This window comes from Halictus rubicundus, unplaced genomic scaffold (genome assembly GCF_050948215.1).
Source record: "Halictus rubicundus isolate RS-2024b unplaced genomic scaffold, iyHalRubi1_principal scaffold0203, whole genome shotgun sequence".
Classification (NCBI taxonomy): domain Eukaryota; kingdom Metazoa; phylum Arthropoda; class Insecta; order Hymenoptera; family Halictidae; genus Halictus; species Halictus rubicundus.
This window is the reverse complement of record NW_027488744.1, coordinates 44,980-117,068: the sequence shown is the minus strand read 5'-3', so window position 1 is coordinate 117,068 and position 72,089 is coordinate 44,980. Positions and strand designations below refer to the sequence as shown.

The 72,089-nt window shown below is 48.3% G+C and overlaps 1 protein-coding gene and 1 long non-coding RNA gene across 2 annotated transcripts; both read left to right on the top strand.

Annotated features, from left to right (window-relative positions):
- The first annotated feature begins 22,278 nt into the window (after positions 1–22,278).
- Positions 22,279–24,551, top strand: LOC143363981 (uncharacterized). Its single transcript, XM_076804511.1, has one exon. The coding sequence runs from the start codon at positions 22,440–22,442 to the stop codon at positions 24,549–24,551; it is 2,112 nt and encodes a 703-aa protein (XP_076660626.1). The 5' UTR covers positions 22,279–22,439.
- Positions 24,552–24,637: 86 nt separating this feature from the next.
- Positions 24,638–25,547, top strand: LOC143363980 (uncharacterized). The gene is made up of 3 exons (XR_013083949.1): positions 24,638–24,889; positions 25,025–25,146; positions 25,270–25,547. It is a non-coding gene; the product is annotated as an uncharacterized LOC143363980 (long non-coding RNA).
- The last annotated feature ends 46,542 nt before the right edge of the window (positions 25,548–72,089 follow it).

Below are 72,089 nucleotides of genomic sequence, written 5' to 3'. Positions count from 1 at the left end.
CGGACGGCATAGTGTTAATATTCCGTGGCGTGCTTTAAATAACGATATATGGAGGAATTTTCTGACAAAATATTGTATATAAACCAACCCATTACGGATGAATCGACGATGCGTAAAAATTATTTAGACGATTGCACTAATGCTGTAAATACCGTGATTGATCTTTCGATCGTTCGGCCTTGTACGTTTTATTTGCACGTGTGTGCCCACTATCCAGTAAAGGAAAAACAAAACCTCGAAGGACCACCTTTCTTAAGTTGCCAAGAAAGGAATATACTTGTATGTTTTAAATACAAATTTATTTACAATTGCTGATACAGTCTGACTGACTCAGACGAGAAAACGAATAACGATAAAACGAGAATGGAAAACGAGTGGTGAATGACGAAAACGTGTGAGTGAGTTCGGATTAGAAAAAATTCGCAGAGGAAACCTCGGTTCTCCCCACTCCTCACTCCTGTCTGATTTCCCTCCTCCAGAGGAAAAGTCTGGAGGGTGGGAAAACGCTAGGTGGGAGGCGAAGGCTGGCCCAAGTCACGATGAAGTGCCTCCGGGACCCCGGCAAACATGATGGTCAAGGGGTTGGCAATAAAAAATGGAAAACCCCAGGACGTTTGGCAAGGCCACGCGAGGATTAACCGAGCGTCGATCCAAGTGTTGGCCAGATGTCTACCTGGCGGCCCTAGCTGCGAACTACGTTTTACAAGGCCCGGGTTTTATGGATTTCAGCTGTGCTTGCCGGGGTCTGGGGGTCCTATGTCCTGGGTTCATCGACATGACGGTTCTTGCACAATGACTAAATCCTTTTGTGACGGGTATCCGTCGGGGTGGAGGAAGTGCCGACTCAGCCGGCTGCTAGGGGTCGGTAGAGCCTCGAGGAGGAATGAAGAGTAGCCTTTTTTCTGGTGAAATACTTGTGCCTTTATTGTCCTTTTATGTACAGCGGTTGCCCTCAGGTGGCGTGATCGCGGCGGCGGATCGGTAGCGCGGCGGCGCGGTATCGCGGCGGCGGTTCGGATTCGTGGCGGTATCGCCTCGGTGTTGGGGAGTCGGTCAGGGTTCGCAGGACGGTCCCGCAGGCTTGCGCCCCTCGGGGGAGGGATTCCGGCCCGTTTGCACGGTGCCGGCTTGGACTAGTTTCCCGTAGGCTTGCGCCCCTCGGGGGAGGGATTCCTGCCCGTTTGCACGGTGCAGGCTCGGATGCGGGAACGAGGGTGTCGGGCGGGAACGGTGGTTTCGGTAGGAACGGGGTGCGGTCGGGTTGGCGGTACAGCGGAGGTCTTATGCGGCGGTAGCGGTGCTCGGCGGAGATAGGTTCTCGGACTCGCATGCCTTGCCTCAACTGCCATGACTGCTGTTCTCGTGGCCTATTTATTCCTCCCACCGCCCACTTCCACTCGCGAGCAGCCGTATCGTGGCGGTGGCCACCTCGCGGCCGCGACGGGAGGCTGTGCTCGGCCGTAGTCTCGCGGCGCGCTCGCTGGGAGTGGGGCGGTGGAAAGCGCGGTGTTAGGCGGGGAAGTCGCGGGCCTTAGGTATACCCGTTACACTTTTTCGGCGACAAGTCCGCTCCGTAGCTAAAATATTGGATTGCAAGAAAACGCAAGAGGACAAGGATTATGATTTGGCCGCGACAAATGCAGCAGGTCGATATATTGCAAATTTAATAATAGGAAAGTTGTTGTGTAATCATGCAATCATAGCCCGATTTGTGAACTCAGCTCTAAGAATTTTATTCTCGCATGGTTGCTGTTCAGGATTCAAGCTGTGGAATTCGGTGCCTATTGTCGAACTGGCGACCGCTATTTCATACGGTTTTTGTCGCGTATGTCAACACGCGGCAAGAGCGCGTGTCGCCGTTGCTCGACACCGCGTAGCAACCGTTTCAATTCTCATTGGCCGAATTTCACAGCTTGAATCCTTCAAATTGAGACAAACAAGGATCGTCCGATGTACGAGCTCCAATCACGGTTCTCCACATTCGACGGTCTTTGTTATTTAAGGCATCTGCGTATGCCTTCTCGCTCTCTTAACGTTCTGAACGCTCATCAATCGCAAGGTATCGCTCTAGCACGTTTGCTCGTCTGTCCGCTCTCGTCTCGATAAGTAGAGATTCTCATCTCTCGCGCTCTGAGACTCTCGCGATTTCGCATCATTCGGGAGCAGTATTCTCGCGACCTCCCGCGCCGCGTTACGTGCACTCTGTTTCGCGACAAGATTTCCGGCGTCCGCGTAGAAGATCTCCGTCTCGCGGCGGCACGCTTTTCGTGCCGCTCAAGATTTCTTCTTCGCGATCCGACGGCAGAAGTTTGCACGCGCAAGATCTCCGTACGTTCGCCGGCTCGCGATTCTCGTGCGCTCGTTCTCTCTCGCGCCCTCGAGTGCCTCGCACCTCGTGCGCCGTGCAACCGAGTAAAATAAAGTGCATTTTCCCGAAGGACAAGGGTTTAATTCTCCCGTCTCTCCTTGCCTCCTCGCGCGCTCATTTCTGAGTGGTCCCGGCCCCCCGGCGACTCCGACCTTCGGTCGACGCCAAACATTTTGGTCCTTCGAGCCGGATCGTGAAGCGCAAGCAAGTGCGGGAGTGTGAAACCTCGCCGATCATGGCAGAAACGGTCGAAACCCAGCTGTTGATGCAGCAAGCGATAGGACGTTCCCTTCAAAATTTAAAAAAACTGGGGAAGAGCAACTGGACCAAATCCGTCTTGAGGACCCGGATTGTCCACCTTCAAGATCTGTGGAGGAAGTTCGAGCACGGGTACGCGCGACTCCTCTCTATCATCCCGCCGGAGGAACGAGCGAAGAACCCCTACTTCAAGGAGGACTCTTTCGCCCACACGGAGGAAGTCTACCTCAACTCTCTCTCGTTCATGACGACACAGCTGGACGCCCTGAACAGCGATACCGTGAGTCCGTCAAATTCACCGAGCGACGGACAAGCGTGTCCGTCGGTTTCCGGTATACAGCTACCCCGAATCAATGTACCGCAGTTCGAGGGTAAATACGAAGATTGGGAAGCGTTCCGCGACAAATTTTCCGCGCTTATTATTCAAAACCCTAAGTTGCATGACGTACCCGACTGCATTATTTGGTTTCCGCGTTAACGGGTCGCGCTCACGACTGCATCGGAAACCTTTCGGTAACCGCGGATAATTTCCAAATTGCGTGGAAGACGCTCTCGGCGCGGTACGATAATCCGCGGCGTATAATCACCGCTCATCTCTCGTCGCTGCAGAACCTTCCCGCGCTCTCTCGCGAATCGGCAGCAGACCTCCAGACTCTCTGCGATCGGGTCTGTTTTATTGTCGACTCTTTAAAAAGGCTCGGGCGGAAGCCAGAAGAATTGTGGAACGACATTCTCGTCCATCAGGTGTCCCAAAAGCTGGACACTCCGACGCGGAAGGCGTGGAAATTGAAAATCGGCGACGACGTGACTCCGCCCTCGTTCGACACCTTGATGTCATTTATCGGTTCTCGCTCTCGCGGTTTAGAAGAGTTCGCGATTTCTTCCAACTCCACGCCCGCCGCGCGTCCCGACGCATCGTCTCGCCTCGCGTCTAGTTCCTCGCGAGTCCATTCTGCGACCGCTTCCAAGCCCACCACGAATTCGCGTACTCCGTGCACAGTTTGTCGAGCATCACATAATTTCAGTGCTTGCCCCACCTTCCTGGCACGAAACTCCAGCGGCCGTCGTGAGCTCGCTCAACGCTTTTCACGTTGTTTTAACTGTTTGAGCAGCAGTCATTCCCTCCGAGAATGTAACAGCAAAAATACGTGTCGCGTGTGCAACAAGCGGCACCACTCGCTCTTGCACCAAGGCGCGCCTCCTCCAACTCCGCCAAATTCGGAGCCCTCTACTCCACCAGTGTCGTCCTCCGAGGTCAATTCGCACCTCGCCTCCACCCTCGCGGCTCCGCGCTCCGGAATTCTACTGGCCACCGCGTGGGTCCAACTCCGTGTCCCGTCAGGCCGCTGCGTCACTGTCCGAGCCCTGATTGACCAAGGTTCCGAGACCAGCTTCGTCACCGAGGCCATGGTGCACCTCTTGCGTGCAAAACGAACCCGCGTTGCGACATCCATATCCGCCGTCGGCGGAGTCCACGCCGGCACCGTGCGCCACGCCGTGCGCCTCCACGTTGCTCCTCGCGATTCCGCGTCTCCTTCGATCGTGACCACAGCTCTCGTCCTGACGTCTCTCTCGACATACATGCCGAAGCGCATTCACAATGTTCGATCCCTCGAGCATTTATCAGATTTGAATTGGGCCGATGCTGATCCCTCGAGCTCGGCCGCGATTCATCTCATTCTCGGCGCAGACATTTACCCCAGTATAATCCTGGACGGTCTGCGCAAAGGGTCAAGCGGGCAACCCATTGCCCAGAAAACCATTTTCGGTTGGGTCATCTCTGGCCCTATCACGTCGCACTCGCGCGATCTCTCCGTCGCACGCGGATCGAGCCCACAACCTCGCTCGGGCTCCAGCATCTCGATGCATCACTGCATCCACCAGGACACTCTGTCGAACGAGCTGCGCCGATTTTGGGAGATTGAGGAAATTCCTTCGACCACCCCCCTCACCCAAGAGGAAGAACAGTGCGAGCGGCACTTCCAAACGCACACATCGCGAGCCGCCGACGGGCAATACATAGTCCGTCTTCCGTTCCGTACTGGTCCTCCGATTGAAGTCGGTCACTCTCGGTCTGCCGCAGAAAAGGTTCTGCAATCCATATCTCGTAAACTTCTCCTACAACCATCTCTGACCGAGGAGTATGAGGAGTTTCTCCGAGAATATGAGGCTCTCGGACACATGCGTCGCGTTCCCATTTCGCCTTCGACCTCTCAGTGCGTGTACATTCCGCACCATCCCGTGTTACGTGCCGACAGTGTCACGACTCACCTTCGCGTTGTCTTTAACGCGGATCCACGCTGAATGACCACCTGCTCCCAGGCCCAAAGCTTCAGCTCGATCTTTCTACCGTAATTCTTCGGTGGAGAACCTTTCGTTTCGTCTACACGGCGGACATTGCAAAAATGTACCGCCAGACTCTGGTCGACGAACGCGATGTCGATTATCAGAGAATCCTCTGGAGGCCCATTTCCTCCAAGGATACGCAGGCTTTCCAATTGCTGACCGTCACGTATGGCATGACCTGTGCTCCATTCCTGGCTCTCCGCGTTCTGGAACAACTCACCGAAGATGACGGGGGCCAGTTCCCGCTCGCGGTACCGGTCCTTCGCTCACACATTTACGTCGACGATGTCCTCTTCGGCGGCAACGACCTTTTAGCTATTCGCCATTCCCGGGATCAATTAATCCAGCTTCTCCAACGTGGTCACATGAAGCTACGTAAGTGGGCGAGCAATTCGGTCGATTTTCTTGCCGATATTGATCCGGAAGACCACGGTTTGGCATGTTCCAAAAACCTCGCTCCCGACGATCGAGTCAAAATCCTCGGGATAAGTTGGAACCCCTCTCGCGACTCCTTTCAATTCAAGGTTAGTTTAGCCGAGCCGCTACCGTCCACCAAACGAGCCATTCTTTCGACTATCGCGAAGCTATACGATCCTTTGGGATGGGTCACTCCCGCGATAATCAGCGCAAAGATTTTCATACAAGGATTGTGGCGCATCCGCATCGGTTGGGACGATCCAATCCCGCCGCCGTCTCTCGAGCAGTGGAAATCTATTTATTCTCGCTTTACAGTCCTGAACGGTCTCCAGATTTCCCGATGGATCGGATTTATTTCGGAGGCCTCGCGGATTGAACTTCACGGGTTCGCGGATGCGTCGACAGTCGCATACGCCGCTGTTGTTTTCGCCCGTTGTATCTCCTCTAGCGGACGCATCACTGTCTCTTTACTCGCGGGCAAGTCAAAGGTCGCCCCTTTGACTCCATTGACCGTTCCTCGCCTCGAGTTGCAGGCCACAGTCCTTCTGGCACGTTTAATGAATTTCGTTTCATCCGCCCTTGACCTTCGCGACGCTCCCTGCTATTGTTGGACCGATTCTACAGTGGCACTCGCGTGGTTGCAGTCTCACCCGTCAAAATGGAAGACGTTCGTCGCAAATCGCGTCGCTGACGTACAAACTCGTCTTCCCCACGCTATATGGCGGCACGTTCCTACAGCGGACAATCCCGCTGACTGTGCGTCGCGCGGACTTCTCTGCGACGACCTGCTCCACTCTCACCTCTGGTGGAAGGGCCCCGCCTGGCTTCCTTGCGATCCCTCGGAATGGCCAACTCAACCGCGACATTTCCCTTTGGAGGACTCGTCCGAGTCAAAGGTCGTGCACCATAGCGTGGTCCCCGCTCCCGCGTGGGACTTAGACTCCCGATTCTCGAGCTGGCCCAAATTAATAAGAGTCACGGCCTACATACAACGGTTCGTCCGAAACTCTCGCAGCTGTCGCTCCGACAATCGCAAACGACATCGAGGACGCGCCCTCTCAGCGAGCGAGTGCACCGCGGCCAAACTCTTCTGGTTGCGACGCATCCAAGAGAGCCAGTTCGCTAAAGCCATTTCCTCGCTTTCTAATGGTGAACCGCTACCGCCAAAGGACCCGATCGAGTCGCTCCACCCGTTCCTCGACGAGACCGGGCTTCTTCGCGTGGGAGGTCGTCTGCGAAATTCCCCCCTTCCGCATCAATCGAAGCACCCCATTTTATTGTCGCCACACCCGTTGGTGCGCCTCATTATCGAGCAAGCGCACGCCCGCGCCCTGCATGCCGGCGTGCAACTCACCTTACACATTCTTCGGCAAGAATACTGGCTTCTCCGGGGAAGGAGTCAGGTAAAAGCCGTGATTCACGCATGTGTCCGATGCGTCCGAGAACGAGCTGCGATACCGATTCAGATCATGGGAGATCTCCCGGCAGCGAGGGTGTCCCCTGCGAAAAAACCCTTTTCGCATTGCGGTTTGGACTACGCTAGTCCTATTCAAATCCGCGCCTCCGCTGGCCGCGGTATCACATCCCGGAAAGCATACATCGCGCTCTTCGTGTGCATGTCCACCAAGGCAGTGCATCTGGAGCTAGTCGCGGACTACTCCACCTCTGCGTTTTTAAACGCTTACACTCGCTTCTGTTCCCGTCGAGGTCTCCCAGAGCGTATGTATTCCGACAACGGAACAACCTTCGTCGGATGCAAATCGGGAGTTGGTTTCGGCCTACCGCGCTGCGCTTCGCGACCCCGATTTTCAAAATCGTACCGCCAGCGATGGAGTCGCTTGGCATTTCATCCCCCTCTCGGCGCCGCATTTCGGCGGATTATGGGAGGCCGGGGTAAAAAGCGTCAAACACCATCTTCGTCGCGTTCTCGGCGATCGAACGCTGACTTTCGAGGAGTTCACAACGCTCCTCTGCGCGATCGAGGCGTGTCTCAATTCGCGACCCATCGCCCCTCTTTCGGATACTCTCGACGACTACGAGCCGCTTACGCCGGGTCATTTTTTAATAGGGTCTGAGCTCATGACCCCTCCACAACCTTCTCTGCTCGACCTCGCGGAAAACCGTCTCTCGCGATGGCAACTCGTCCGCCACACTACCGAACGATTCTGGAAGTTGTGGCAAAATGACTACCTCAACACGCTCCAACAGAGCGGTAAGTGGCGTCGCCCGCGCCCCTCATTATCGATAGGACAGCTAGTCCTCCTACGCAATCCGACTCTCCCTCCGTGTAAGTGGGAGCTCGGCCGAATCGTGCAATTGCACCCTGGCGACGACGACCACACCCGCGTAGTGACAATAAAAACCGCCACTGCGTGTTTTAAACGCCCAATCGTCAAGTTGGTTCCTCTGCCCGTCGCGTGCAAATCCGAGGCATAGACGAAACGTGTTCCGATAGTCGTCCTGCGTCTGCGTCCCGTGTACCGTTGCTCTCGCGCGGTAAATTCAACGTCGCGCCTTCATTCCGGCAAGGCGGGCGGTTTTCACGTTACTCTTGCGTTTTGTAATTTAAATTGTTTGCGTATCTCGAATTCTGTTTACCGACTCTCACGGCGGGCGGTCTGCCGTTTGCGCAGCTCGGGGATTGGCGTCGCGGGTATTGTAACACGCAGTCCCCTTATCGTTTAAGTTCCGTCGGAACGCTACCGCCCCCGCTATTCTATGTATCAGCGTGCGATCCCGTTACGTTTCGAAATTAGTGTTTCGAGGCGGGCGGTATGTTCAGGATTCAAGCTGTGGAATTCGGTGCCTATTGTCGAACTGGCGACCGCTATTTCATACGGTTTTTGTCGCGTATGTCAACACGCGGCAAGACCGCGTGTCGCCGTTGCTCGACACCGCGTAGCAACCGTTTCAATTCTCATTGGCCGAATTTCACAGCTTGAATCCTTCAAATTGAGACAAACAAGGATCGTCCGATGTACGAGCTCCAATCACGGTTCTCCACATTCGACGGTCTTTGTTATTTAAGGCATCTGCGTATGTCTTCTCGCTCTCTTAACGTTCTGAACGCTCATCAATCGCAAGGTATCGCTCTAGCACGTTTGCTCGTCTGTCCGCTCTCGTCTCGATAAGTAGAGATTCTCATCTCTCGCGCTCTGAGACTCTCGCGATTTCGCATCATTCGGGAGCAGTATTCTCGCGATCTCCCGCGCCGCGTTACGTGCACTCTGTTTCGCGACAAGATTTCCGGCGTCCGCGTAGAAGATCTCCGTCTCGCGGCGGCACGCTTTTCGTGCCGCTCAAGATTTCTTCTTCGCGATCCGACGGCAGAAGTTTGCACGCGCAAGATCTCCGTACGTTCGCCGGCTCGCGATTCTCGTGCGCTCGTTCTCTCTCGCGCCCTCGAGTGCCTCGCACCTCGTGCGCCGTGCAACCGAGTAAAATAAAGTGCATTTTCCCGAAGGACAAGGGTTTAATTCTCCCGTCTCTCCTTGCCTCCTCGCGCGCTCATTTCTGAGTGGTCCCGGCCCCCCGGCGACTCCGACCTTCGGTCGACGCCAAACAGTTGCGAAGAAGAAGTTTTGTTGCTCGTGACAGACGCAGCACCGTACATGGTAAAAGCCGGAAGGAAATTAAAATTATTTTATGAAAATATGGTGCATGTAACATGTTTGGCGCATGGTCTGCACAGAATTGCTGAGGAAGTGCGACTTCATTTTTCATCAGTCAATAAATTGATATCATCCGTAAAAAAAAATCTTTCTAAAGGCACCACATCGTATAGAGGCATATCGCAAGGCACTGGGAAATACTCCTCTGCCACCAGAACCAATTTTGACCAGATGGGGCACATGGATTGAGACAGCATTGTTCTATGCCCAAAATTTTGAGAAAATTAAAGAAGTTAGTGGAGGTTTTTTTTAAATAATCATAAATGGTAAAGTAAACTTGTATAGATTTGAATAAAGCTACATCAACATTTATTCTGTTTCTTATGTTAATAGGTAGTTCTGAGTTTAGAAAAGGAAGATGCTGCTGTCATTGAGACCGCCCAAGAAGTGCTCCAACAGACTGAAATCTTGCAAAATTTGATGTTTATAAATGCTCATTTAAACAACTTGCTGGTCACGATTAAAAAATTAGAATCTATAGGTTTATCATGAAATGAATCAATAGGAATATATATATACGAGCTGTATAAATCAATTACAAAATATCCCCGGTGATTGTGGGGAAAACTACCTTAGAAAAAAATGCAGGACTCAAAGAGTTAAGAAAAATTGTACGAATTTTATTCGGGGAATTTGTACAAGATCCAATATGTACGCCACAACACAGTATAAGTAAATTTAAATATGCACAGGTAACGTCGTGTGATGTGGAGCGGTCATTTTCGGCGTATAAATTAATTTTGACCGACAAACGCCATCAATTGACGCCATCAAATTTAGAAAAAATGATTGTAATTTATTGTAATTCGAATTACGATACTCCAGTATAACTGTGAAATGTCTGTTAATACTCAATATTGTACCTAACACTTAATGTAATATATAATTAATATCGGCAGAATTTGCATATGTTTCGAGCATATTTACATATTTTTCGTGCATATTTGTATGTTTTTCGTGCATAAATGTCATATGCATTTTGCATATTTATCGTGCATAAACTTCCGCAGTCTAATCATGAACAATATGAAATGCTTGTAAGCTAATCGTACGGTGTAAACCCAGACGATAACTTTGTACTACCTACGTTAGACTATTCTATTTTGATGGAGGCATACTATAAGTTTGCTACTAAACTACTTAAGGACAAAAAGTATTGCTATAGTTTTCAGGGTTATCGTTCCGACTAAGATGCTCTTGATAAGATAAGTTCCATACTGTTAAAGTAAAACGTTAGGCCTTTTACCGTACCCTGTGGAAAACCCCACATCCTATGGTTATTGGGAAATACCTGATTCCCCGTTATTTTATTGAAGGTCGTCCTCACTTCAGGTATGAATGTACGCATCGCCGCCCTCGCGTTTGGGCATTAGTTCTAACTGTGCGCTCGTCTTGTAGACACCTCCGACAACGGCTTCTTCCGTTTAAATATATTTCTTCCACCGTCTTCCCGTATAATTATTTCCACATAACCCCTCAACACATACTGAAAGAAAGTAAAGATAGCAAGGAAGTTTTGAAAGAAAAAAGCAAAGAAGAGGTAGAGGATGAATCATCGCTTGAAGAGAGAATAGAGAAGAAAAATCAATTATCTTATAAAGATAACATACAGGAGGATAAGTTATCCTACAGAGAATTACTATTTCATACAAGAGCTAGGGTAAATTCCTATGTTAAGAATGATGATAATAAATTATATGAAGAGGTAAAGAGATCTTATAAGGAATCGAAGGTAGGTAAAGTACCGTCTAAAGAAGAAATAGGAAATGTAATAGTATTCATGTTAAAGCACTTAGAGGAATTATTGAGCAATAGATTTCAAATAAAGAAAAAAGCTTTCCAGAGGCAAAAGGAAGAATTTAAGCAATTGAAATAAATACGAGAGAATGCAGAAGAAGGATTAAGACAAGAAAAACACAAAAAAGAACTTATTGAAGAGGTAAGTGATCTTTTTACGGAAAGGGTATGTGGCCCCAGCATGGATAGTAAATTAAGGGAAGCAATATTGAAAGATCAAAGAAAGATTAAACGGGAGAGTGTGAAGTGTATTATGGAGTACCACTTTTCTCTAGAGCAGGTGCTAGGTGCAATAATGGAAGAAATAAAGTTTAATGAAGAACGAGTTGTACGAGAAGGCGCTGTTAGTGATGAATTGATAGAAGTAGGTATAAGAAACTTTTTTACTATTAATGAAATAGTTGAAGAAATGGTAGAGAAGGTAGTAATAGAAGTTGATAACAGTACTCTTTTGCAAGATATGCAGGAAGAACAAAGAAAAAGAGCTATCGATTTAATGTATAGTTCAGCACAAATGCAAGCGCCAAGCTCTGTATTTAACAATGTAACTAATGAATCAATTGCAGGACTTTCTTGTAGGAGATAAGAGTTTTAAAGTTTGTGAAAAGCTTGGATTTGTGGCTATTATTTTGTATGCTCTTTTTATTGTAAAAAGTATTACTTTTATGAAAACACAAGTCCCTTTAGCGCCACAAAAAATTTGTCCGGAGGTAGTCGCCGACCACCTCCCGGAGATAAGGGGGCACCTGGAAATAGTCCAGCGCCCCCATTATCTCCGACCAGGACAGGGCGTTGAAAGCGTTGGAGATGTCCAACGACACCGCAATCAACACCCTGCCCCGAGCGACAGCCTGTTCACGGAGGAGGCGCAGACGCTCCAGGGCGTCTATAGTGGAGCGCCCCCTCCGGAATCCATACTGGCTGTCGCTCAGGTCCGGACCACCCCGCGACAGATGCTCGACGAGGCGGGCGGCAATTATCCTTTCGAATAGCTTGCCCGCCTCGTCGAGTAAACAAACCGGCCGGTATGCAGAGGGAGACTCTGCGGGTTTCCCCTCCTTTTGGAGGAGAACCAGGCACGCTTCTTTCCATACCGTGGGGAAGACTCCCCGACGCAGGCTCGCGTCCATGACGCTCCTGAACGCCGGGGCGAGGACCTCCATAGCTAAGGCCATTATACCACCGGGAACCCCATCGGGGCCAGGGGCCTTCTTGCCCCTGGCCCGAAGCTCCCGGACGGCCTGGTACAGCTCCCACTCAGTGACCCGGAATGGTCGTCCGACCATCGCATGGTCGGATCCGGGGCGCGTTCCCTCCTCCCCTCATTCCCATCACCAGGGGGGAAGAGGGTGTCAACGACGCGCCCCAGAAATTCCGGGTCTAGCCTCTCCGTAACCGGGGACGCCCAGGGGCGGAGCTTCCCAAGCACCGCCTTATACGGGCGTCCCCACGGATCGTCACGGAGGATGAGCAGGAGCTCATCCCAGGCCTTGGCCTTAGCAGCGGCAATTGCACGCTTGAGGGCCACGGCCGCCGATCTGTACTCCCTGTACAGCTCGGCGACCCTCGGCTCCGCGTCGCCGCCCAAAAAATGACGGCGACGGGCGCGGGCATACTGGCGGCGGGCTCGGCCGGCCGAACTGCGGAGTTCGGCCAGCTCCCCCGACCACCAGTAAACTGACTTTCTCGGGGGCTGAGCTCGGACCCGGGGCATCGCCACGGCACAGATCATCTGCAACGTGCCCCGGATCCAAGCCGCCCCCTCGTCTGCCTCGCGCTCCCTGGCCGAAGGCCAGGCGGAGCCGATAATCACGGCCCTCAGGAGGTCCCCGTCCAGTCGTTACAGCGCCCGTCTGGGCGCTGACGGGGTGCCGCGTCGGAGGGGCGTGTCCAATGGCGAGTCCGAGATCACAGCCACGTCCATCAGGACGTAGCTGTGGTCCGACAGGGTCTCTCCATCCCAGACCCGCCAATGGGACACACGGCGTGAGGCGGCAGCGGTCGCGAACGACACGTCCACAATCGACCAACCGTTCCACCTCACGCACGTAGGCACGGAGCCCCGGTTTAGCAAACGGAGCTCCATCCCCTCCGCCCAGTCTTCCAGGACTCCGCCGCGGGCGTTGGTCCCGGGGTTACCCCGAGGTGGAGGACCTCGCATTGAGGTCCCCCAGGACCAACACTGGACCGGCTATATATGGGGCTATCATTAGCCCCAGCCGGTCCAGGAACATCCCTAATTCGGCGGAGTCATAGTTGGTGAGCTGTAGCACCCCACGACCAGAAATCTTCCCCACTTAACCATAACCATCCCCCTGCCCCGTTCGACCACGGAGCAGGGGGGCACAGTCGCCGATTGGCGACGCCACCATATCGCCACGGAGCCGTCAACGTCCCCGGACCAGTGTGGATGGTCCGGGACCCTGTACGGCTCCGCGGCGACGGCCAGGCCAACCCCCCACTCCTCCAGGCACTGGACCATCAGGTCCTGCGCCTGGCGGCAGTGGTGGAGGTTGGCCTGGAGTACCGGGAGAGGGGACCAGCGCGGAATATGGGCCATTAATTGGCCTTCACGCTGGTCCCCTCCTTAGCCGCCGGTGCGGGTGGCGGGGGGTCATTACCCCCCGTCTCGCTGGGGACTGCCTCCACCTCCATTTCCACTGTCTCAGTGGAGGTGTGGGGGGCGGCTACTGCCTCCCCGGCAGACCCCTTCTTTGCCCTTGGGGGGGGGGGGGGGCGCCACACCGCCCACCCCCTTTGCGCCCTTCTTCTGTTTGGGAGGCGGGGAGCAAAGCGTGCTCCCGCCGGTCTCCCCAAGGCCGCGCACAAAACGCAGTGGGGCGGCGCCTTACATTCCACCGCCCGGTGGGTGGCGCCACCGCAGCGGTAGCAGTGACCGCTGCGGTCGACCTCCGCAGTGCACCGCTGCCGACCATGCCCCAGGGCAAGGCAGCGGAAGCACTGCAGCGGCCGAGCCGCCAGCACAACCACCCGGGCGGTGGACCACCCCACGCGTATTTTCCCGGCCTTTTCAATCGCCAGGGCCGCCACGGCCGGGCACTGCACCCATACGGTGCCGAGCCCGCTGGGCGGAGCCTTAAGCTCCCCTACCCTAACGGACTCGGCGGTGCAGCCCCCGGCTTTCGACACCGCCTCCACTACCTCCTGGGGGGTCACGGAAGCCTCCAGGCCCGTGAGGCGGAATTCCGCCTTCTTCACGGGCCTGGACACCTTTACGCCCCCCCCCCCAGGACGGCGGCCATCTTGGCGGCCAAGGCGTCGGCCTTGGGGCCCCTATCGGCACCAGGGACCTCAATAATGAGGCCCTCGGTTACCGCCCTCTTCCAATGGAGGGCCCCGATGCCGAGGGCGTCTAAATCGACGCCCTGGCGGGCCCTCCTAATAGCCTCTTCGTACGAGGTCCCGCTCCACAGTCAGGGTGACTGCCGCGGATGGGGGCGGGGCCCTGACTTTGGCCGCTGTTTTCTGGCCCTTCGCGGCGGAGACAGCGGCCCTCCCCGCCTTCGGGGCGCCAGCCGAGATGGCTGCCGCCACCTGAGCCGCGGCCTTAGCAGCGGCCTTGGCCGCGGAGATGGCCCGCCTAGCGACCACCTCCGCCCAGGTCCCCGGCTTAGCCGGAGTACCCGGTGCAGGCGCAGGGGGCGGGGCCGGGCGGGCGAACGGAGGCTGGGGAGCCTCCCCAGCCTTCTTCCCCTTCTTCTTCTTTTCTTCTTCTTCCCTGCCCCCCCCCCCTTCACCGGGGCAGGGGCGGGGGCAGGCGTCGGCGGGCCCGCGCAGGGGCGGGCCGCGGCGGCGACCGTGGGTCCCCACGGGCACGATGCCCGGTCACCGGCGCAGCTCCCTCCGCATTTCTTCGCGGAGGGATCTGAGGCCCTCTTCCATGAGGGCCCGCATCTGGGCCATGAGGTCCTGTTGCGTCGCCGGGGTCGCGGTGACCTCGCCGACATCGGGGGTGGAGACTTGCGGCAGGGGGGAGCGTCCCGCAACCGCTTCATCACCATCAGCTCTCCCCTGATGGCTCGAAGCGAGTCGCGGGTCTCCAATAGCTCCCTCCTGAGCGCCGCGTTCTCCATCCGCAGGGCGGCGTCCCCGGCGTCCGCCTGGGGGTCAGGGTCGCGGGAGTCGGCAGGGGGTCCAACCTGGATACCCCTCCGCTCCAACTCCCGCACTGCCGCCTTGATATCCGCGGAGGCGTCGCGGATCCCCTTCAGGTGTGTGCCCTTCAGGTTGCGGCTCGCCTCCGCCAGCTCCCGGGCAACGTCCGACTGCTCCGCAATCAAGGCGGACAGCTCCCCGGGGAGCATGGACCTTATGTCCGGGCGGACAACCCCGTCCAATCGCTCCCGCTTTCCAGGCGACGGGGTCGGCTGTGGCACGCCCGGAGGGGTCAGCGACCTCTTCGTGCCCGACCCGCTGGAGATGGGGGGTGCCGACTGGGTCAAGACGTCCGATAATCGGTCCACCGACTCGCCGCGCCGACCACGTCCCCTCGTTCCCCTCTCCGGCCGGAGAAAGGGCCGGTCCCCAACAGCTGGGGTCCGGCGCCTCTCCTCCTGGGATAGGTCCAGGACCGCCCCAACTCCCTCCACTACCACTGTCGGGTGTGGTACCCCCTCCTTACCCTCTACAGTTTTTGATAAATTATACTCCATAATAATCCCACGAGTGCGGCGGGAAATGAGGTCCACCCGGGCAGAGCCCCCACTACCCGGGTAAGGCTATATACACACTGGAGGCGCCAGGTATCCAGTGGTTGTTGGTGCGCTCGCGACTGGTGTACCCCACCAGCCACGCCCTGTTACCAGGGCGTACCCTCTCACCGCGCACCTAAGCTTAGGGTTGGTGATTTTTTATAGAGGTTATCATCCTCGCGGCCCGGCCGGTTAAGGCAAGACCACCGTTCCGGTAAAACATGACCACCGGCTTACGGTATTGGGCCCTGCGGCGACCTCCCCGGTCGTTATCGCAGGACCCATTTGTCCGCGGTTTTCATCCCTCCGTGTGAGCCTTACCGGCAAGGGAGGCCCTGCCAGGATCCGAAGATCCCGCCGGCATCGCCTCACACATCATTGGGACTACTTCCCGCGGAATACCCCTCGCTCCGTTAGCAACACACAATTATGTGTGTTCCCAGGGACCACCACGAGGAGGTGGAGCGTAGAGGATTTTAGGGATATGACCGCCACCACTGTGGCATACCTAGTAGTGGATCCGAGTCACCACTACTAAGCCCATATCTCCTCGGTCCCCACTCTAACCCTAACCCTTTTTTTTTAAGTTGTATTTGTCTCTTATTTATTTCTTCCTGTTTACAGATAAGATGCCACCTTATCTTTTTGTTTCCCACTTCTGTCTCGCACGCAATATAATTTTATTATTATAACTACACCGCTCGCAGTATACTTCTTATTTCCTAAATGTTTCGCTTATATCTAATTTTAACCTGAAATTTTGTCTATTCCTATCTTTAATCTTAATCTTATAATGATAATTACCCGTAGTCCTAAGTTTATATTTACAATCTACCGGTGTCTTACACTCTAAGCTATTCCCTAGTTATGTATTTTTGTTATATTCTTTATAATTTTTTACTACTCTACCTACTGTACCTAAGACCTATCCTACCAAGGGTCGTTTATCCCTTGTTATCGTTCGGGAATTACCCGAAATTGCCCCAAAAAACGCTTTTTGGGGGGCCTCCGCAAGACCAAAGTGGGGGTTTTTAGCTGATGAACCCCCACTTTTTATCTTATGTATGTATAGCCCTTGAGGTGTCCATCGATCGGCCCGTACGACGTTTTCTCCTCCAACCCACCTTTCGACCTGTGGAGGTCGGTATCTCGAAAAGAGGGGGGGGGGGGTAACGGCGAAATTTTTTCACCACGGGGAATATCCTTTCCTCCCCTGTATGCCGAATTACCCCTTAAAGGGACCCACGACCTCGGTTTCTCCTACTTTCGGGTGGTGCCTTTCGGACACCCGGTATATCGCGAGACTCAACTTGCTCCGATTTTGAAGTTTGAGGGCTTCTTGTACAGCTCTCGGCCTCCCCTACAACTTCCCCTGTTTAGTTCTCGGAACTACCCCAAAAACAACCCTCCCTTCTCTGATTTCTCAAAAAGGGGAGGGGCAAATCGAAAATTAATTGCAGGGGGGAGAGAAGCTCTCCCTATTACCCCCTACTTATAGCCCGCCCTCGATAATAGTTTTCTCTAAAATTTTATCAAAATCGGAGCAACTTTAGCTTTATTCTCGTTAACTTTTCCTCCTTTGGTTTTATATGCTTTCTCTTCTTAATTAATTAATCACACAGTAATTACCCGTTCTTTCACTTCTATCAGTCGATAATTAAGAAGTTCATGCTTCGCTAATTACGATCCATTCGTTAATTGTTCTTTTTTCTAATTCCTTTATGTTTATAAATTAATTCTTTTTCTTTTTCTTTTGTTTCAGAGGCAGATAATGTATGCCGCTACTGCGACTATGTCTACCGCTGAATCTACCGTTTCATCCGGAGTTTTGATATTTATCGCTTGTTCATTTATACCTGCTTCATTAATGCTATTGCAATATAATTGTTAACAATTATTTACTTAATTAATTAATTAATTTATTTAATTTATTGTTACTAATTAAACCTTCCGATCTATGTATATATGTGTTTGGAACTATAGCGAAAGGAAAGAGGTATAGGTTGCGATAGAGACAGGTAGAGAATAATAGTGGACTGTATGAAATAATAAATAATGTATTACGAACAAAACGGAGAGTATACAAAGCAGCGGTGCAGTGCAGAGGTACAATAAAGCGGAGAATAAGAAGAGAAGCGTATATATCCAGAGCTGTTCTAGATTGTCGGTTATGCCGACCCTCTTGACCGCTATTCTACGAATGTTTGTGTAATTCTCCGAGGTTGAAATTGAAATTAATTTATTAACTATTTCATTCTTAATTAATGATTTTACTAATCCGTTAGCTATTTATATTAATTAGTTAATGAACCAAATTGTCTTTGTGCTTATCTACGTGTTATTAATTATGTAAATCTGATTAAATTTTGAAAACTCGAAATTTTTGAAACTTTTTTTGAAAATTTTTGCGAGTTAGTGCATTTCCCTACTTTTAATGACTTTATTTTACTCAACTTATTAATATTCCCTATTATGCCACTTTTGAGGTTGACAATTGGAGGAGAAGGGCTCCTATGACTCTTGAGGTTGTCCCTTTTAACCAGTAAGAGGGCCAAGAGTCTCCTTTTTCATAAACCTCCGTTACGAAAATTAATTAATAAAATTCTCGGTAACCCTCCGTTATTCAGAGTTTCCCGAGCACTGGGTATAATGGACACGGTGTTAGAAAGCCCAACTGCGAGTTTAATTTATTTATCGCTGCAATAAATAAATAAATTCCTACCGTGCCTGCCTTATCCCGTGCTCTCTTTCTCAGTTTCGTGGTTTGTTTCCTTCAATTCGATTTCCAGATTGCCTGTTTCCCTCAAAAATCGTTTTTTCCTCGACTATTCGCCTGCCCGCCGGACGGCGGCTCAGCTTTCTTTCTTTTCCGTAGGAAATTGCACTAATTTTCCACTATTACTGTCACTCCGTACACTTTTACTTTCCGATAAAAAATTAATAATTCTAATAGAAACGACTAAATGCCTCTATTATTCTATTCTCCGTTGCTTCTGCTTTCACTACTAGACTTTCGCTTTCCATTAACAATCAATTTCAATTTCTAAACTCAACCAAAATTTGACTGCACTCGATCGCGCTCCAAATCTTTCTGACTCCCCGCGATTCTTTTCTTCGCGCCCTGTAACGGTAACGGCTGCTCGAATCCCCTTCCCCCGTATAATTTCTGTCTTAACCTTGTCCGGTTGTTCACCCGCCGCTTTTTCTTTACCTATGTTTTTCGCCCTAACTGTCTCTCCTATCCTTGGGGGTTCCTCTGACCTCCGGGTTTCCGTTACCTCGGTCTTAGTTCTCATACATGTTTACCTCCGAGGTTGTTCACCTCTTTTTGAAGCCTAACTGTTAACTGTTCGTTGGGCTCTTTCTTTGTCGAAGAATAACGGTACTTTTCTCTCTCTCTCTCTCCCTCTTTACTCTGTTCGTTACTGTTCCGAATGACTTTTACTTTTACCTATTTATTGCAACTTCCAAATATTCAAAGTTCCATATTGCTAATTGTAACCCCTTCTCTTTCTTACTTACCAGAAATTATAATTTTATTCTATTTTCTACTAGTCCTTCCGTCTTGTACCCCTTTTCCTCGACAAACTACCCGTTACTTATCCTTATTAGGCAATCCTTTTCTTAAAATGTCTTTTACCTTCTTCCCTCTTCTCTCTTTCTTTCTTTTTCTTCTCCCCCCTTTATTCATATATTTATTTGTTACCATCCTTTTTAATCTCTAGTTCATTTGTTTAGAGGATAGCCTCTTGCTTCACGTAACTTGCCCGAGAGCGTGTACGTTTTCTTACAATTCTCCGCTGCTCCGAGCTATTCTATCTTCCATTCTTATTGTTCTCTTTCCTTTGTCTTTTGCACGTTAGCTTTTTATGTTTAAACTTATACCATGTTTCCTTTCATTATTATATTTTCTATGCTATATTCGATTTTGCAATAAAAATGGAAGTTTTCCTTATCTTACTTATTATTATTTTATAGCCGCATCATCCGGCCATTCTCTCTCGCTTTCCTTTTCTGTCTTCCTCCTTTTCTCGCTTTACTCCTCTTAATTCATACTTTTATTCTTCTAGATTTTTATTTTCTATCTTAATGCTACCAGAATTTCTCCAATGTTAAATACTTATTCTATGCTACATATTTGTAACTCTTTACTTCCTTTGTTCTTCCTATTTATTATCTTTCCTATTTTATTCTTGTTGTACCCAGTTAGCCAAATGCCCACTCGACCAAATCAAGTGGAATGTGTGCTGCACACATTGCGAGCATAAGACCTATGTATTTTGTACCAAACCCTGCTCGAAGCTGAATTTGGTTCTCATGTGCTATGATTTTGGCATTGAAATTTGTCGCCAAATTCCTAGTCGAATGCGGATACAGATGGATTTCACAATCCATGCGAAGTCTCCACGTAAAATTCCATGCGTAATCATGTCGTCTTTTCGAGCCAAACTGTGCCTTCGATATAGAGGGCAGGTCCGTCGCATTAAGAACTGACGTAACCTTGTTCTAACAGTAAATATCGGTAAAAATTGAAGTAAATCTTCCTGTGTAGGGTGGGAAAAGGTATTTTATTTAAGTTTCAATGCGTAATAAAGATAAAGTGATGCGTAAACACCACAATGTGTCGTGAAAGATAAAGTGCCGTGTTGTGGAAGGCGAAGAGCGTACGTGCGAGAAAGAGAGAGAGAGAACGAGCGCGAAGAGTGTGCGAGACAGAGAGAGCACGAGGAGTGTGCGAGAGAGAGAGAGAAAAGAGCGCGAAGAGGAAGTGGATTCGAAGAAGATTGAAAGAAGGATTTGGAAAGGGATGACGGAATATTTTTAATATCTATTAATTTTTTATTTAAATTGAATTTATTTTTTAACTCTTACAATCAGGATAATACAATATAATTTTAAATTAGCACTAAATAGTGCTGTTTGGAGCACTGAAAAGTGCTGTTTGGTGCTTTTTTTTTATTTTTTATTTTTATTATTTAAAGTGGAGGGAGGTTGAATGCTTTACGCACAACTTCTCGGGGCCATTCCAACCCCCAGAAAGTGTGGGACTCCCCAAGCGATCGCCCCCCCCCTTTCATAGGGGCAATGTGATGGCGAGGATTTACCCACTAAAACTCCTCCCTCCACTTGCGCCCCCGGTTACTGGTGTTGTCCCTGCTCCCAGAAATTGGTTGGTCTCGTATTGTTGGTCGGTTTCTTGTGCCGGACCCTTTCTTTTCTCGCTTTCAGCACCACTCGCATCGAATCCTGAAATTCGAGGCCAGTGGGCCTTGCGAAAGCTCTGCTTTCGCAAGCTGCATCTGCAACATTAATTTACAAAGATTATTATACGGTCATATTAATGTTAATGTATTAAAGTATTTATGTAATGTATTAAGTAATAAATAATTCTTACCGAAAAGGGCCCGCACAATCTTTGTGAGATCATCTTTGTGAGGCACTCAGTGTCTCTTTTAAATTAGAGCCACCCAAATAGGCAAAGTAGTCAACCTAAAAAATAATATATCATTAATATATACACTCACACGTGCGCGCGCACATAGCAGTGGAATAAATGCATACACTTACGACATTATTGTACTGCTCGTCTGAGCAGTTTTCAAAATTGTCTACATCTTCCCTCGTTTTAAGAGGTAGACAATCCGGCTTTCGCCCATAATGCCTTGGTTTATCCTTCCTGCTTAGTAGTCTACAAAGAAAAAGTAAATTTTGTTAATTCTTATTAAGTATTGCCATCATACTACTGTAATTTCAATTTGTTAAATTACATACTTATCTATTTTTTGGTTCATGTGGTCCATCCTTTTTACCAAGTCGTTGGAATGCCAGATAGTGAGTTCTCCGGGGGGATGCATGGTATAGAATGGTGTAGGTGGTGGTAGAGGAGGTTGTTGTATACAGGATGAGGATGCGGATAAATCTACAGGGGAGGTTGATGAGGGTATATGTGTTACGGGTGCATGTGAGGGATTGGAAAGCAATCCCCCCGTTGTTCCCGGTTGTTCTGGCGAATTTACAGCTTCTAAAAGCTGTAGTAACTCCTCATCGGAGCCAACGGGTGTAGGCGACCTAATGATGCGGCGTTTCCGTCGCTGTGGTGCCTCTTCCGACGAGATGGTTTGGTACCTCGCTGGTTTATGAATAGTCCTCCCAGGTCGACGGTCTCGAATCTGAAAAACATATCAAAAATAATATAATGATATACCGATAATATATATAATATTTTAGATTAATTATATCATAGAGGAGACTGAAACTTACCGATTCCATTGTCTTTGAAATGCCTTCCATTGCTGCTTTCGGAATGTTGCATTCACGAATGCACGATAGCGAATAACCGTAGCGATGTTCATTTTTGTGCATGCGGTCGTTTTAAAACAAATGACATTCATATTTCGCGCCAACTGTGCGCATGCCCTCAAGGATATAACACAATAATACGCGTAAATATTAATGCACACTTTTATAATTTAATTAATTTAATTCTTAATTTTTAATTTTAATTCATTAATTTCTTTTAACGCTATAATATCTATAACTTTTAATTTATGATGCGCGTATGTTAGGTGTTGCGCGTTACGCGATCATGCGCAGTGCAGTTTGCGACACCAGACTGGGAATAACAGCTCTCACGACGAAGGTGTCGGTGTTTCGACACGCGCACTGATTCCTTTGTTAGTTAATTACTAATTATTAAGTTCGTGAAAAAACTCTGAAGCGGTGAAGACTGGATGAGCAGTGGATTCGAAGGAAGGAAGGATAGAAGCAGAGAAGACGCCAGATAAGTATTGCCACGTGGTATTGTTACCAATACACGTAACAAATTATTATATATTTTGTATATTCTTTATTCAGTTTTCTTTTACCCCCATGGATCGAGTTTTGAAGAAGTCGGTTTCGCGAAAACCGTATAATCAATTAAGCCCTAGGCAGAAACGAAATATTCGGCGCGAAATAACCTTAAATTTGAGGAAGTATTCACGTGACAATGAATTACAAAGCCCCCCTAATGTTGATAATCTGCAGGACATTCCCAGCGCGTCTTCTTTATCCGTGCCTGTCAGTAATAACAATAATGAAAGTCTTCTTAATATTCCCACCATATCTTCATTCACGCATGATTCCTCTTCTACCTCTTCATGCGATGATGTGGTTTGGGAGTCCGCTGGTACTGTTTCAGAAGTATCATTTCGTGATCGTTTGGCATCTTGCTTTGTGGACAATAATTTAACGCACACTCAGGGGAACAACATCTTATCTCTTCTACGTACCCATTCGTGTTTTTCTAGTTTGCCGAAAGATATAAGAACGCTCATTGGTACACCACGTCCAAGTGTGGTCACCTCTGTGGTAGAACCAGAAGAGTATGTTCATTTTGATGTAGAGTTGAAAATAGTTAAACAGTTATCTCAATGTTCTCCAGTAATTCCTGGAGAGTTGCAATTGGATTTTCATGTGGACGGATGTAGTTTAGATAATTCGAATACAATTCAAATTTGGCCTATTCAAGTCAGAATTGTAAATATCTTAAATAGTAAACCCATTGTAGTAGGGATTTATAAAGGCACCCAAAAACCCAAGGATTGTAACAGTTATCTTCAAAAATTTGTCTCTGACATAAACTTGATAATGTCAAATGGAGGCATTACGTTCCACGAGAAAAAAATTCCTGTCGTATTAAGGTGTTTTATTGCTGATGCAACAGCTAGAGCCTTTATTCTTCATCACAGAGGCCATATGTCTAATCGACCTTGTTCCAAGTGCAAAGTTTGTGGTACACAGGAAAGAGGTCGTCAGGTTTTCAATGGTATTAAACATTCTTTACGAAGTGATGAGGAATATACCAGGTGTTCCGATGAGGATCATCATAAAGATGGTCAAAGTCCATTAGCTTTGATGCCAATAGGAATGGTATCACAGGTGCCATTCGAGTATATGCATCTCGTATGTCTAGGTGTCACTAAAAAGTTGTTATCTGCCTGGGTGTGTGGCAAATATTCCCCATTTTCAAAATTATCTTATCGACAAATGTTCACAATCTCAGAGAGAATGAGAAGGATCAATAAATATTGTCCATCCGAGTTTGCAAGGCGTCCTAGATCAATAGATTTATTTTCCAAATTTAAAGCAACAGAATTTCGGCAATTTCTTTTGTATACTGGTCCAGTTGTCACCTATGGAGTACTGAAGGATAATTTATATCGACACTTCTTGTTTCTGCACAGTGCCATAAGAATAATGGTTTCACAGGTTTTTGTTAGCAAATATTTAAAGTTTGCAGAAGGAGCTTTGCAACTATTTGTTCGTCGTTGTGAAAAGTTCTATGGCCCAACTTTTAATTCTTATAATGTCCACGGTCTTCTCCACTTGGCGGATGACGTCAGACGTTTTGGTACATTAGATTCATTTTCCGCTTTCCCGTATGAAAGCAACATGTCCATTTTTAGAAAATATTGCAGAAAGCCAGGACAACCCCTTCAACAATTTTCTAATAGAATCAGAGAGATAGAACATCACGGTAGTAATAAGGGAGGTGGTGATTCTTCAACCACCATTCAGGCATCTATGATGTTTCATAATAGTAGTGGTGCTATTTCTTACCGCAAACTTCAAATTCACAGCTTATTGCTTGGCACAGATGACCACGATAATTGCTGCATTTTACACGATGGTACAGTTTGTATAATTTCATCTATTAGTCCCCATGAAAATTCTTTTCGCTTAGGTGTACATAGATTTCTGCAAGTTGATGCATTCTATGATATCGCCTTGTTATCTCCAGCATTAGAAATTTTTAAGTGCAATACTTTGAGCACTGAAATAACATATGTTAGCCAGGAAGATGTTAGGGCAAAATGTTACCGAATGCCATTGGAGGCCATGAACGTTTCCAATGAATCGTCGATGGATGAAGAAGACGATAACATATTGGGAATGTCCCAGTGGGTTGTCGCTGTGCTGGTTCATTTTGAAACAGTATAATTTATTCGAAGTTCCACATCGTACATTACATATTTCTTGTTTTGTTTTGTTTTGTTATTGATTGTTGATTATTAATTGTTGTTGTTAATAAACTTTATTTTGTTGTCCGTTGAATCATCGTACGCTATAAACATTCTACTAACACCATCACCTAAAGTATTATTTTAGTACTCTAAACTTTATATAGTACTCACAAATATTTTTAATTATTTCAGATACCTATTTTTCCGAGAATGCTTTACTACCAGGATTACCACCGAAAGTAATTTGGAACAAACGTCAAAACAGTATTATTATGAGTTGATTAATGAAATGAAATGTTATCCTGATACAATGCCGTATCCTTGGCTAGCAGCTGAAGTAAATCAGCTTCAATTAAATGTCTGCATACATAATTTTTCATTAATATATCCATTCCAAGAACAAAAGGTAAACAAAAGGATATTATAATCTTAATAACAGAACATGAACAGTTAGGAACACAGGCTTGGTTGGATGCCTATCATCTATCATCTGTATTTACTTCGAGATCCTGTCTGCACTGTGCTGTCTAGTTATAATTGAGGACATTTCATCTGTAAGTCAAAATGGCAAAGTGAGTATATACATTATTCTAGAATTAAAAAATTTTTTTTTTCTTCGAAATATATCGATTGTACAATGAGAACAGAACACATATCCATATCACGTCCTAATGTAAGGCCCTTTTTGTTTATAGGAAGGAGAAACTTCAAGTGTGGTGTGCTGTCCGTGTCCGCTGATGAGAGGAAGCATAGCAAAAATAAATAAATAAATATATTGTTAATAACCTATGACCTACATTATATAATATATATTAATTAAACTCTTCTTAAGCATACCTACACCTTATTTTCCATTCGAGGGTTTTATTTCACTTATTTTAAGATTTGAATATTTATTTTTTACTGTATAACAGCTTTGTTATGATAATTGAATTTTATATCATTTTTATTTCCTTTATGTAACTTGTACAGTTCATTTTTTAAAATTCTATTGTCTATTCGTTTTCTTTCTTAAGATTATAAATATAAAACAAATAAATAATATAATACAAATATATGTAAAATAAAAATATATTAAGATTAAAATAAATACGTTTGTAAACTCAATTTTCGCTCTCGTCGTTTATTCCGATTTTTCCCGATATTTACTTTCAGAACAAGGTTACCCCGTTCTTATTGCGACGGACCTGCCCTCTATGACGAAGGCTGATCGAAGCGAAAGTTTGGCACGAATATGCCGTGGCAGACTTTCCACTGGATATACAGATGGTAATGCGAATACAGATGGATGGCACTTCCGAGTCAAATTTTAGTGGCAGATTCAAAGCATTTTGCTAACTGGGTACTTCTAGTTCCAGTTCCTTTTACTATAGTATCCTGTATTCGCTATTTTTACTTTCTTTTTAACATTGGAGGATTTCTTTTTTCGTTTTCCGCTTAACATTACTTATTTATTACTTATTTTTCTGCTACTTAGTTTCGCTTTTCCACTTTTGGTTCTCGCTTTCCTTTCCGTTTGAGAATTTCTCGTGGGGAAGTAGTCGGTACTATTTGCTCTCTGCGCGTTCTGTTCTCGCGCCACGGTGTTTCTTACTCTTTTGGTTTTAATTATTCCCTTACCCTTTGTTATTTTATTACAACGTTTGGGGGGTATTCCCTTTAGTTTTTTCTCCTCTTGTCATTTCGTTTATAAAAAAATCAAATTATAATAAAATTTATTCGCTAATTTTTTCTCCTTAAATAACTTTTAAGACTTAGTTTTTCCTGTACCAATCGCTTTCCCCTCGTGAAAAACTCATCTATTCTGAATTTCGTACTTTTCCGCTATTTCTAACATTGTCAAACTTAACAAATTCGGATCTGTCTGGTTTGAATTTGCCGTTCGCCTGGCTTTGTTCAAAAAGATTTTTAATTCTATAAGTTGTTTTCTACTGTATGTCGCCTGTCCTATCCTTTGCTCTGTTTGGATTTTCCAATTTTGCAAATTTTCGATCTATTCGAGTATTTTTAAAATTTTTTATTGCTAGCTTTTTTCCAAAATTTTTTTCCTCTACTCTGTTTAGTTTTTCTAATTATTGCATTTTTCGAACTATTGGAGTAAATTTTAACTTTTTTATTTGCAACTTTTTTTGGAAAATTTTTTCGCAAAAATGTTCTAACTGCTTCGAAACTACTGTGTCCAAAAATTGGTCCGCGTATCTCGTCTGGTTTTTGTATAAATGCTACTAACAAGTTTTTCGTATTGCACCTAGCTAATATTACGCTGACTTCTCTTCCTTGTTTTGACACCCGTATCCCGGGGGAGGACAACCCGCAGCACCGCGTCATATGCCAAGTTCCACAGGAGCGGTCCAAGGACCGACCCCTGTGGAACGCCGCGGTGCGTCTCCCTCGAGTGCACAATGCCATACCGGCCGGTAAATACCACCCCTCTGTCGCGGAGATAGTCGCCGACCACCTCCCGGAGATAAGGGGGCACCTGGAAATAGTCCAGCGCCCCCATTATCTCCGACCAGGGCAGGGCGTTGAAAGCGTTGGAGATGTCCAACGACACCGCAATCAACACCCTGCCCCGAGCGACAGCCTGTTCACGGAGGAGGCGCAGACGCTCCAGGGCGTCTATAGTGGAGCGCCCCCTCCGGAATCCATACTGGCTGTCGCTCAGGTCCGGACCACCCCGCGACAGATGCTCGACGAGGCGGGCGGCAATTATCCTTTCGAATAGCTTGCCCGCCTCGTCGAGTAAACAAACCGGCCGGTATGCAGAGGGAGACTCTGCGGGTTTCCCCTCCTTTTGGAGGAGAACCAGGCACGCTTCTTTCCATACCGTGGGGAAGACTCCCCGGCGCAGGCTCGCGTCCATGACGCTCCTGAACGCCGGGGCGAGGACCTCCATAGCTAAGGCCATTATACCACCGGGAACCCCATCGGGTCCAGGGGCCTTCTTGCCCCTGGCCCGAAGCTCCCGGACGGCCTGGTACAGCTCCCACTCAGTGACCCGGAATGGTCGTCCGACCATCGCATGGTCGGATCCGGGGCGCGTTCCCTCCTCCCCTCATTCCCATCACCAGGGGGAAGAGGGTGTCAACGACGCGCCCCAGAAATTCCGGGTCTAGTCTCTCCGTAACCGGGGACGCCCAGGGGCGGAGCTTCCCAAGCACCGCCTTATACGGGCGTCCCCACGGATCGTCACGGAGGATGAGCAGGAGCTCATCCCAGGCCTTGGCCTTAGCAGCGGCAATTGCACGCTTGAGGGCCACGGCCGCCGATCTGTACTCCCTGTACAGCTCGGCGACCCTCGGCTCCGCGTCGCCGCCTAAAAATGGCGGCGACGGGCGCGGGCATACTGGCGGCGGGCTCGGCCGGCCGAACTGCGGAGTTCGGCCAGCTCCCCCGACCACCAGTAAACTGACTTACTCGGGGGCTGAGCTCGGACCCGGGGCATCGCCACGTCACAGATCATCTGCAACGTGCCCCGGATCCAAGCCGCCTCCTCGTCTGCCTCACGCTCCCTGGCCGAAGGCCAGGCGGAGCCGATAATCACGGCCCTCAGGAGGTCCCCGTCCAGTCGTTTCAGCGCCCATCTGGGCGCTGACGGGGTGCCACGTCGGAGGGGCGTGTGCAATGGCGAGTCCGAGACCACAGCCACGTCCATCAGGACATAGCTGTGGTCCGACAAGGTCTCTCCACTCCAGACCCGCCAATTGGACACACGGCGCGAGGCGGCGGCTGTCGCGAATGACACGTCCACAATTGACCAGCCATTCCACCTCACGCACGTAGGCACGGAGCCCCGGTTTAGCAACCGGAGCTCCATCCCCTCCGCCCAGTCTTCCAGGACTCCGCCTCGAGCGTTGGTCCCGGGGTTACCCCAGGTGGTGGACCTCGCATTGAGGTCCCCCAGGACCAACACCGGACCGGCTATATACGGGGCTATCATAAGCCCCAGCCGGTCCAGGAACATCCCTAATTCGGCGGAGTCATAACTGGGTGAGCTGTAGCACCCCACGACCAGAAACCTTCCCCACTTAACCATAACCACCCCCCTGCCCCGTTCGACCACGGAGCAGGGGGGCACAGCCGCCGAGTGTCGACGCCACCATATCGCCACGGAGCCGTCAACGTCCCCGGACCAGTGTGGATGGTCGGGGACCCTGTACGGCTCCGTGGCGACGGCCAGGCCAACCCCCCACTCCTCCAGGCACTGGACCATCAGGTCCTGCGCCTGGCGGCAGTGGTTGAGGTTGGCCTGGAGTACCGGGAGAGGGGACCAGCGCGGAATATGGGCCATTAATTGGCCTTCACGCTGGTCCCCTCCTTAGCCGCCGGTGCGGGTGGCGGGGGGTCATTACCCCCCGTCCCGCTGGGGGCCGTCTCCACCTCCATCGATTCACCCTCCCTAGGGGTTGGGGGAGTGGCCGACTTTCCCCCCGGTATTTCCGGGGTTTGGGGTGGCGCCACACCGCCGGCCCCCTTTACCTTCTTCTTACCCTTTGGCGGCGGGGAGCACGCCTTGCTCCCCGCCGGCCTTCCCAAGGCCGCGCAGACCACGCAATGGGGTGGACTCTTACAGTCCACCGCCCGGTGCGTGGCGTCCCCGCAGCGGTAGCAATGACCGCTGCGGTCGACCTCTGCAGTGCACCGCTGCCGTACGTGGCCAAGGGCCAGGCAGCGGAAACACTGCATTGGCCGTGGTGCCAGCACCACCACCTGGGCGGTGGACCACCCCACGCGAATCCTCCCGGCCTTCTGAATGGCCAAGGCCGCCACAGCCGGGCACTGCACCCATACTGTGCCGAGTCCGTTGGGCGGGGCTTTGAGTTCCCCCACCCTGACCGACTCGGCGGTATAGCCCCCGGCCTTCGCCACCGCTTCCGTCACCTCCCGGGGGGTAACCGAGACTTCCAGGCCCGTCAGGCGGAATTCCGCCGTCTTGACGGGCCTGGACACCCTTACATCCATCCCCCCAGGACGGCGGCCATCTTGGCGGCCAAGGCGTCAGCCTAGGGGCCCCCATCGGCACCGTGGACCTCAATAATGAGGCCCCCGGATACCGCCCGCTTCCAATTGAGGGCCCCAATGCCCAGGGCGTCGAGATCGACGCCCTGGAGGGCCCTCCTAATGGCCTCCTCATATGAGGCTTTGCTCCCCTCCGGCACGGTGACGGTCACCACGGCCGATCGAGGGGGAGCCTTCACCTTGGCCGCTGCCTTACCCCTCTTTGGGGCGGGGGCAGCGGCCTTCCTAGGCATAGCGGCGCCGGCCGAGGCGGCTGCCGCTACTTGGGCCGCAGCCTTAGCCGCGGCCTTGGCCGCGGAGATGGCCCGCCTCCCGACCACCTCAGCCCAGGTCCCCGGCTTAGCCGGGGTACCCGGTGCAGGCGCAGGGGGCGGGTCCGGGCGGGCGACCGAAGGCTGGGGAGCCTCCCCAGCCTTCTTCCCCTTCTTCTTCTTTTTCTTCTTCTTCTTCTCCCCCGTCCCCGGGGCAGGGGCAGGGACAGGCGTCGGCGGAGCAGGCGCGGGGGCGGGCCGCGGCGGCGCCGGAAGGGCCGCCGGCGGCGGCCGGGGCTCCCCCCGGGCACCATGCCTGGTCACCCGGCGCAGCTCCCTCCGCATCTCTTCGCGGAGGGATCTGAGGCCCTCCTCCATGAGGGCCCGCATCTGGGCCATAAGGTCCAGCTGCTTCGCCGGGGTCGCAGTGACCTCACCGACCTCGGGGGCGGAGACTTGCGGCAGGGGGGGAGCGTCCCGCAACCGCTTCATCACCATTAATTCTCCCCTAATGGCCCGAAGCGAGTCGCGGGTCTCCAAGAGCTCCCTCCTGAGCGCCGCGTTCTCCATCCGTAATGCGGCGTCCCCGACATCCGCCTGGGAGTCCGGGTCGCGGGAGTCGGCGGGGGGTCCAACCTGGATACCCCTCCGCTCCAACTCCCGCACTGCCGCCTTTATATCCTCGGAGGCGTCGCGGATCCCTTTGAGGTGCGTGCCCTTGAGGTTCCGGCTCGCCTCCGCCAGCTCCCGGGCAACGTCCGACTTTTCCGCTATAAGGGCGGGCAGCTCCCCGGGGAGCATGTACCTTATGTCCGGGCGGACGACCTCGTCCAGTCGCTCCCGCTTCTTCTGCGACGGGTTCGGCTGTGGCACGCCTGGAGGGTTCAGCGACCTCTTCGTGCCCGCCCCGCTGGGGATGGGGGGCGCTGAGTGGGTCGAGTGGTCCGATAATCGGTCCACCGACTCGCCGCGCCGACCACGTCCCCTCGTTCCCCTCAGTGCCCCCTCCTTACCTTCTTCAGTTTTGTTTTTATTTTTAAATTCCATATTTCGTCCCACGAATACGGCGGGAAAAGAGGTCCACCCGGGCAGAGCCCCCACTACCCGGGTAAGGCTATATACTCACTGGAGGCGCCAGGTATCTAGTGGTGGTTGGTGCGCTCGCGACTGGTGTACCCCTGTAACCAGGGCATACCCTCTCACCGCGCACCTAAGCTTAGGGTTGGGGATTTATTATAGAGGTTATCATCCTCGCGGCCCGGCCGATTGAGGCAAGACCACCGTTCCGGTTAAACATGACCACCGGTTTACGGCAAGGGCCCTGCGGCGACCTCCCCGGTCGTTATCGCAGGACCCATTGGTCCGCGGTTTTTATGCCTCCGTGTGAGCCTTACCGGCAAGGGAGGCCTTGCCAGGATTGCGGTGGCCTCCTTCTGTGAGGTAGTAATGACCCAGAAGGAGGCCGCCGAGCGGGCCCGGGAACGGGACCCGGGCTCCGCGAGGAGGGTGTGGGCGCGGGGACGACCCCCGCGCCGACGTGTCCCCCCAGAAGGGGGGCGGAGAGGGTAGGGAGGGCGCGGGGGTCTCCCCCGCGTCAACGTGTGCCCCCGGTGGTGGGGGGCGGAGTGGGGTTGGCGCGGGGAGTTTCCCCGCGCCCTGTTACGCCCCCACAACTGGGGGCGGTGTACTTGGGGGCCCAGGGTGTGAGCTGACCCGGGCCCCCGGGGGGGAGCATAGCTCCCCCCGTGATAGGCCGACACCCCCCGGGTTAGTTTCCCGGTGTAGGGGGGTGTCGGTCCGTCCCTCCCCGATTGGGGAGGGGGATACGTGGGGGGTTTGGGGAAAGGAAGGGTCGGGGCGTGCCGGATCGCGCCTCCGACGGCCCTTCCTTCCGGTGGCGGCGTCTTCTTGTCTCGGCCGGGGCTGGTTCCTTCGGGACACCGGCCCCGAGCGGGACACGAGGACTCCGGGAGTTGTGGGTGGACCGAGCTGGGGCTCAGGAAGCCCAATCCGAAGGCTCCAGGGATGGGGACACCGGGCGGGTCCCTCCGCCCGGGGTCTTATAGCGTAGGCAGTGGGGGAGGTTAACCCCCCCCCGGGGCATGATGATAGCTGGGAGGTGTCCTGTTGAGTACTCGCGTGATCCAGTCACCTCCCGTGTAGCTTAGGTGGGCGTGAGGTTTTAGTGGGTAGTCTCCGGGGGCTCGCCCCCGGGGAGAATCCCACATAACCCCGGCTTCCCCCAGGGAGTCGCGATATGTATAAAACATTTCCTCACGATAAAAAAAAAAAAAAAAAGGCCCTGCCAGGATCCGAAGATCCCGCCGGCATCGCCTCACACATCATTGGGACTACTTCCCGCGGAATACCCCTCGCTCCGTTAGCAACACACAACTATGTGTGTTTCCAGGGACCACCACGAGGAGGTGGAGCGTAGAGGATTTTAGGGATATGATCCCCCCGATCCCTATTCCGTCCTCAATCCTGGTCGGAGTCCCCCGATCCCTATACGGTCCTCAAGCTTGGCCCACGTCCCCCTGATCCCTATCTCGTCCTCAAGCCTGGCCGGAGTCCCTCCGAACCCTATCCCGTCTCCATGCCAGGCCCACGTCCCCCCGATCCCTATCCCGTCCTCAATCCTGGTCGGAGTCCCCCGATCCCTATACGGTCCTCAAGCTTGGCCCACGTCCCCCTGATCCCTATCCCATCCTCAAGCCTTGCCCACGTCGCACTCATCCCTATTACGTCCTCAAGCCTGGCCCACGGCCCCCTTATCCCTAACCCGTCCTCAATCCTGGCCCGCGTTCCCCTGATCCCTATCCCGTCCTCAAGCCTGGCCAACGGCCCCCTAATCACTATCCCGTCCGCAAGCCTGGCCGGAGTCCCCCTGATCCCTATACCGTCCTGAATCCTGGCCGGAGTCCCCCGATCCCTATCCCATCGACAAGCCCGGCCCACGTCCCCCTGATCGCCATCCCATTCTCAAGCCTGGCCCACGTTCCTCTGATAACTATCCCGTCCTAAAGCCTGGCCAACGGCGCCCTAATCCCTATCCCGTCCGCAAGCCTGGCCGGAGTCCCCTGTTCCCTATCCCGTCCTCAAGCCTGGCTCACGCCCCCCTGTTCCCTATCCCGTCCTCAAGCCAGACCCACGTCCCCCCGATCCCTATCCCGTCCTCAAGCCTGGCCGGAGTCCCCCTGATCCCTACCTCGTCCACAAGCCTGGCCGGAGTCCCCCTGATCCCTATCACGTCCTCAATCCTGGCCCACGTTCCCCTGATCCCTATGCCGTCGTCAAGCCTGGCCCACGTCCCCCTATTCCCTATCCCGTCCTCAATCCTGGCTCACGTCCCCCTGTTCCCTATCCCGTCCTCAAGCCAGACCCACGTCCCCCCGATCCCTATCGCGTCCTCAAGCCTGGCCGGAGTCCCCCTGATCCCTACCTCGTCCGCAAGCCTGGCCGGAGTCCCCCTAATCCCTATACCGTCCATTTTTTTTTTTTTTACGTAGGAGAGGAAAAATGCGTTACGCACACCAGATGGTCTGGTAGTGTGGAACTCGGCTGGAAGCCATACCCACTAAAAAACCTCTCCTCTTTTCGCCCTCTCTGCTCTCCGCATGCTTCAGTGACCAAGGGCCCGCTTTTCGCATTTCTCAGGGTCACCCGCTTGCGTCTGTTTCCACTCCTGTTCTTGCCTTTCATTTATCCTTATCATCTTCAAACCTGTTTGGAACTATAGCGAAAGGAAAGAGGTATAGGGTGCGATAGAGATAGGTAGAGAATAATAGTGGACTGTATGAAATAATAAATAATGTATTGAGAACAAAGCGGACAGTATACAAGACAGCGGTGAAGTGCAGAGGTACAAGAAAGCGGAGAATATATAGAAGTCGGAGATGTAACGCGCGAATCGTGAAGCGCACGATTTGGGAGAGTGAAGTGTCGTGGAGCGCACGAATAAACGAAAGTAACGAGACTATGATCGAGCGATCGAGCGTGTCTAAAGACCCCGTTTCGTGGTTATCGCGGGTTATTTATACTGTGCATGGCCACCGGCGTCGGAAGGAATAAGGAGTGGGGTTTTTGAAAATGACAAAGGATTTGGCAGTGTCGAACGTTAGCTAGCGCACGAGGGCAATGCCCTAACGGCCGCTACTGCACAGGAAACAAGGACGGTGGGTGACGGATTTGATATTTTGGAATATGGGAACGGTGGCTCACGCGACAAGTAAACGTTTAGACGTAAACACAAAGTTTACGTCTGAGTGCGTTCACCCGGTCTCGGCGCCGAGCTCGATCAGCTGGCTATTGTCAACTCCGAGACACGGTCGCACCGAGGCCGCTCGTCTGCGGATTAGGTCGCAAAAACTGTATGGCACGAGAAATGATGTTTGCGTTACCGAGATTCTCGGTAACGCCTGCAGCGATTTCGAACAAAACCTCTATATCATTCTCTCCAGCTTACGTTCAAAATCTTCTTTTTTCCCCATGATTAGGTTGATAAAATTATCTATTTTTTCTATGTGGCTCCGTCCCGAAGCATTATGCTCTGGAAATTCCCGACGGTAAGTGTGTCTCCTATATCGATGCATAGAGAATTTCTCTCCGCTGCCCATCTATCACAATGTAGAAGCGTGTGTTCGGGATCATCCCTAACTCCTACACACCACCAACATTTGTCATGTGTGGCCTTCCCTATCCGGTAACGGAAAGCCTGGAAGACCCCGTGTCCTGTAAGTATTTGGGTTAACCTGTAGTTCAGGATTCCAAAGTTCCTTTCAGCCCAACTTTTTGGGTTCGTAATAATGGATCTCGTCCATGCAGAATGACGGTAATTATTCCATGTGATCATCCATTTATTCCAAGAGTTTTCTTTGATTTCTTCCATTTCTCTTTTAAAATTCCTTTCTTTAAATTCGCGAGTAAGTTCGCCATCCTCTTCTGAAATTTTGTATTTCTTTTTCAAATCGTAAAGTAGTGGTCTCTCTTCTAGGAGTATTTCCAGAGGCAAGTACCCGGTCAGTACGCAAAGGGAGTAACGAGACGCCGATCTATACGCCCTGGCTATTCTACACAAACCGAGACGCTGTACTCTCGCAATCCTAGTAATATTCCGACGGTAAGACAGAGCCTTTTTTGCCCATATATGGCTACCATAACTAATTATAGAGACTATTATGTTATAGTATAATTTCCTTCCAGCATACGATGCGCCCCCTGTATTTTTCATTAAACGTGATAATTCTCCTATTACTTTGTGTGATTTTTCAGTTATCCAGTCTATATGTTCATAGTAATTATTATACCTGTTAAGATATATGCCTAAATATTTTATGCTATTACTTGCAGCTATTTGATTATTCGTAATGTCCAATTTGAAATCTTGTGGAATCCATTTCTTATTTGTAAATATAAATTTTGACTTGTGACCTGCTAGTTCCAGGCCATTTGCTTCTAACCAGGGGGCAATTTTCAGATTAATAGCTTCTTCAAGATCTTTTTTTAAATTATCTAATTTTCCTCTAGCTGCATAAATTAAAATGTCATCCGCGTATGCGATAGTCGTAATCTCCGAATCGTATTTAAGTGCAAGTAACCCATCGTAGACTATATTCCAAATTAGCGGAGATATTACCGAACCTTGTGGCACACCTTTCTCGGCCCGTATATTGATCCATCTATCAGCCGCTTTATATTCAATCGACCTATTTCTGAAATACAATTGTAATAAATTCTGTAGGCTATTAGGTATTCTTTTTTTCTTTAGATTTTCAAAAATTCTATTCCAACCGATTGTATTGAAGGCATTACGTATGTCCAGACTAATAATAATTCCAAATTTTCTCCATCTTATAGTTGATTCCATGAAATCGTTAACAATTTCCAGAGCGTCCAGGGTCGATTTCCCTTTACAGAAACCGAATTGATTTCTATGAAAAGGCGTATTCCCTAAATATAATAAAATTTCTTTTTCTAGGATTTTTTCAAAGATTTTATTTAAGCAATTACCTATGCAGATGGGTCTAAAGTTACCAGGTGAGTTATCCGTATTTATATTTTTCCTCAACAGAATAGTTCTTGATTTTTTCCATGTTTCAGGTATATACAGTAAATCCAGGCATCCAACATACATCTGATGGAACCTTGTCAGGTCATTTAATGCGATAATTTTAATCAGACCAGGAGGAATTTTGTCTAGCCCGGCAGCTTTATTAGTCTTAAGATTTTCCACAATTACTCTTAGTTCTTCTTTATTAATATATATAAAACTATTTTCTTCTTTTTCAAATGTATCGTATAAAACTTTTTCTTTTTCCCGTGGGAATAAATGCTGTAAAATTTCTGAAGCTTCTTTTGAGTCCAAAATTGGCATTGGGCTTCTGCTTTTAATTTTGTTTCTGATGATTATATAGGGTCTGCCCCACGGATCCGAATTGAGAAGGTCAGTAAAAATCTTCCATTGTTGTTGCTTACTGTCGTTAATTTTATATTGAAGTTTCTTTTTGGCTATTCTATAGATTTCTTTTCTGTCAGCTTTTAACTGCAAGTTCTGATGTGATGTTCTTTGGTATCGCTGTCTTGTTTTTATAACTTCGAGTCTTAAATTTTCAATTTCAGCATTCCAACATCGATATTCTTGATGTTTATACATGTATAGTTTCTTTTTAAGCGTTTTTTTACACGCTGTGTGCATGTTTTTAATATAGTTATCTATTGTATTTTTATCCATGTTATTCCAGTCCAATTTAGAATTTAGTTTATTGAATGTATTTAGAAATATTTCAACATCCATAGATTTTAAGTTCCATCTCCAATCCTTAGCGTGTTTCATCGCTTGAATATATCTAGACTCTCTGTTTAGATTTAAACTATGTATACATGATTTATGGTCAGAGTAATTTTCCACATCGTCTATTTTACTTTTAATTTTATCATGAATTGACCGGCTCGCACTTATTATGTCTATCTTAGATTTTCTTCTACCTCGGTGGAATGTATAGTCACCACCCTCCAAGTCCACGTAAGACAAATTCATCTCAGATATATAGTAGTTTAGCACTGCGCCTCTCCTGTTTTGAACTCTGTCTCCAAACTCCAAGGATCTGACGTTAAAATCTCCGAGCACTATAATGGGATCCTTCCATCCGCGTCTAGATATTTTAAGTTCTTCTAAGCAGTTGTAAAACTCAGATTGACTACAGTTTGGCGAAATGTACACGTTCACCAAGGTGAGAAAATCTATTTGAATACCAACGTAAAATTTTCCATTGAAGATCCTAGAAGTGGGAACTTTGATATCTCTATTTATAATTTTGATAGCAGCTTTTTTGTCTTTTGACTTAATCCAATATTTGTCCATTTTATGGGGCTCTTGGATACAGACAATATCAATTTTGTTTACCGCAATTATCTGGTCGAGATTTGTTTGGGCATTCCTGCTCCCAGTACAGTTGATCTGCAGCAGACGAAAGAACGTACTTATCAAATTGATTCTTCAACTCGCCTATGCGATTTCTAAAACATGGACAAGCCATGGTACATCTGAGGTGGTTATCAATCATTCCCATATCCTTACAGTCTTTACATATAGGTGTTTTTTCAAGACACTCTTTCATAGTGTGACCGTCTCCGGCACACTTCCGACACCTTTTCCCATCTTTTATTACCACCCTGCAATTAGTGCTAAAGTGCCCTATCGCATGGCAGCGGAAACATTTAATTATTTTAGGCATCGGGTTCAGCCTAACTATCGTCATACCGATTTTAATTTTATCTTTTTTAACAATCTTTTTCAAAAACTTAAGTGGTGTTTCTATGACCGCTGTTTGCATTCCTAGCTTTGTACCTCTTAAAACCTTTAGTTCTAGTTCTTCTAAATCTATTTCTAGTTCCTCTTTTAGTATTCCTAGAATGGTTCTTTCATCAACCAATGGGTCTAAATTCTTTATCTCCAAGTCGAATGTCTTCTGTAGAACTCTAATATCTGCAGTAGGTACATTTTGATCTTCTGCATTTTCTAAAGATTTCTGAATTTGTATTTTCATTTTATCAATGTCTTCAGATTTTTCCAATTCCAGTAACAATTGCCCGGTCCGAGTTTTCCGGACCCGTCGGATCCCGCTAGTATCAGCGACACCTTTACAGATTTTTGCATAAGAATCTTTGAAGGTTTCATCATCTTTTACCTTAACCATAATAGCGTCATTATTAGGAATCGTCCATTTTGGCCTTATCGGTTTTTTCGTTTCCATTTTAACAGTAGTTAATTTCTTCACTACCGAGTCCATGATGGGACCGAAAACAAATTTTCCTTTGCGTTTTGAGATTGTCTTCCATCCCATATCCTCCCTGGTATTAACCTCTCTTCCATCTCCTATATTGTTTTCTTTGCTACAGCCCGGAATATAAGCTTCTTTTTCCTGAATTCCTATATTCCTATGTTGCTTTTCCTTTTCTTTACTTAGCATAAATTCTTTTAGAAGATTCTGTATACCTTTGATGACTTTATTTGTTTGGTCATCATCTTCGTCCGACAAGGTGCCATCCGAAGGTGATGACTTCTTATCTTCTTTCCTATTAATTTCTTTTCTTTTCTTTTTTAGGTCCAGATCCAGGAGGTGCCGAATTGACGTTACATCCCTTGTCGCTGATGTCATTTCTTCTCTTCTTCTTTTCCTAGGTAAGTTAAATTGTTTAACCCACTCTGTATTTTCCTTAATCTTTATGTCAGAAGTAATTTTTGGTTTTTCATATTCTGTTTTCTCAAGATATATGGATTCATTTTTTTTAAAACTCGGTTTCGTGTTCGAGAACCAGTATACTGGATTTTCCGTCTGAGTATTTATTTCTTTGGTTTTATTACAAATAGTTTGAGTTTGCATATCTTTACATTCTATAGTTTTATTTCTAATAGTTTGAGTTTGCATGTCTTTACATTCTTTAGTTTTATTTCTAATAGTTTGAGTTTGCATGTCTTTACTTTCTTTATTCATATTTATACTATCCTTCTTTTTTCCAGTTCCTCTTTTTTTGATTTCTTCGCACAGTTTTTTAACATCTACCTCTCTATATTTACCTAAGTCCGCGAGTTTTTCTGAGATAGTTCTAAATTCCCTCATTAACTCCCCAAAGTAATTTTTCACGTCTTTTCTAACATTCTTATTAGTTTCCAAATATTCTAATATTAAATTTAAATTATCTGTAGCCGATCCCATGAGAATTGTAGTATTCAGATAAATGTTCCTAATAGGATCGGTTTTCTGAAATTCTCTAAAATCTATTTTTTCATCCTTTGCCACCCTTTTTATGGTATCGAGAATCCATTGTTGTTCTATTTTTTCCTTTTTTTCAAGATCGCTCTGGATATTCTTTTTTTGACTCTCCTCTAGACGTTTTTGCATTGATAATCCAGTTCTCCCTGTTTCTTTTTTAAATAATTTTTCCCCCCTAAACTCAACCTTTTCTTCAATCATTTCAATTTCCATTTCTTGGACCCCATCCAAAATCATATCCTTCTCCGAAGCATAAGTCCTTTGCCTACTTGTAGCTATTACTGTCGGCGATGCCAAGTACTCCACATTCGCCGACCCGCAAACTCCGGATGACGACCCGGAGGGGGCCTGCTCGCTCACCCCCTCCGTGCCGGTACTGGGGATCCGCGCCCCTGCACCGTAAACGTTTTCTGTTTTGTATACCTTACTCATTTTGTTTCCAAACTCCTGAAACTTGCCCTGTTCGTTAACCCATATAGCCGACCCGTCGGAGGGCCTCGATCCCCAGCCCCTCTGCCTGTACGACAGAAGCGTGGTACTCGATGCCCTCCTGCACCCCTTGCTCCGTTAGCACATGGCCCCGGTAACACCAGGACCATGCCCCAGGGACCACCACGAGGAGGTGGAGCATAGAGGAATTTTAGGGATATGACCCACGTCCCCCTGAACCCTATACCGTCCTCAATCCTGGCCGGTGTCCCACCGATCCCTATCCCATCCTCAATCCTGGCCGGAGTCCCCCGCATCCCTATCCCGTCATCAAGCCTGGCCCACGTCCCTCGGATCCTTATCCCGTCTTCAAGCCTGGCCCACGTCCCCCCGATCCCTATCCCGTCCTCAATCCTGGCCGGAGTCCCCCGATCCCTATCCCGTTGTCAAGCCCGACCCACGTCCACCTGATCCCTATCCCGTCCTCATTCCTGGCCGGAGTCCCTCTGATCCCTATCCCGTCCTCATTCCTGGCCGGAGTCCCTCTGATCCCTATCCCGTCCTCAAACCTGGCCGGAGTCCCCCCGATCCCTATCCCGTCTTCAAGCCTGGCCCACGGTCCCCCGATCCCTATCCCGTCCTCAAGCCTGGCCGGAGTCTCCTCGATCCCTATCCCGTCCTCAAGCCTGGTCCACGTCCACCTGATCCCTATCCCGTCCTCATTCCTGGCCGGAGTCCCTCTGATCCCTATCCCGTCCTCAAACCTGGCCGGAGTCCCCCCGATCCCTATCCGATCCTCAAGCTTGGCCGGAGTCCTCCTGATCCCTATGGGAGGCGCTCAGTTGCGCACGTACACATTGCGCACATATCTTTTGGACACAGTATGATTGGACACAAGAAGAATTGGTCACGTTTCAATTGCGCACACGAAGAATCGGACACATCTCAATTGCGCATAAATAGAATTGGAAACATATTTATTGTTTTGCGATGCGACTTCGACTACTGCCGCGCGGATCTCGACCGTACATCCACCCGAGGGCGTAAAGCTCGGATTCACCGATGTGAACGCGTCGCGTACCCGTGTCGCCGAAAAGTTACCCGCCAATTTAATATTGGGTAACGGGATCCGATTGATTGTTCTGTGTTGTGTGCGACTTGTAAGTGTGTGAGATAACGCGATGACTAATACGTTTTCTATGAGAGCGTTTGTTGCGTATGGAAGACTCAGACAGACTGCCCCGGGGTCCGTTTGCTGGCCACCTCGTTGGTGTCCAACTTTTCCAAGGGATGGGCCCGAAAATCCCGAAAGACTCATCCCCATTCGTTGATTGACCCGAGGGAGGCGGATCTTCCGGACAGTCCTCCACGGTAGAGGTGGAAGTCCTTACCCTCTGGTCAATCACCGAAACTTCGGAAAATTCTCGAACGACGGGACTCCGGTGCAGCGTGACGAAGAGACCCGAGTGGCCTGCATATGGTGGTATAAATTTATGGCCCCTTGTCCCGAGTGGATGGACGACCATCGGGTTCAGACCCTGAACACGAGACCCCTGAGTGCTGTACGTCCGGTACCTCTTCGAAATTTCGTATTTCTAAAACAGTGGGACCCGTGTCTGGTCCGAACCAGATGGCCCAAGGGGCTGCGACGCGTGTCTCAGACCCTCACGGACCTTGAAGATGACAGGGCGTGAGGGCCGAGCGTAACGAATGCTGTTACAAAGCTACGGTCACGTCTCGAAACCGAACATGCTCCCCCCCCGTTGATCGATACGATCGATCAACCTTAATTGAACGCTTCGATTTACGCTCGGTCTTGTTTACTCTATCTGTACAGTCTTTAATCGTGAAGGCACTGCTGTCAAGATTCGGCGTCTGGAAGCGGTGCCAATTTCTTGACGTTCCTCTTATAGATGCCATCTGCGGTACGAACGGTCACCGCTCGGATGACACCGTCTGCTCCTGGATGTACTTGTTCGATTCGACCTAGGCGCCAGCACAAGGGTGGTGTGGTGTCTTCCTTCAATACTACAATGGTCCCTTCTTGGAGGCGATGGGATCCCTTGGTCCACTTGTGTCGGACGTTGAGTTGGTGGATGTATTCTTTGTGCCATCTGGTCCAAAAGTCTTGTTTGACTTTTTGGATGTGTTGCCAATTTGATAATCTATTGCTCGGAGTTGTCCTGAAATCAGTCTCGGCAACGGCCGTTAAGGAGCCACCAATCAGGAAGTGGCCAGGAGTTAATGAGGATGGATCGTTCGGATCGGATGAAAGTGGGGTGAGCGGACGAGAATTTAATATGCCTTCGACTTCGATAACAAAGGTGTTGAATTGTTCGTACGTGAATAGTTCTTCGCCTACGACTCGCTTTGAATGGTGTTTGAATGCCTTTACGGCCGCTTCCCATAGTCCCCCGAAATGTGGAGACAGTGCTGGCATGAAGTGCCATGTAATTTCCTTGCTTGCGAGGAATTTTTGTAATTTCGGTTCCTTTGGTAGCGTATGGTAAATTTCTTTTAGCTCGTTGTCGGCGCCGACGAAGTTTGTCCCGTTGTCTGAATAGACATTTTGGCAAAGCCCCCTGCGCGCGATGAACCGTTTGAGGGCCGCGATGAATGCCTCTGTGGTTAGGTCGCTTACTACCTCGAGGTGTACCGCCTTTGTTGAAAAACAGGTAAATACTGCAACGTACACCTTGATTCGGGCTCGATTACGGTGACGCCGTTCCTTTATGTAAAAGGGACCGCAATAATCGACGCCTGTATTTCGAAACGGTCGACTTTCGGTGACGCGGGCCGCAGGTAGGTTTCCCATAACATAGTCGACGGCTGGTGGATTGACCCGGAAACATCTTACGCATTGTCGTACAATTCTTCTGGTTGTGTTTTTCCCGTCTATGGGCCAATATGTCTGTCGTACGTCGTACAATGTTGTCGTGATGCCTGAATGATGGTTTTTTACGTGTGCCTCGCGGATGATTAGGTCGGTTGTGTGATGCCCTTTCGGTAGGAGGATTGGATGTTTCTGTGAAAATGGTAATGTGGAATTTTGAAGGCGGCCTCCCACGCGTATGATTCCTTTGTCGTCGAGGAATGGGTGGAGCGATCGAAGTTTACTTTTTGTATGTAATTCTCCGGATTTCAAGTCTTTGATGTCCCTTGCGAATGAAATTGACTGTACGGAACGAATGATTCGGGTGTTGGCTTCTTGCAGGTCTTCGGCGGTCAAGGGCCCTGCGCCGCGATGGGTTGGTAGAAACCGTAGGCAATACGCTACAATTCGTCGGAGTTTTCGAATGCATGAGTATCGCGTCAGTAATTCGTTGTTTTTAACGACTGAAGTAGCGAGGCAAGTCATCTTTTTCATTTCCGGGAGCTCGTTTGATAGGGTGAACCTTGATTCAGGCCACACGGACTGTGGTTTCGCGAGCCATTCTGGTCCGTGTCGCCAGAGTGTGTTGCGAAGAAATTGTGTGGGGGTGATTCCTCTGGAGAGTGGATCGGCCGGGTTGTCTGCTGATTTGACATGGTGCCACGATGATGCCTTGGTTTTGTTTTGAATATCGGCTACGCGATTCGCTACGAATGTTTTCAAAGTGGATGGGTGTTTATCTAGCCAATTGAGTACAATGGTGGAGTCGGTCCAGAACATGACCTTGTCAATGTTCTGGGTGATGGCTTTACGAACGCTGTGATAGAGTGAAGCCAGGAGCATGGCGCCGCATAATTCTAAACGTGCGAGTGTGACCGTTTTCAAGGGTGCAACACGAGATTTCGCACAGAGCAAATGTGTTTCGACATGACCACGTTTGTCTGTGGTTCTCGTGTACAGACATGCACCGTACGCGCGTTCGCTGGCGTCGCAGAAACCATGTAGTTCGATACTTCTTGCGTTTTTCATGGTTGCGTGTCGGCTGAATTCAATATGGTTCAACCTTTGTAGCTCTCTTTCGTAGTTGATCCATTCTGTGTGAATATTGGTCGGCAGAGATTCATCCCAATCGATTTTTAATTGCCAAAGTTGTTGCATGAGGATCTTGGCGGTCACCGTTACGGGTCCAAGCAATCCTAATGGGTCGAAAATTTTGGCGATGGTTGAAAGAATGTTTCGCTTGCTGATTTTGTTAATTGTAGCGGGTTGTACTGTGTACCGGATGGAGTCGTGTTTCGCGTCCCATGAGATCCCTAACGTTTTCATCTCGGTTGCGTCACCCAGAATCTTCGGATGAATAAGATTTTCGGGCAATCCTGCGAAAAGTTTGGGTTCATTGGAGGCCCATTGTCGGATGGGGAGACCTCCTTTTTTTAATAAATCGGTGATCTGTTGCTGTATGATTCTTGCTTCCTCGATCGTATCGGCTCCGGTAAGCAAGTCATCAACGTATAAATCTCGTTTGAGTATGGCGGCTGCGTTCGGTATGTTTTTTTGTTCATCATTCGCAAGCTGATGAAGACATCGGATGGCGAGATATGGGGCGGATGACAGTCCGAATGTGACGGTGTTTAGCTCGAATGTTGCTATTTTGCCGTGATTGTCTCGCCATAAGATGCGTTGATATGCGCGATCCTCCGATCGGACAAGGAATTGTCGATACATCTTTTCGATATCGGCGGTTATGACAACTGTGTACATCCGGAATCGTAGTAAGAGCGAGAAGAGATCGTCCTGAATGGTTGGACCCGTCATTAAGGTGTCGTTCAACGATATGCCGCTTGTCGTTTTGGCGGAGCCATCGAAGACCACGCGAACCTTTGTGGTTGTGCTTGATGGTTTTATGACGGCATGGTGTGGCAGGTAGAATCCGGGCGTGTCGAAGGTATCTACCTGAGTCATATGACCGAGCGCGAGGTACTCGTTGATGACCTTAACGTATTGTGTTTTTAAATCTATGTCGCGTGCCAATTTTCGTTCGAGCGAAAGAAAGCGGTTTAGGGCGCGTGACCGAGATTCCCCTAACTGACTCCTTTTTTCGTTGAATGGCAGCGCGACTACGTATCGTCCGGATGCGTTACGTTTGACGTTTGAAACGAAATGGTTCTCGCATTCTTGATCCTCGAACGTCGGATATTGAATGCTGGGTCCCTCTTCGATTTCCCAAAATCTCTGTAGATCGAACTGTATGTTTGCTGCAAACGTTTTACGTGTGGTTCTTGTATTAGTGGTCGGGACACTGCCTCCAACGATCCATCCCAACTGTGTCTTCTGTAGAATGAGATCTGTGTTGTTACGTTTCGAGAGGTTGTATTGGCCTACGCTAAGGCATGATAACGCTGGTCCTGTCCCGAGTAGCATATCGATGTTTTCCGGGCGGTGAAAATTTGGATCGGCTAATTTAATGTTTGCAGGAATGCCTAACGTCGACCGATCTATTTGAATGTCGGGAACCGGTCCTGCTATCGTCGGTATCGTAAAAAATGTTAACGTTCGTTCGTAGTTTGAAAGTCGTGACTTTATCGTTGTTGTAACAAGTTTGTTTGTAACTGTGTTTAATTGATTTAGTGCCTCGATTGTCGCGATTTGCTGTTTCGTGGGTAGTCGTAGCCTTTTAGCTAATGCGTCTGTCATGAGATTAGCGTTTGAGCATGTGTCGATTAGTGTTCGGCATAAAATCGGTTGTCGATCGCGATCCAACACGTAGATGGTTGCTGTGGTCAATAATCCGTTCGTTTGTCCGTCTGAAATGAAGGTCTTGGGTCGGAAGTTTAGTCTGTCTGTCGTCCTTTGTTCTAGTCATTGTTCTTTATTTATGTCTGTCGATCTCGAGTCGCGATGTAATTTTGTGTTATGTTTGCCGTTGCAGACACGACATAATCCCGCGTTACATTCTCCCGACGAATGGTTCGGATTTAAACAATTTTCGCATAGATTGGTTTTCCGCACGATTTTTATTCGTTCGGTTACTGGCATGTCTAGAAATTTTGGGCATGAAAATGGTGCATGGTTTGCGACGTTGCAGATTTTGCACGCCTCCTTTGTTGTTATTGCGAAGGTTTGTTTGCGGTTTAATTTTGGTGAGGTCGGTGGACTTCGTTGGGTTCTATTGAACGCTTCCCTTGGCCGTTCGGGAGCGCGAGTCCAACGGTTCGCGGTTGCCTTTGGGAATGTTCGCGTATCGTTGATCTTCCCTCTATAGCTGATTGTGGATTCGTGCGTCTTGCAGCGATGTGACGCGTTCCTAAGATATTTAAATATCTCCGTGATGTTCGGCATGCGGGTATCGATTAAAGTATTTTCCCACGCCTTGCGCGTGTCGGAGCTCATTTTCGAGATGACGATGTTCGTAAGCAAGTCGTTCGCGATGTCCTCCCAGGACCGCCCGAGAGATTGTAAGGAACGAATCTGCGATTGTACGTGATTGACGAGATCTCGGATGGAATCTGCGGAATCGTCTGGCATCGCGGGTGTGTCCCAAAGCAGCGAGGTGTGCCTTAGGACGAGAGCGCGGACATTGTCATAATCTTCGATTAATTGTTCCCACGCGGCCTTGTAATTATCATCGCTGATGGTGAGCGATTCGATGGAAGACGCGGCCTTTCCGGTTAGAGATAGTCGCAGGTAGCTCAGTTTCTGGACATCGCTGAGGTCGGTGCGCGAATCTATCATTTGGCTAAATGAATCTTTGAACGTAATCCATTTTTCAAGGCGGCCGTCGAATCTCGGGAGGTCTATTTTGGGTAAGTGGACTCTGTTAGCTGTCGCGGACGCGGATGGCGCGGGGGAATCGGTGGTGACTCTAATGTCCGGACGTGATTGTGCGTCGGCTGTCTGTAGTCTCTCCAATAAAACTTCCGCGCTGGCGATAACGTCGTCGTAAATTGCCGTGGTCGCTTCTCGTTCGGCCTCGACTTCATCGGGATCTTCATGTTCGTGGAGTTTGTTTTGTGTGTCGTTGAAGACCTCGAATTGGCATCGCAACCGTTCGACGCGAAGCCGGAGTTTTGCGCGTTCGAGATCGGAATCTTGGAAGCCGGTTATGTGATTTGAGACCTTCGTCAGCTGAGCTTTGAAGACGCGTCGTTTTGTTTTCAATTCGCGGAGATACTGTTGATTATCGTTGGCCATTTTGCTCGAAGTCGCGAAGGAGGATTATTGGGAGTATGTAGAGATTGTATAAAGGACCTGATTGGCAATTCGGTAACGAGCCTACCTTGACTGGATTTCGGCTGGTGTGCGATGTCTTTGACTCGTGTGTTGTCCTTGATCGTGATCCCAAGCAAGGTTGGCTGCTTTGAGTGCTGTCGACTAGGCTGCTTCGACTGTGCTGACAGCTTGGCTGCTTCGGCTCTGTTGTCAGCTTGGCTGCTTCGGTGTTTAATACACTTGTTGTTTATCGTACACACACTGTTATCACAGATCACTGGATCCGGCTCGAAGGACCATGTTTTGCGATGCGACTTCGACTACTGCCGCGCGGATCTCGACCGTACATCCACCCGAGGGCGTAAAGCTCGGATTCACCGATGTGAACGCGTCGCGTACCCGTGTCGCCGAAAAGTTACCCGCCAATTTAATATTGGGTAACGGGATCCGATTGATTGTTCTGTGTTGTGTGCGACTTGTAAGTGTGTGAGATAACGCGATGACTAATACGTTTTCTATGAGAGCGTTTGTTGCGTATGGAAGACTCAGACAGACTGCCCCGGGGTCCGTTTGCTGGCCACCTCGTTGGTGTCCAACTTTTCCAAGGGATGGGCCCGAAAATCCCGAAAGACTCATCCCCATTCGTTGATTGACCCGAGGGAGGCGGATCTTCCGGACAGTCCTCCACGGTAGAGGTGGAAGTCCTTACCCTCTGGTCAATCACCGAAACTTCGGAAAATTCTCGAACGACGGGACTCCGGTGCAGCGTGACGAAGAGACCCGAGTGGCCTGCATATGGTGGTATAAATTTATGGCCCCTTGTCCCGAGTGGATGGACGACCATCGGGTTCAGACCCTGAACACGAGACCCCTGAGTGCTGTACGTCCGGTACCTCTTCGAAATTTCGTATTTCTAAAACAGTGGGACCCGTGTCTGGTCCGAACCAGATGGCCCAAGGGGCTGCGACGCGTGTCTCAGACCCTCACGGACCTTGAAGATGACAGGGCGTGAGGGCCGAGCGTAACGAATGCTGTTACAAAGCTACGGTCACGTCTCGAAACCGAACATTTATTGCGCACAGATAAGAAGAATTGCGAACAAATAGAAATGCGCACACTAATTTTAGACAGTGATGTTAATGCGGCCAAGTCGTGATTAATTTCGGGTTATGTGCGCTTGATGTTAAGTGTCAAATCCATGTTTAGGATTTCCTGTGATGAATCTGTAAAATTAACCGAATTAATTAATATTTGAAGTGTTAAAATGAATGGTTTTTAGAGTCTGTAGTAAATGTTAGGATATAATGATTTTACTCGAAATATGATATCGGTGAAGTCTATATTAAAATATAAAGTTTATGAAAGAAGAGTACAATAATTAAATGTGAATATAATATATCCCACGGAATGCATGAATTATTCAATTTTTGAAATTAATCTGATTGTGAATTAAAATAGTGACAACGAAGAGCGAAGAACTGCAAAATTATACAAATGTGTAGAATTGCTTTCAAGGCTCCTGAATAATTCTGTGTAAAAAAGATAATTTAGATAAGTATATTCTGCCTATAAAACATAATCATTTTTGTAAGGAATGAATACGATACTTTGTGATTTTTCAAATTTATCTTTTACATGTGGTGTACGAAGCAGAACTATTAGCGGAATTATTTTCATTTCAACTTGGACAGATCATGATTATTGCGGGAAAATGTTTTAACGGTGAGTAACATGTAACTTGTGATCTTGAAAAGTATTATATTCTCAAATAAAAAGCATTAATAACTTAATTATATGTTACGTACATGTTTGGCGTCGACCGAAGGTCGGAGTCGCCGGGGGCCGGGACCACTCAGAAATGAGCGCGCGAGGAGGCAAGGAGAGACGGGAGAATTAAACCTTTGTCCTTTGGGAAAATGCACTTTATTTCACTCGCTTGTACGACGCACGAGGTGCGAGGCACTCGAGAGCGCGAGAAAGAACGCGCGAACGAGAATCGCAAGCTGGCGAACGTACGGAGATCTTGCACGTGCAACTTCTGCCGTCGGATCGCGAAGAGGAAATCTTGAGCGGCACGAAACGCGTGCCGCCGCGAGACGGAAATCTTCTACGCGGACGCCGGAAATCTTGACGCGAAGCAGAGTGCACGTAACGCGGCGCGGGAGATCGCGAGAATACTGCTACCGAATGATGCGAAATCGCGAGAGTCTCAGAGCGCGAGAGATGAGAATCTCTACTTATCGAGACGAGAGCGGACAGACGAGCAAACGTGCTAGAGCGATACCTTGCGATTGATCAGCGTTCAGAACGTTAAGAGAGCGAGAAGGCATACGCAGGTGCCTTAAATAACAAAGACCGTCGAATGTGGAGCACTGTGATTGGAGCTCGCACATCGGACGATCCTTGTTTGTCTCAATTTGAAGGATTCAAGCTGTGAAATTCGACCAATGAGAATTGAAACGGTTGCTACGCGGTGTCCAGCAACGGCGACACGCGCTCTTGCCGCGTGTTAACATACGCGACAAAAACCGTATGAAATAGCGGTCGCCAGTTAGACAATAGGCACCGAATTCCACAGCTTGAATCCTGAACAGTACATGATCGTGCTTTTTACAATTTGTTTTAAAACTGTTAATCACCGTGTAATGTCACGGCAGCTTTTAGAATGATAAATGTAAACGGAGATTGAATTTCCCCAATCAGATGTACGTGCTTTTTTATAGAGACATAATCACTTTTCTTATTCATTTTAACTACATAATATACAGTGAAAAGTGAACCTTGCGTTTGAGCTTTAATTCATGTATTTTAAATTGCCATCACTGCTCCGGAATTTGTCCGCTTCAATGTATGAAATAAGTAAAGGAAAAATTAAGTAAGCAGTGCTGCGTAGAATTCAAATATACTTGAAAAATTATAATATGTAAATAGTTTAAGACTCTATAACAATAAAAAGTGGGAACTTAGTAAACTCGACTCTAAACAGTTCTGTATTTATTTCATTTTATGTTTTGTAAAGGCTTTTTTATTGATAAGTACTTCTTTAGAAAGTATACAATAATTTTCTAGTCACATAGGCTACATTTTTTACCATTTATTAGATAAACTCAAAGTATCTTATGATATACACTAATTTTACTGTGCACTAGTTTCTATTATGTGACATACGTAGTATGTCACAATAAAAAAATGGTTCAGGTAAATGTTATTCAGTTTGATGAGAGTTATCACAATAATGTAAATTGATACCGCTTTCCATTTAAAAAACTTTAAGAGTCAAAATAATTTGTTGTGTATTAAGAGATTAGCCTCTGTGGACTAATTAATTTAATAGAAAGATGCAACGAATACCACCATTAGATTCTCAGTAAACAACTTGTAACTCTTTATTTGGCAAACTCTGCATATTTAATTAATATTGGGTTATTCGGAAAGTAATTTCGTTTTTTGGGTAAATATTTGAGAAAACCCTATTTCGCAAACAAATAGTTATTGAGATACAAGCTGAAAAAGTTTCTGCAGAATTTGACTTTGTGGTGTTATACGTATAGACAAAAATAATCAAGATAAAATGTTCCACATTCTTTTTCAGCGTATATCTCAATAACTACTTGTTTGCGACATATAATTCCTTTCAAACTTTTTCTCTTCTCGATGAGTAGGATATGTTGATGTAAACAAATTTTTAACAACAATGTTCTTTGTTATAACTAATTTTACGGCAAGTTTCTATATCATCGATAATATCATAAAGAAAAGAATAAACGAAACCAAACCAAAACCGAGTATATCTTCATTTTTATGTTTTTCACAAGCATTTGTTTAGTCAGCGACCATCATTTGTTATTTTACATGGACGCAATTTTACGCACGCAACGCGTAGCTAACAAATATCACAATATATTGTTTGAATCAATTATTCAAGGTAATTATCGTATTTCTATATTTGTTCAGGATTCAAGCTGTGGAATTCGGTGCCTATTGTCGAACTGGCGACCGCTATTTCATACGGTTTTTGTCGCGTATGTCAACACGCGGCAAGAGCGCGTGTCGCCGTTGCTCGACACCGCGTAGCAACCGTTTCAATTCTCATTGGCCGAATTTCACAGCTTGAATCCTTCAAATTGAGACAAACAAGGATCGTCCGATGTGCGAGCTCCAATCACGGTGCTCCACATTCGACGGTCTTTGTTATTTAAGGCACCTGCGTATGCCTTCTCGCTCTCTTAACGTTCTGAACGCTCATCAATCGCAAGGTATCGCTCTAGCACGTTTGCTCGTCTGTCCGCTCTCGTCTCGATAAGTAGAGATTCTCACCTCTCGCGCTCTGAGACTCTCGCGATTTCGCATCATTCGGTAGCAGTATTCTCGCGATCTCCCGCGCCGCGTTACGTGCACTCTGCTTCGCGACAAGATTTCCGGCGTCCGCGTAGAAGATCTCCGTCTCGCGGCGGCACGGGTTTCGTGCCGCTCAAGATTTCCTCTTCGCGATCCGACGGCAGAAGTTGCACGTGCAAGATCTCCGTACGTTCGCCGGCTCGCGATTCTCGTTCGCGCGTTCTTTCTCGCGCTCTCGAGTGCCTCGCACCTCGTGCGTCGTACAAGCGAGTGAAATAAAGTGCATTTTCCCAAAGGAAAAAGGTTTAAATCTCCCGTCTCTCCTTGCCTCCTCGCGCGCTCATTTCTGAGTGGTCCCGGCCCCCCGGCGACTCCGACCTTCGGTCGACGCCAAACATTTTGGTCCTTCGAGCCGGATCGTGAAGCGCAGGCAAGTGCGGGAGTGTGATACCTCGCCGATCATGGCAGAAACGGTCGAAACCCAGCTGTTGATGCAGCAAGCGATAGGACGTTCCCTTCAAAATTTAAAAAAACTGGGGACGAGCAACTGGACCAAATCCGTCTTGAGGACCCGGATTGTCCACCTTCAAGATCTGTGGAGGAAGTTCGAGCACGGGTACGCGCGACTCCTCTCTATCATCCCGGCGGAGGAACGAGCGAAGAACCCCTACTTCAAGGAGGACTCTTTCGCCCACACGGAGGAAGTCTACCTCAACTCTCTCTCGTTCATGACGACACAGCTGGACGCCCTGAACAGCGATACCGTGAGTCCGTCAAATTCACCGAGCGACGGACAAGCGTGTCCGTCGGTTCCCGATATACAGCTACCCCGAATAAATGTACCGCAGTTCGATGGTAAATACGAAGATTGGGAAGCGTTCCGCGACAAATTTTCCGCGCTTATTATTCAAAACCCTAAGTTGCATGACTTAACCCGACTGCATTATTTGGTTTCCGCGTTAACGGGTCGCGCTCTCGACTGCATCGGAAACCTTTCGGTAACAGCGGACAATTTCCAAATTGCGTGGATGACGCTCTCGGCGCGGTACGATAATCCGCGGCGTATAATCACCGCGCATCTCTCGTCGCTGCAGAACCTTCCCGCGCTCTCTCGCGAATCGGCAGCAGACCTCCAGACTCTCTGCGATCGGGTCTGTTTTATTGTCGACTCTTTAAAAAGGCTCGGGCGGAAGCCAGAAGAATTGTGGAACGACATTCTCGTCCATCAGGTGTCCCAAAAGCTGGACACTCCGACGCGGAAGGCGTGGAAATTGAAAATCGGCGACGACGTGACTCCACCCTCTTTCGACACCTTGATGTCATTTATCGGTTCTCGCTCTCGCGGTTTAGAAGAGTTCGCGATTTCTTCCAATTCCACGCCCGCCGCGCGTCCCGACGCATCGTCTCGCCTCGCGTCTAGTTCCTCGCGAGTCCATTCTGCGACCGCTTCCAAGCCCTCCACGAATTCGCGTACTCCGTGCCCAGTCTGTCGAGCATCACATAATTTCAGTGCTTGCCCCACCTTCCTGGCACGAAACTCCAGCGGCCGTCGTGAGCTCGCTCAACGCTTTTCACGTTGTTTTAACTGTTTGAGCAGCAGTCATTCCCTCCGAGAATGTAACAGCAAAAATACGTGTCGCGTGTGCAACAAGCGGCACCACTCGCTCTTGCACGAAGACGCGCCGCCTCCAGCTCCACCAAATTCGGAGCCCTCTACTCCACCAGTGCCGTCCTCCGAGGTCAATTCGCACCTCGCCTCCACCCTCGCGGCTCCGCGCTCCGGAATTCTACTGGCCACCGCGTGGGTGCAACTCCGTGTCCCGTCAGGCCGCTGCGTCACTGTCCGAGCCCTGATTGACCAAGGTTCCGAGACCAGCTTCGTCACCGAGGCCATGGTGCACCTCTTGCGTGCAAAACGAACCCGCGTTGCGACATCCATATCCGCCGTCGGCGGAGTCCACGCCGGCACCGTGCGCCACGCCGTGCGCCTCCACGTTGCTCCTCGCGATTCCGCGTCTCCTTCGATCGTGACCACAGCTCTCGTCCTGACGTCTCTCTCGCCATACATGCCGAAGCGCATTCACAATGTTCGATCCCTCGAGCATTTATCAGATTTGAATTGGGTCGATGCTGATCCCTCGAGCTAGGCCGCGATTCATCTCATTCTCGGCGCAGACATTTACCCCAGTATAATCCTGGACGGTCTGCGCAAAGGGTCAAGCGGGCAACCCATTGCCCAGAAAACCATTTTCGGTTGGGTCATCTCTGGCCCTATCACGTCGCACTCGCGCGATCTCTCCGTCGCACGCGGATCGAGCCCACAACCTCGCTCGGGCTCCTGCATCTCGATGCATCACTGCATCCACCAGGACACTCTGTCGAACGAGCTGCGCCGATTTTGGGAGATTGAGGAAATTCCTTCGACCTCCCCCCTCACCCAAGAGGAAGAACAGTGCGAGCGGCACTTCCAAACGCACACATCGCGAGCCCCCGACGGGCAATACATAGTCCGTCTTCCGTTCCGTACCGGTCCTCCGATTGAAGTCGGTCACTCTCGGTCTGCCGCAGAAAAGGTTCTGCAATCCATATCTCGTAAACTTCTCCTACAACCATCTCTGACCGAGGAGTATGAGGAGTTTCTCCGAGAATATGAGGCTCTCGGACACATGCGTCGCGTTCCCATTTCGCCTTCGACCTCTCAGTGCGTGTACATTCCGCACCATCCCGTGTTACGTGCCGACAGTGTCACGACTCACCTTCGCGTTGTCTTTAACGCCTCCAGTGTAACGTCGAACGGATCCACCCTGAATGACCACCTGCTCCCAGGCCCAAAGCTTCAGCTCGATCTTTCTACCGTAATTCTTCGGTGGAGAACCTTTCGTTTCGTCTACACGGCGGACATTGCAAAAATGTACCGCCAGATTCTGGTCGACGAACGCGATGTCGATTATCAGAGAATCCTCTGGAGGCCCATTTCCTCCAAGGATACGCAGGCTTTCCAATTGCTGACCGTCACGTATGGCATGACCTGTGCTCCATTCCTGGCTCTCCGCGTTCTGCAACAACTCACCGAAGATGACGGGGGCCAGTTCCCGCTCGCGGTACCGGTCCTTCGCTCACACATTTACGTCGACGATGTCGTCTTCGGCGGCAACGACCTTTTAGCTATTCGCCATTCCCGGGATCAATTAATCCGGCTTCTCCAACGTGGTCACATGAAGCTACGTAAGTGGGCGAGCAATTCGGTCGATTTTCTTGCCGATATTGATCCGGAAGACCACGGTTTGGCATGTTCCAAAAACCTCGCTCCCGACGATCGAGTCAAAATCCTTGGGATAAGTTGGAACCCCTCTCGCGACTCCTTTCAATTCAAGGTTAGTTTAGCCGAGCCGCTACCGTCCACCAAACGAGCCATTCTTTCGACTATCGCGAAGCTATACGATCCTTTGGGATGGGTCACTCCCGCGATAATAAGCGCCAAGATTTTTATACAAGGATTGTGGCGCCTCCGCATCGGTTGGGACGACCAAATCCCGCCGCAGTCTCTCGAGCAGTGGAAATCTATTGATTCTCGCCTTCCAGTCCTGAACGGTCTTCAGATTTCCCGATGGATCGGATCCATTTCAGAGGCCTCGCGGATTGAACTTCACGGCTTCGCGGATGCGTCGACAGTCGCATACGCCGCTGTTGTTTTCGCCCGTTGTATCTCCTCTAGCGGAACTATTACCGTCTCTCTACTCGCGGGCAAGTCAAAGGTCGCCCCCTTGACTCCAGTGACCATTCCCCGCCTTGAGTTGCAAGCTGCAGTCCTTCTAGCACGTTTAATGAATTTCGTTTCGTCCGCCCTTGACCTTCGCGACGCTCCGTGCTATTGTTGGACCGATTCTACCGTGGCACTCGCGTGGTTGCAGTCTCACCCGTCAAAATGGAAGACGTTCGTCGCAAATCGCGTCGCTGACGTACAAACTCGTCTTCCCCACGCTATTTGGCGGCACGTTCCTACCGCGGACAATCCCGCTGACTGTGCGTCGCGCGGACTTCTCTCCGACGAACTGCTCCGTTATCACCTCTGGTGGAAGGGCCCCGCCTGGCTTCCTTACGATCTCTCGGAATGGCCAACTCAACCGCGACACTTCACTCTGGAGGACTCGTCCGAGTCAAAGGTCGTGCATCACAGCGTGGTCCCCGCTCCCGCGTGGGATTTAGACTCTCGATTCTCGAGCTGGCCCAAATTAATAAGAGTCACGGCCTATATACAACGGTTCGTCCGAAACTCTCGCAGCTGTCGCTCCGACAATCGCAAACGACATCGAGGACGCGCCCTCTCAGCGAGCGAGTGCACCGCGGCCAAACTCTTCTGGTTGCGACGCATCCAAGAGAGCCAGTTCGCTAAAGCCATTTCCTCGCTTTCTAATGGTGAACCGCTACCGCCAAAGGACCCGATCGAGTCGCTCCACCCGCTCCTCGACGAGACCGGGCTTCTTCGCGTGGGAGGTCGTCTGCGAAATTCCCCCCTTCCGCATCAATCGAAGCACCCCATTTTATTGTCGCCACACCCGTTGGTGCGCCTCATTATCGAGCAAGCGCACGCCCGCGCCATGCATGCCGGCGTGCAACTCACCTTACACATTCTTCGGCAAGAATACTGGCTTCTCCGGGGAAGGAGTCAGGTAAAAGCCGTGATTCACGCATGTGTCCGATGCGTCCGAGAACGAGCTGCGATACCGATTCAGATCATGGGAGATCTCCCGGCAGCGAGGGTGTCCCCTGCGAAAAAACCCTTTTCGCATTGCGGTTTGGACTACGCTGGTCCTATTCAAATCCGCGCCTCCGCTGGCCGCGGTATCACATCCCGGAAAGCATACATCGCGCTCTTCGTGTGCATGTCCACCAAGGCAGTGCATCTGGAGCTAGTCGCGGACTACTCCACCTCTGCGTTTTTAAACGCTTACACTCGCTTCTGTTCCCGTCGAGGTCTCCCAGAGCGTATGTATTCCGACAACGGAACAACCTTCGGCGGAGCAAATCGGGAGTTGGTTTCGGCCTACCACGCTGCGCTTCGCGACCCCGATTTTCAAAATCGTACCGCCAGCGATGGAGTCACTTGGCATTTCATCCCCCCCTCGGCGCCGCATTTCGGCGGATTATGGGAGGCCGGAGTAAAAAGCGTCAAACACCATCTTCGTCGCGTTCTCGGCGATCGAACGCTGACTTTCGAGGAGTTCACAACGCTCCTCTGCGCGATCGAGGCGTGTCTTAATTCGCGACCCATCGCCCCTCTTTCGGATACTCTCGACGACTACGAGCCGCTTACGCCGGGTCATTTTTTAATAGGGTCTGCGCTCACGACCCCTCCACAACCTTCTCTGCTCGACCTCGCGGAAAACCGTCTCTCGCGATGGCAACTCGTCCGCCACACTACCGAACGATTCTGGAAGTTGTGGCAAAATGACTACCTCAACACGCTCCAACAGCGCGGTAAGTGGCGTCGCCCGCGCCCCTCATTATCGATAGGACAGCTAGTCCTCCTACGCAATCCGACTCTCCCTCCGTGTAAGTGGGAGCTCGGCCGAATCGTGCAATTGCACCCTGGCGACGACGACCACACCCGCGTAGTGACAATAAAAACCGCCACTGCGTGTTTTAAACGCCCAATCGTCAAGTTGGTTCCTCTGCCCGTCGCGTGCAAATCCGAGGCATAGACGAAACGTGTTCCGATAGTCGTCCTGCTTCTGCGTCCCGTGTATCGTTGCTCTCGCGCTGTAAATTCAAACGTCGCGCCTTCATTCCGGCAAGGCGGGCGGTTTTCACGTTACTCTTTCGTTTTGTAATTTCAATTGTTTACGTATCTCGAATTCTGTTTACCGACTCTCACGGCGGGCGGTCTGCCGTTTGCGCAGCTCGGGGATTGGCGTCGCGGGTATTGTAACACGCAGTCCCCTTATCGTTTAAGTTCCGTCGGAACGCTACCGCCCCCGCTATTCTATGTATCAGCGTGCGATCCCGTTACGTTTCGAAACTAGTGTTTCGAGGCGGGCGGTATGTTCAGGATTCAAGCTGTGGAATTCGGTGCCTATTGTCGAACTGGCGACCGCTATTTCATACGGTTTTTGTCGCGTATGTCAACACGCGGCAAGACCGCGTGTCGCCGTTGCTCGACACCGCGTAGCAACCGTTTCAATTCTCATTGGCCGAATTTCACAGCTTGAATCCTTCAAATTGAGACAAACAAGGATCGTCCGATGTGCAAGCTCCAATCACGGTGCTCCACATTCGACGGTCTTTGTTATTTAAGGCACCTGCGTATGCCTTCTCGCTCTCTTAACGTTCTGAACGCTCATCAATCGCAAGGTATCGCTCTAGCACGTTTGCTCGTCTGTCCGCTCTCGTCTCGATAAGTAGAGATTCTCACCTCTCGCGCTCTGAGACTCTCGCGATTTCGCATCATTCGGTAGCAGTATTCTCGCGATCTCCCGCGCCGCGTTACGTGCACTCTGCTTCGCGACAAGATTTCCGGCGTCCGCGTAGAAGATCTCCGTCTCGCGGCGGCACGCTTTTCGTGCCGCTCAAGATTTCCTCTTCGCGATCCGACGGCAGAAGTTTGCACGCGCAAGATCTCCGTACGTTCGCCGGCTCGCGATTCTCGTGCGCGCGTTCTCTCTCGCGCTCTCGAGTACCTCGCACCTCGTGCGCCGTACAACCGAGTAAAATAAAGTGCATTTTCCCAAAGGACAAGGGTTTAATTCTCCCGTCTCTCCTTGCCTCCTCGCGCGCTCATTTCTGAGTGGTCCCGGCCCCCCGGCGACTCCGACCTTCGGTCGACGCCAAACAATATTCATTTCTATAAAATGTGTAATTTTAACTTTACCATGTCGTTAATGTTTTACCACTTTTTTTTACATTTGTTTAATTGTGGCTGTTCAAAATTCATTGTATAGACGATAATATTTTGTTTTCTGAAACTACGTATATTGTTAATAGATGGAAAAAATCGCAGGGAAAGCGAAAGGGACTTTTATTTATGTACACAACGATTATGCTTACAATAAAGATAGTCGCAGTGAAAACATTTATCGGTGCAACACTCGACGAACTACACGATGTTGTGGGGCTGCAATGACTCTTAGCGATGGTTCTGTATCGTTAATAAAACCCCATAATCACCCTGGTCAAGAATATCTTGCTATATATATATTTATATTTATATTTATTTGTTACATCCTAGACTTGGCTGTCGATAAAAATAAAGACACGTACTGTCGAATCTCTACCTCCGTAATTGAGTTTTGTCTTCTCCTTGTGGCAGCTGTAAAATTTAAATGAAAAATGAAACAAAATACATATGTATTACGTATAGTTCGTGGCAATACCACATAAAAGTAATAAGTGTAGGTACTTACTCATTACAGCATCATATAATTTTAAATTAACGAAAGGTAATTTTTTCTTCCGTCCTTGCCCGGATAATATGACGCTGCTTCCTTTGTTATTTGTTTGCGGAGGATATTATAAATAATTCTTCTATTGGTGTCTCCACCGACTAAATATAACAGTTGTACCTAAAAGATATATGTCATTATTTATTTAATGTCATCATTACAGATTATAAATATGAACCATTTACTAAACAAAAATACTATGAATCACATATAAAGTAAAAAAATCATAAAATTCATATATTTCGGAAATTACCTAAAAATGCAAGTAATGTTTATATTTCCAAATACATACCAGCGAATTAAATTTTTCCGTATGTTCTGATATAATCGCATCGAACTCATTGATGCTATTGATAGATCCTAACGGCAATTGATTCAGAAAATCTATCTCGCTACTTCCACCTAACTGGTTGCTTCCAGCCGTTACTATGACGTTTAGTAACCTTTCTATCCTCTCTAATTTATTAAAAATTTGCTTAACGTCGTATTTTAAATCTAGGTATTGTCTACTTAATGCGGCCAAATGATCCTCGTTCTTCCTCAGAATCGTCTGGGTGTGTGGCGATGTTTTGGTCGGAGAACTGTGTAATGGTGTTTTTGTTGTGTCGGTTATTTGTGAATTCGTTTGTTAGTGTGAGGGTGGTGTTGTCTATTAGTTCTTTTAGTCTTGTTCCGTTGTTAAGATATTGTGGGGAGTTGATTGTTTCGTAGTATGCTCCTATGGCGTTGAGTTTGTCCGTCGGTGTTGTTAGTATGTACATGCCTTTAGTTGTTTGGAGGGTTGAGGTGTTGCATTGGCTTCTGGTAATGATTTGTCTGTTGTTTTGCTTTATGTGTATGGCGTCTATTGTGAATGGGGGTTTACGTCGGAATATGGAATTGATTTTAGGGAAGAAAGTGTCCGAGTTTCTGTGGTCTATTTGTTTGATAACGTTAGTCCAGTATTCGTTAATGGCTTTTCTGAATTCCGAGTGTAGTTTTTTTGTTAGGAGTTTGTGAGTGAATTTTTGCTGTTTTTGTTATGGATAGGTGTGAGTTTGGGGTCAGTTAGATGTAGTCTGTGTAATATTGTTGTTAATGTCTTTTTTTGTTGTTGTAGTTTAGCGATTTTTCTGTTAATATACATTGTCGTGTTATTGCGTTTCTTGTGTTGGGGGGGGGGGGGGGGTCTAATGCGTTCTGTATGGCTTCGGTTATGATGAGGAGTTTGTTGTCGATGTCTGTTGTGGTCAAGTTGTGATTGGTGGGGATCGTATTTGTATAGTGTCTGTCTAGGTGTTTAGTGTAGTTTTTCCATTTGGTGGCCTTGTAGTTTAGTTTTATGGGGTCTGGGTTTGTGGTTGGTGAGATGTTTGAGGGCGGGATGAATTGCATTGAAATAGCTAGGTCGTCACTGTCGTAGGGCAGTGTACCGGCTTTCCCGTTTGTATTGTATGCTAGCTCGAGCCTGGCATCTGCGAGGCAGATGTCCAGGAAAGACAGGCCCGGTTTGTATGTGGGGTGGGGGGGGGGGGGTTGTAATTGTGTTGAGTCTGTATGTTAGGTCGTGTTTGTTTCCCCATTTTTTAAAGTATCGTCCGCTCTGGTTGTTTGTTTTGTCCCCCCAGTCCGTCCGTTTAGTGTTGAGGTCTCCGGCTATTATGTAGTAGTTGTTGTCGTCGTGGAGTTTCAGTGATTGGTATAGGTGGTCGAGTTCAGTTATGTAAAGTGTTCTGTTGTCGTTTGTCGCGTATGCGCTTACTATGTAGAGTGTGTGGTTGTTTATGATCTTTATCTTTATAATTGTGTATTCTAGTATTTTGTTGTCTATTGAGGAGGGGGAGTGAATAGGTTCGCGTGGTATATCGTTTTTGACTAAAATTGCTGTTCCTCCGCCTTGGGTTGCGTTGGGCCTGTCTTTCCTGTAAAGCTTGTAGTCTTTGAATGTGATATTATGTGAGGGGTTGAGCTTGGTTTCCGATAGTAGTGTACGGATATGGGGGTTTGGTTTAAATAAATCTCCCCAGCGTGTTCGACCCAGGAACTTGGTTTATTCTAGTCGATTACAGAGTTCTAACTTATACGCGGCGCGAGGTGTGTTCGGATGTCTGTTCGAAACGTTTCTGCTCTGTCTTCTTCTCCCGGGCTTTTTGCCTATTCCTGAATCGTCCTGATTGGCCGGGGCTGAATTAGCCTCTTTAGCCAATCAGGTACCTTTTTCGGGGACTCTTCCCGACCTTGGCGCGGTCTCTCTAAACGCGGGGGCGACCCCGTAATTCCGGTAATGCAGCGGGATTTCCGACGGGCCCGCGGTGCATGGCGCGGCCGGCTATCGCCTACCTGCCTAGTTTCCGGGTCCCTTTGGAAAACTCGAGGTTTATGATACCCGTACGCGCTGTTGAGGCCGATGGTAAAAATCTAATGGCCAATACGTGCCATAACAAAAACTGCTAAGACGCCTAACGGCTTTCTCAAAAACAGCTGTGGGACAACGGGTTCCATAAACTCGCTCGACCATTTGCACGCCAAATGTTACTAAACGTACGTGCCGATGGCCGCTACAGTAGTATTATGTCGTGGTTGTGTGTTTGTAGGAAGTGTTTCAGGTCGAGTCTGCGTGGGTGTGAGATTAGTGAATTTACGTTAATGGCTGCAATTTTTATGGTGGTGGGAGGGCTGGCGGCGTTATTACTCATTATGTTTGTCGAATAGTGTGTTTAGAACAAATTCTAGTTTTTCTGTGTTGATTGCTACCTGTGTGGCTATTTGCTGTATCTGTGCGGTGATGATAGTGGCTATTTCGGTCTTGAGATTGTTGATCCATTCGTGTGGGGGTTGCTGGGTGGTTGGCTTCTCGGTTTGGTGTGGGCTGGATGATCTGTCGATCCTTCGTGGTTCGCTGGTGGGTGGTGGTTGTTGCGTCGTGATTGGTGCTTGGGATGGCTGCTGGGTTGGTGGTGGTCCTCTGACCATTTGCGCGAATGAGCGGTCGCTTGTGACTGCTGTCGCAATTTTTTGAATTCTGTTAGCGTTTTTTTGTTTGCTGTGGATGTGAGTATCTTTCTTTAATTTAATCGCGAACTTTATAAATGGGCAGCCTTTGTAGGAGGCAGGATGCCCCTTTTGGCCACAGTTGGCACATTTTAAATTGTCGCGGCTGCCAGTGTTGGTGAGGGGGCAGTTGCCTGGCCCGTGATTTTTTGCGCACTTAACACAGCGATATTCTAAGTGGCAATTTTTGCTCGCGTGTCCGAGATGTTGGCATTTTTTGCACTGAAATATTTGTGGTTTCCTTAGGTGTTCCCATTTGACTTTTTGGTAAGCGAGGGTTTTGATTTTGAAGATTGCTGCTGTTCGGCTTTCTCGGCTGAGTTGTATTAAGTGGTGGTATTTGTCCGGGTTTTGCTTGTTGTACGTAAATTTGGTGACACTGATTATCTGGATGTCTGGTAGTTTAAGATCTTCAATTTCGCTTTTGATGTCGGCTCTTGAGAAGTTACCTTTTATGCCTTTTACTAATATTGATTTGGGTTTGTGTTCCTCGGGGGTGTACGTGTAATATTGTGTATTTGCTTCTGTGAGTTTATCAGTTATTGCTGTGTAACTTTGGAGGTTTTTCGTGTATATTGTGTGGTTGTCTTTATCATTTTCTTTTACTGTGAAGTCCTGTTTTTTTAAGTTTAGTGCCAGTGCGGTTTGAATTATCGTCTCTATGTTAGAGTTGACCGTGTAGATTGGTGGGGGTGCGTAGGTTTTCGGTTTGTGTTGGATGCTGGTTGGCTGCGTGTTGGGGGTGTTTTCGTTCAGTTCGTTGTCACTGTCGTCTGAGAGATGCTGGTATTGGTTGGTTAGAAGCAATGTGTCAGAGATGCTGATGAGATTGGTTGGTGTTTTCTGGGTTTTTTGGGGAATTCTCATGGGCCTTTACTGGGGTCTTTTTTTTTCTTCTGCGTCGGTCGGGTTCTGGGGTGCTCCGAGGGATGGCGCTGGGGCTCCTTTTTTCGAGCTGCTGCTAGGTTTGGCTGCAGAGTTTTTAGGGGGGTTGTTGCCCTGTTGTTTTCTTTGAGGATGTCTTTGTACATTCTCTCTAGCTGCCCCGATGTTAGTTTTGGGATTTTGGATGAGGTGGATGTTCCTGGCTTATTGTTAATGTCCTCCACGCTGTTTTCCTTGTTGTACATCTCGCTGGGGAGACGTCTCTTGGGACGCGGCAGCGGGTTGGCCGCCATTGGGCCCGATACGGGACGAGGATGCCTCGTCGAGTATCGGGGCCAGGCACTTTTTTGGCACTCACTTCCACATTTATTTTATATTAAGTAACAAATATTTCTTTTTAAATATTCAGCAAAATATCTATTTCATGTTACGAGGAAAATATGTTTTTGTAAGTATTAAATGAATCTTTATTTTATATTAGAAGTAGAATATTTTTTCCTAATATACAAATAATACTTATTTAATATCACGAAAAAATATTTTTTTCTCATTATAAAACAAATCGGAAATAAAGATGTAACGATCCTACCCTCGACGCGAGCCTTCCCCTGGCCGCGCACCGGCGGAGACCGCCGTGGCCGATCACACCGTAGGCGCGCCGCGCCAGTACGGACCGCGACCGCGAGAGGGCCAACGCCGCGACGGGCCGCTCTCGCGAGTAAAGATGATCGGCCACGGGGATAAGTACCGCCACCGGGAACGGGGAAAATCAGTCCGGGTGACGAGCCACACGAGTCTATTAGTGGAATACATGAACGACCAGCACGCTCCAACCTCGAGACTGCGCCTTCTCCCTCTCTCTCCTCCAACGGGTCCAACGGTGACCGCGGCGAGTGCCGCTCCCGTTGCGCATAGCCCGCTCCCCGCCAACCCTCCGTTTACGGAGTGCGAGAACGGCGACCCTCCCACTCTGTCCGGTGCGCGGAGTGTTAACAGGAGCACCGGACACAAGGAGTATCTAGGCACGAACCCTAGCGCAGGCCGTTGAGGCCCCGGGGTGTCGCGACGCCGCCGTCCCCCACTTCCGTCCTCGGGCAAGTGCCCTCCTGATGCCCGGCGCTCCCACCGGCGCACCCGACCGACCGGCGCGTCCGCCGTACCGCCGCCGTAGTCTATAAGCCGTAGCCCGTAAGCATAGCATAACCGCGGATGTACCGTAGTCTATAAGCCGTAGCCCGTAAGCATAGCATAACCGCGGATGTACCGTAGTCTATAAGCCGTAGCCCGTAAGCATAGCATAACCGCGGATGTACCGTAGTCTATAAGCCGTAGCCCGTAAGCGTAGCATAACCGCGTCGTTGTATCGTCACCGTAGCCTATAAGCCGTAGCCAGTAAGCATAACATAGTGTAAATGTACCGTCACCGTAGACGATACGGAAATATACAGTTTACCCAGCCGAAACACGCCTCACTCATTCGCGGCTCAGGAACCCGGACAACCGACTGAGCCGGCACGATTCTCCCGCACCGCCGAGCATTACAAAGATATCTTTATTTCATATTAGAAATAGAATATTTTTTGCAAATACAGATAATACAGAAAATATTCCCTCAACAAACAGTGCGCAGAAAGTAATACATATTCATAGTTTCTAATTTTTGTTATAATATTTTCTTAAATTTGAAAGTTTTATTGAATGTTTTTTAAATATTGAATTTATATTTTTCAAATATTAAATTCACATTTTTTTAATATTTACTTTATATTTTTTAAATATCTAGTTATATCTTCTGAATATTTAGCTTATATTTTTTAAACATTCAATTTATATTTCTTGTACATGTATACAATATTTAGATCCATTATTTTTCTCATATGAAAAAATGTGGCTTAAAAAATATTTTTACAATATTTGAAAAAAATTATCTAATATTTTTGTGCTACTAGGGAACTTTGTCGCATTAATGTTATTATAATATAAATACATGTCAATTAAGTGACAAACACAAATTCAAAGTAAATTAAAAGTAAACATTTTACTTCGCATCATATTCGGGAACAAATATTTTTCCATGATAAACATAATATATTTCCTGCATAGTTTTAGTGCTGCATAGTTTCCTGCATAGTTTAGTAATTTCTAATAGTACATAAAGATTCATTTTATAATGAGAAAAAATATTTTGTTCATAATATTAAATAAATATTATTTGTATTGTAACAGACCTGGTCGCGCCAGGCCTGCTACTAGACGCGACCGCCGCCGAACACGAGCTTCCCCGACCACGACCGACGGATACCGACGTCCGCGAACGTTCTCCGCGACCCCCGCGTCGCCGAACCGATCTTGGCGGTAAACGGAAACTGCCGTGATACCGAAACCGCCCCGCCGGATGCGTGACGTCACCGGGAAATCCGTCGCTAACCACCCCGCGCCGCATCCCTCGCCTAGCGAATCGGTAAAGGATATAGGGAACCGGCGCGCAGGACCGACTCTCTTTTCCGGACCTGCCGTACGCGTGTCGAAAACAGTCTAGCCGAATATCGCTGCATTAACGGCTTCTGCCCATAGGGTGAAAGGTGCTTTGGCCTGTAGGAGCATGCATCTTGCCATTTCGACCAATGTCCTGTTTGCTCTCTCGGCCACTCCATTTTGTTGCGGCGTGTATGCGACTGATAACTCCCTTGTTATTCCTTCGCTTTTCATATAGTTTGTAAATTCTTTGGACAGGTACTCTTTGGCATTGTCAGTACGTATTTTCGTTATTAATTGCCCCGTACATCTCTCTGCTTTTGATTTGTATTCTTTGAATGCTTTGAATACATCTGACTTGTGTTTTAACATTGCAACTTCGGTGTATCTCGTTTTATCGTCAATGAACGTTACGAAATATCTCGCTCCTCCTAGCGAGGCTACATGCATCGGACCGCATATGTCACTATGTACCAGGCCTAGGACTCTCTTTTCCCTTGTCGTCGATGACCTGAAAGGCAATTGGTGAATTTTGCATTTGTCGCATACCTCACATTTTTCATTTTGCCCATCCATATTGTCATTCAATCCTTCTACCATTTCTCTCATCCTTCTGAGGTCCTTGAAGTTCAGATGTCCCAGCCTGTTATGCCATTTGGTTAGATTATTGTTATGAATTTTTGACATACCTGTATACTCGGGAGGATTCTCGTTAACCACTTACAATCCATTTATCATGGTGGCCTTCATCGCTGCAGACCCATCCTTTCGGGTTACTGCGGCATAGTCATTATGAAATGTTACCTTATAACCATGCTTCGTAATGCTTGACACCGATAATAGGTTACTTTTGAATTGTGGTACCAGCATTGCATCTTGCAATCTAATATCGTTTGGCTTGTTACTCTCTATTTGCACTTTAATTCTTACGTCTCCTTTTCCTTCTGACTTGACGCAGTCCTCTGAAGCTGTGTATATCTTGGTTGTGTCTCTTCTATTCAATCCGTTGAACCTGCTGCTGTCATTACACATATGTGTTGTTGCACCATTGTCTAGGCACCATGTACCTGACTTTGGGAGACCAGTGTTTAACGCAACTGCTGTCATCGCATCGTCTCTGCTTTCCATGTTTCTTCCTTTTGGATTGGATATGCAATTTTTGGCCTGGCTTTCCGCGGTTAAAACATTTAAATGTCTTTTTACCTTGTGGAGGTTTCGTGTGACTCTTTGTTTGTATATTCTTGTACCCTCCTCTCCTTTTTGTTAGTAGGGCTTCTTCTTTTTCTTCTTCTTGATCCTTTGTACTCTCTAGCTTTCTTGCTTCCTCCTCAAGCAGCTTTGTCTTGAGTTCTTCCAGAGTTGGCATCCTGTCTCTGGACTGTATCGCTATACTAATCGTTTCATACTCGCTCGGTAGCGAATTTAGAAGCCAAATGGACAGCAAATTTTCTGGTAATTTCATATCGCACTCTTCCAATTGTTCTGATATTCTTACAAAATCGTTTATATATTGAGACATAGTCTGGTCACCGGATTTTTTTAAACGATATAACTGATTGAAAAGTACGCATTGCCTCATGGGCCTTCTAGATTCATAAATACCTTTCAGAATTTCCCATGCTTCCATCGAAGTTTTTGCCCTTTTTATATGATTGTACTGATCCGTTTGTATACTTAGGGTGATTACGTCTAAAGCCTTTTCGTCCCTCGTGGTCCTCATAGTCGTCATAGTCTTCTTCGGGTTTGGGTATATTTCCATTCACGTAGCCCCACAAATCATTAAATCGAAGTACACTCTTCATTTGTATTTTCCACGTCTCATAGTTCGTACTGTTTATTATATATATTTTATTGGCTCACTGGGCCCATAACCTGTTAGGAAGTATTCGGCTAATAACAGAGCGCGGTTCGCTCGGTGCGTGGTTAAATAAGTTTTAGTTTATTACAAATACATACAAAACGCGTATCGCCATGCGTGCGACACAGAACGTGGTTCGCGGTACAATGCAACGATCGCGACGACGCTGCGACAAGCGAAGATCCGCCCATAACAAAAGACTGCCGAAATAAATGAATTACAATTCCTACCACGTGGCAGTGGTTTTTCCTATCTATATAGGAAAGGTGCGTTTCTATAAACGCACATGCGTGTTGACTCGCGGATTAGCGCCAAAGTTTAACAAATATAATAAATATTATTTTTCGTATATTCATTCATCATTTATTGATTCCCCTCGGGGTTACAATCTTGAATCACATCTCCTTTCCCCCGTCCTTAACCTGCTCTTAATCCTAGACTTATCCTACTTATAATCTACTTAACTTAACTTAAACTTAACTTAAACTATTTACAATATATACACGCCTGAGAGAGAGAGAGCGCTATCTTACATCTAGCCACACACTGCATACTCGTTTTCCCCCTCCTCCACAAACATACCTCTCTGCTCCCCCCTTCCCTACCCTCACACATCCTGGACCCCCACTTCCGGTTGCACTCCCACTATCATTTCAACTTCCTCTCCCATTCGCTCCTTTTCCTTTCATTCACTCCCCGTCCCACTCACCCACACGTCCTTTCTCTCCACTCATCCACTCTCCTCATCCAATCCTCCCCCTCGCCATCATCTCCCAATATTTCCCCCGCCATCTTCTGCCAGCCCCTTCCCTCATCTCCTCTCATACAGCCCTCCCACACGTGCTCCCATGTCTCCTTCTCCCACCCGCAGACCCTGCACTTTCTCTCCCCCCCCCCATCCAATATTTTCCGCCCCTCATCTCACTTCCTAATCTGTACCTGGCTACCCTCTGCCATCTGCTTTCCCCCCACCCTTTCCCTAGGTAACCCGGTAACCCCTCCCCCTTAACCCTCCCATACCATTCGTTGTATTTCGCGCACCTTATCCTTTCCCATCTCTCCTCCCGCTGCTTCCTCCTTTCCCTCCTCACCAGCTCCGCACTCACTTCCTCTATCCTCTCCTCCATCATCACCTCCGCCACCTCCATCGACCACCCTCTCTCTTCCCAAAAGCGCCTCCTCTCCATCTCCCATCCGGTCTCCTCCCATCCGGTCTCCTCCCATCCGGTCTCCTCCCCTCCCCTTCTGCCCCTGCCTCTCACCTGCTCCCAACATCTCCTAGCTAGCTCTCCCCCTTTACCCTCCCTCAGCTTCTTCTCGTAGCCCCACGCCCTTAGCCCCGCCCTCCCTCTCAGCAACTCCCTCTGTAGCTCCTCTCTTACCAGGTACCCCGGTGTGCACCTCTCTACCCCTAGCACCCACCTCAAAAACCTCTCTTGCAGTCTCTCCAGACCTTCCCATCCCCTCCACCCCCAAATCTCCACACCGTAACTAATTACCGCCCACACCAACTTATCGAACAGCCATACCCTCCTTCCCCAGTCGTTGCCAAACCTCCTCTTCCCAATCCCCCACACCTGCCCCATTACCGCTGCCCCCTTCCAGATCCTATCTTCCACCTGCCTCCTCTGCCCCCCGTCCCTCATAATCACATACCCCAGGTACCTGAACTCCTCCACCTCTTCCAGCACCTTGCCCTTCCACCTCCAAGTCATCTTTTTCCATCTGCGCCCCCCCCCCCCTTCTGCATCTCATTATCTTCGACTTCCCCGCGTTCAGTTGCAGCTTTCTCTCGTCCAGATATTTCTCCAACCCACTCATCATCCCCCTCAACCCCTCTTCGTCCTCCGCCACCATAGCCATGTCATCCGCATAGGCTAGTGTGTATACCTTCTTTCCCCCTAGGTTTACTCCCCCCACCCCCCTTTTTCCAACACCTCGTCCATGTCCGCCAGCAGCAACGTGAACAACATCGGACTTAGCGGGCACCCCTGCCTCATCCCCTTTGCCGTCCAGAAGTTTTCCCCCTCCTACCCTGCACCTCGTCTCCCTCAACACCTCCTCGCACCTCTCCACCAGCCCTTCCCTTATTCCCCTTTTCCTTAGTGCTTTCATCAGAATTTCCCTATCCACGGAGTCGAAAGCCGCCTTCAGATCTACGAAGAATATCACCATCCTTCTTTTCTTCCTTTTCACCTGCCTGTTCACCAAATAATTCAGCACATATATGTTGTCCATGCACCCCACCCCCTTCCTAAACCCCGTCTGGCTCGCCGGCAACAGCCCCTTCCCCTCCACCTCCTCCCTCAGTCTCTCCGCCAGAATTGCCGCATATACCTTGTACGCTGTTTGCAACAGCGTAACCCCCCTGTGCTCTTCCACCTTTCTGCTGCCCCTTTTCTTCGCTATAGGTATGACTATCCCTTCCGACCACTCTTCCACCCAGCCCTCACCCCTCCATACCCTACTGCACACCCTCCACAGCCACTTTCCCACCTCGCTCCCTCCGAATTTCCACACCTCATTCTCTATCCCCCCCCCCCCCCCCCCCCGCCGCTTTCCACTCCTTCAGCCCCTTTACCACACTCGCTACCTCCCCATACTCTAAATCCCTTTCTCTATCATTCCTTCTACTTGTCTCTCCTATCCCCCTTACCCTCCATTCCACCCCACCCAGAAGCCCCCTGAAATACTCCTCCCATTCCCCCATCTTTATTCCTTCGTCTATCCACGTTCTCCTTTTTCTCTCTCTTCTCACCACCTGCCATACCTGTCTCTCCGTCTTCACCCCCTCTAACTCCCTCTCCCACTTCGCTCTCTCTTCCTTCTTCTTCTCCTCGCACAATAGCCTGTATCCCTTTCCAAGTTCCCTGTATTTCTCCCCCCCCCCAAACCCTTCTTCCTCCATCTCCTCAGCTCCTCCCTCACATTCTTTTTCTCGTCTCTACATTCCTCATCCCACCACCCCCTCCTCCTCACTTTTTCTGTGTGTTTTACCCCCCCTAACACTTCCTTAACCTTCTCTTTTACCCCTTTCCAGTCTTCTTCCACCCCCCCCCCACTTCCTCTTCTTTTCTCCCCCCAAATCCTTCTCTAAAGGCCCTTATCCCTTCCTCCGACCAGTTTCCTGCCCTCACCCCCTTCCCAACTATTTTTCGTATATTCAATGAATAACAAATTTTTTTTTTTACAATTTGCCAAACTTTTCAATCTTGTTGTAGAAGATCCAGCACTTTGCCCGCCTGGCACATCCTCACCATCAGGAGACGGCATCCAAAATACAGAGCGTGAAGAATATGTTGAAGAGGTATGTCAAAAGTTAAATATTATTTCATTCAACATTGATCCCGTATGATCACTTGTAAAAGTATGGTTTATTTATTTATTTATTTTTTTTTTCGTAGGAAACTATCGTACTGGCTTGTAGAAAGAAAAAAAAAAGCCACGTCGCCTGCCGCCGTAGTGACGCCCACAAATGAAAAAAAAAACAAGGTATGGTCTTGTTTCACGCTATTTTCATCTTGAAATTGATTCATATAAACTGTTGTTGGCTTCTTTGAACCTTCTGCTACGAAATACAATTTTCAAAAGGACGTCAAAATACTTAAAAGATTGTCAAGAAAAATTTAAATGACAGTTGTTATGCGAGATTCCATGTTCGTTGCAAGTTGCGGCGTGTCTGTTATTATATATTAACGTTGCATATACAATTATTTGTTCTTTTTCCTAAATATTTTCATAAGTGATACCAGAATTTATTAATTATAAACAATGACTCTGTATAAAATTCCGTTTGTGGTAATCTGACTTATCGTTATATTACAAAAGCATACAGGAGTTCAGATTTAGTTGATCTTTTACTAATATAACTATCAGTTTTGAAACAATTTTTGATCGATAATAATAATCGATAATAACAGACATGCAGCAACTTGTAGCAAATATGGAACCTCGCATAACAACTGTAATTAAAGACTGTATTAAATGTTGACAATCTTTTCAATACTTTTTCCTCCTTTTGAAAATTGTATTTGATAGCAGAAAGTTCAAATATAAATATATTATAGAACGTTAAATTCATTTTAATTTCTATCGTCCGTTTATTCCAATGCTATTTTTCTGTATCCGATTTCCATTAAATGTATATATCTGTTCCGTTCCGCAACGGAATTTCCAGAGTTCTTTTTCCTGGCATTCTACGAAACGGGTCATTAGGTTCTTTTCAATTGAAAGTAGTATACAATTTCAATATACTCTTTTTGGTGCAAGACAATGTCCATTGCGCCCGTTTGAACTAGGTCATCTTAAGTAGGAGATTAAAGTCCCGAAATCATTGTCGTCGAACTATCCAGCAGCAAAAATTGGGCCCCAGAGTTGGGCAAAATATTTATCTGAATAAAAATTTCGAATAACGAATAAAAGATAAAAAAATTTCATTTGTTTATACGACGACAATCGAATGAAAAAGTATCTTTATACGGCGAGAATTGAATAAATAATTTTATTCGACGAGAATTTATCCGACGAATAAAGAGAATTTTTTTCATTCGAAGCGGATTTATTCGAACTTCGAATCATTTTTTCATCTTTTATCTGTATCTTTTATTCGAAGGTCCGACGGTCGCCGATCTCCAACGACCCAGCGACAGACAAACGGCATACAATGTAATCAGACGGAGAATCGCGCGCGAATGAAAGTTTAAACTTTTAGATTTTTCAATATACCTTCATAAAATTGTGACGCCTGAATTGATGGGATTTTCCTGATGAAAATAAGTACCAGTTCGAGTGTAATCGAACAATTTTCATTGATACGTAATGTTACGATAAAAATTACGGTATACCTGATGTCCCAAGGTTCCGTCTGCTCTTCTTAACACCAGAACGTCTAGAAATGGACATCAGGTATACCGAAAACCCACATCATCTGGACTATCTTTAATAAGATCATGTCGAAGAATCATTTCGTTGTCACAGACATTAGCTCGACGTGATTGTCGATTTTAAATATTTTATAGAGCAATTGCGAAAAAAAAAAATTCTAAATCGAAATTCACACCGATTATCCAGGTCTCACCACGTGGAGGTTGCTGTGAGGGAGACCCGCCCACCCACATAGTACAATTTGGCATCGTTCAGACATGGCGGAAAGCGCGCAATTTCCGCCATGTTTGAACAATCGTCCCACCCGACGGAAAGTTACAAAATTACCAAATAATAAAAAAAATCCGTAATTTTGTAGATACTCTTCCTAATACAGATTTGACAGTGCTCTACTTTCGATCACTGTACAAACGAATACCAAGAAGAGCTCATTGCAAAGCCTACCCGCCGAATTACTACCTGCCTAGTATAAAATCTAATCTTTTTGCATGCATATTTTGTGATTTTCCCCTTTAATGTAATACTTATGTATTTCCTACCTAACAAGTATTTTG

What these genes read in the sequence shown, in the direction of transcription:
- LOC143363981 (XM_076804511.1), top strand. Translation starts at nt 22,440, where the DNA reads ATGGATCGAGTTTTGAAGAAGTCGGTTTCGCGAAAACCGTATAATCAA.